We start from the raw sequence: 72,089 nt of genomic DNA, 5'->3' as shown, positions 1-72,089 counted from the left end.
GTATAGTGAATGTTATTTGAGAGTACCGTGATACTAGCATAAGTACGGTGAGGTACTGGGAGTGCGTGGTATATCACTCAATGGTACTCAGGGTGTGAAACAAACCCTACCAACACTCGTACATTGAGGTACGTAGTGTATGTGGTATAGTGGCTATACCCTAGTATGGAACGTTCGTACTCATTTGTTAAGCCTTGTAAATAGGTGTATGGGTGCCTAACTACAAGTGAGAAATTATATGATATGTTATGTGCTTTTCTTACTGAGTCTGTCAACTCACAGTTCTACTTTCATGTGTAGGTAAAGGAAAGGCGAAAGCTGAACTGGAGTGAACCTGAGCTCAAATGAAGTTGTACATGTCGAAGCGGCGCGACTTGGAGTGTTCTGTCTCAGGACATCTGAGGTTATATATTTTGTAGTCGTTGTGCGACCTGGTTTATATGTATATTGGAATATTAAATTTAAAAGTTTGAAAATGGGATCTCGACACTTGTAAATATTTTAATATAATATAAAGTTTAATATTTATTATAAAAGTCTTCATTTGACACATTTTTCAAGAAAATTCTTTGATTAGCAAAGATTGCACTGTAATTGAAAAGCACTATAGCGTGCCTTAGCATTAGGACGTTACAATTTTGGTATCAGAGCCGCCAGGTTTGTCCACCGAAGCTTGCTAAGACATGTACAATCTTCATCAGAGAAAGCTCGGTTCACAGTTCAGTAAGCCCGTACTTGTTTAGTATTTTAAATGATTATGAAAGTAGGAAGCATATTAGATTATAATTATTTATGTTAAGTGTGTTGCCTTTAAGTCCTTAAGAGCGGTATTAAGTTTTGATTGTCGTCTAACCTGCCTGGCTTATGAGTTCGAAGGCTAAGTCCTATAAAATGGACGCCCCGCGAAATACAAGAAGTCAGGGTCACATGGTTGAGACCGGAGACAGTCAGGGAAATCCCTAGAATCCCCGTGGTCACGGCCGTGGCCGTGGCAGAGCACAGGGTGGTCGTTTAGTAAATCCACCATAAGCTCCTTCGGATTGGGAGTAGAGATTTGCATAAATGCAAGATCGGATCCGTCAGCAGGATGAAAAGATTCAGAGGTTGAGGCAGCAGAGTCCTCCTGTCGTGCCTCCTCAACATGTTCCTCAGGCCGTTGTAGTTCCTGCGGTGCCAGCAGAACAAGTTTTTGTTGGCAACCGTATGGAGTTGTTGTACGAAAGGTTCTGTAAGCAGGCACCTCCAGTGTTTCTGGGAGGTCCTGATGTGATGAAGGCTGAGCAGTGGCTCACAGTAATTGAGCGTATTTTAAACTTTATGGGAGTGGATGGTAATGATCAGGTGACCTGTGCCACTTTTCAGTTCTAGGAGGACGCCCTCGTGTGGTGGGAGTTAATAACCCTCACTAGGGATGTCACAGTTATGACCTGTGAAGAATTTAAGGATTTGTTTAACTCTAAATATTACAATGAAGCTGTCCGCAGTGCTAAGCGGAAAGAGTTCACTGAGTTGGTGCAAACGGAGGGGATATCGGTTACCGAATATACTACCAAGTTTGACCGTCTGGCCAAGCTCGCCGTGGGAATCGTGCCAACTGACTTTAGCAAGAAAGAAAAGTATTTGGCCGGTTTAAGTACGAAGATTAGGCATGATCTGGTGATCACTACCACTGAAGGAACCTCATATGTTGAAATGGTTGAAAAAGCCTTGAGAGCCGAGGGTGCTGTGAAATTCCTTCAAGAGCCCCGAGTGACTCCGAGTGTTGGTGGAACCCCCACGTTTCCTAATCCTGTTTATGGTAGGGATGGTGGTGACTCCACCACTGATCAGAAGAGGAAAGTTACCCCAGCATCTGGTGGTTCAGGGCAAAGCAAGCAGTTTCGTGGGAACTAAGACAGAGGTGGACGCCAGGGTTACTCTTACCCTGAGTGTCCTCATTGCAAGAAACATCACCCGGGAGAGTGCAACCGAAAGGCATGCTTTCTATGTGGCATGGTGGGGCATTTCAAGAAAGACTGCCCTCAGGCAAAGAAAGAGGAGCCGAAAGCTGAGGTAAAATCAGTTCCTGTTCGAGTGTTCGATATTACCCAAGCTGATGCTATAGCTAGTCCTTCTGTTGTGACAGGTCAGCTTCTCGTCAACAACTCCTTATGTGCAGTATTATTTGATTCGGGAGCTACACGTTCATATGTAGCGACGAGAATAATTGATCTTTTGGGTAGGCCTTGTAATATTTTAGAAAGAGGGTTTGGAACCCTAATGCCTAGCGGGGAATTGGTTATCTCTAATAGGCACATTGGGTCTACACCGGTTACAATCGAGGATAGGGAGTTGAGCGCTGACCTTATAGAACTAGAATTAACGGAGTTTTACATCATACCTGGGATGGATTTTCTGTCCAAGTATTCGACATGTATAGATTGTAAGTGGAAAATGGTGACTTTTCAGCCAGAAGGTGAAGATCCATTTGTTTATGTTGGATCAGTTCAGGGGTCTCGGATCCCAGTTATTTCCGTACTAAGAGCTAGAGATCTACTACAAAGTGGATGTGCAAGATTTTTAGCAGTGGTGTTTGACTCTAGTAGGCCCGAAACATTTGGGCCTGAGGTAGTCCCGTTGGTAAAAGACTTTCTCGACGTGTTTCGCGAGGAATTTTTGGGATTGCCGCTGCAACGAGAGATTGATTTCGTAATTGATCTGGCACCTGGAGCTGAACCTGTCTCTAAAGCTCCATATAGGATGGCTCCAACAGAACTCAAGGAACTTAAGTTACAACTTCAGGGGATGCTTGATATTGGGTTTATCCGACCCAGTGTATCGCCCTGGGGAGCTCTGGTTCTGTTTGTAAAATAGAAAGATGGTTCTCTCAAAATGTGTATTGATTATCGAGAGCTAAACAAGTTGACGATTAAGAACAAGTATCCGTTACTCAGAATCGATGATTTGTTCGATCAACTTCAGGGAAAGACAGTGTTTTTGAAGATTGATCTACGATCTGGTTATCATCAACACAGAATCCGGGAAGAGGACATATCAAAGACTGCTTTTCGAACCAGATATGGGCACTATGAGTTTCTGGGAATATCATTCGGATTGACTAATGCTCCTGCGGCCTTTATGGATCTCATGAATACGGTATTCAAGGATTTACTCGATAATTGCGTTATAGTGTTTATCAATGACATCCTTGTATACCCTCAGTCAGAAGAGGAGCACGAGCATCATCTTCGAATGGTATTACAGCGACTTAAGGATCACAAGTTGTATGTAAAAGTTCAAAAAGTGCGAATTCTAGTTGTCTGAGGTATCATTTCTGGGACATATTGTTGGAAAGAACAGGATTATGGTTGATCCAAACAAGGTTGAGTCAGTAAAGAATTGGCCGAGACCAAAATCTGTGATGGAGGTTTGAAGTTTTCTCGGGTTAGCAGGGTATTATCGACGTTTTGTCGAGGGGTTTTCTAAAATCTCTATGCCCCTAACCGAATTGACAAAGAAAAATAAGAGATTTGTGTGGTCAGACAAGTGTGAAAAAAGTTTTCAAAAGTTGAAGCAACGTTTGATAACAGCTCTGGTGTTAGCTTTGCCATCAGATCAAGAGAAATTCTTTGTTTATTGTGATGCATCCAGACAGGGTCTGGGATGTGTTCTGATGCAAGCTGACAGAGTTATAGCTTATGCTTCTCGTCAATTAAAAGATTATGAGCAGTGCTATCCAACTCATGGCCTAGAGCTTCCTGCTGTGGTTTTTGCTCTAAAGATATGGCGACATTATCTCTACGGCGAAAAATGTGCGATTCATACTGATCATAAGAGTCTCAAATACTTTCTCACCCAGAAAGATTTGAACATGAGGCAAGGGAGGTGGCTAGAATTTGTTAAAGATTACGATTGTGAGATTCTGTATCACCCCGGGAAGGCCAATGTTGTGGCTGATGCTTTGAGTAGAAAGGGCCCAGGGCAAGTTTGTACCAAGGTGTTGATAGCCCCTCAACTAGCCTCTGAGATAATTTTTGGTTGGAAAATTGCACAATTTGACACTTCAATCTGATCTGTTAGAGAGAGTCAGAAAGGCACAACTACAAGATCCCGAGTTAGTTAAGGTTCGAGACGAGGTAATGGCTGGTTGGCCTAGAGACTTTTCAGTCTCGAATAGTGGAGTGTTGCTATATAAAGCTTGAGTTTATGTTCCTGGTGTTGATGAGCTTAAGAAAGAGATACTTGATGAAGCTCACACCACACCTTATTCACTGCATCCGAGAACCACCAAAATGTACCAGGATTTGAAACCCTACTTCTGGTGGTATGGGATGAAAAGAGATGTGGTGGACTACGTGTCCAAGTGTTTAACCTGCCAGCACATTAAGGCTGAACATCAAAGGCCGACAGGATTATTACAACCTTTAGTCCTTCCTGAGTGGAAGTGGGAGGACATTGCAATGGATTTTGTGACTGGATTGCCTAAAACCACAGGAATGTATGATTTAGTATGGGTCATAATGGATAGATTCACGAAATTAGCTCACTTTTTGCCAATGAAAGTTACATATTCAGTGGATCAGTACGCTGAACTGTATGTAAAGGATATAGTTCGTCTCCATGGAGCCCCTAAATCTATTGTGTCAGACAGGGATCCAAAATTTACATCGAAGTTTTGGGTGAGTCTTCAGAAGGCTATGGTTACCAAGTTGAAGTTTAGCACAGCCTTTCACCCTCAGACTGATGGTTAGTAAAAAAGAACGATTCAGATACTGGAAGATTTACTATGGAATTTGAGGGTTCGTGGAGTAAGTACTTGCCTCTAATTGAGTTCTCCTACAATAATAGCTATCAGAGTACAATAGGGATGGCTCCCTATGAGATGCTATATGGTAGAAAATGTCGCTCACCTATTCATTGGGACGAGACTGGAGAAAGGAAGTACTTGGGCCAGGAATTGGTTCAGAAGACCAATGAAGCTATAGAGAAGATCAAGGCTCAGATGCTTATTTCTTAAAGCAGGCAGAATAGTTATGCTGATCCGAAGCACAGAGATGTCACATTTCAGGCAGGGGAACATGTTTTCCTACAGGTTTCACCAATGAAACGTATTAGGCGCTTCGGGAAGAAGGGTAAGTTGAGCCCTAGGTTCATTGGGCCATTTCAGATACTTGAAAAGGTGGGGCAGGTAGCATATCGGCTAGCCTTACCACAAGCGTTATCAGCTGTTCATGACGTATTTCATATTCTATGTTGAGGAAATATGTATCTGACCCGACTCATATCTTGAGTTATGAAGCCCTTGAACTGCAATCAGACTTATCCTATGAAGAGCAACCTGTACAGATTCTTGACAGAAAAGAAAAGGTTCTTCGGAACAAGACTATTTCTTTGGTTAAGGTGCTCTGGAAGAACAGTAAGGTGGAATAAGCCACCTGGGAGTTGGAGTCTGTTATGAGGACTCAACATCCAGAGCTATTCAGGTTAGATTTCGAGGACGAAATCCTTTTAACGGGGGAATAATTGTAATGACCGCTTTAGTATTTTGGATTAGTAAAGGCAATTAGCATTAATTTCTTTTATTTTATGATTATTTACGAAATTAATTATTTGTGGACCCCAATATTTAGAAATGAATATTAGAGTTATAATTTCTCAATTCCCGAGATTTTATTAAACTCTAGGGGTATTATTTATTTTATATGTGAAATATGTTATTTTTGTAATTTTTGCTCGGCGACAACGGAAAATCTGATGGATGGCTAGTTTGATCACACGGGTAAGTTTAGAACTTTATTTCTTAGTGGGAAATATTTTAGAAAATAAAATATCGGGATTAAGCGGGGTTATGGAATTTGACCATTTTACCCCTAGCTTTAGAAATACCCTAATTTTAAGTATAAGACGCATTTTAGTAAATTACTACGGGAAATGCTTGGTGGCTGCATTAGGAGGTGACACATGACCTATTAATTTTCAGCAAAGATTAATTGAATATTTCTTAAGTCTCATTTTTAGAAAATAAAGAAATTGAAAGAAAAACCAAATAGAACTCACACTCTCTCTTTCTCTCTTTCGGCTGGGGCAAAAACCAGAGGGATTTACCCTCAAAGTTTTATGTTTTTCTAGATTGAAGCTAAGGAATTGAGCATTCTTGAAGCAAAGGTAAACCCTAGACCATTGGTTTCATGTTTTCAAGCTTTTTCTTTAGGTTGAGTTTGTGAAATTATGAAGTAGGGGCTGTTTGTTTAAGGGTGATTCTAATGTGTATTCTGATGTTTGATTGTGATGTTTATTGCTGGCTTGGGCTAGGTTAGGTGATTATTTCATAGTTTGAGTTAAATTGAAGTTTATGAGCTCAAGTTGGAGCTCTAATGGTGATTTTGTTTTATGAGCTGTTTGTTGAAGTCTTTTGGTTGGTTTGGGTTTATTTGAGTATATACAGGTATACTGGAGAGTTTTGTAAAGTTTGGTTTGATTTTGAGGTCATGGGGGAATTTTTCGGGTTCCCAGCACAGAACCGGAATTCCGGTTCTAGGGGACCTGTAGCAACCGGTCGACCAGATGGTGTCCTGAAACCGGACTTCTGGTTGGGAACCGGTTTGCCGGTTGGGGCAGTTTTTGGAACCCTAGTTTTTCCTATTTTTGAGATATTTAGGGTATTGCCATGTTTGTAATGCCCTAATGCTAAGGCACGCTACAGTGCTTTTCCAATTATAGTGCAATCTTTGCTAATCAAAGAATTTTTCTCAAAAATCGTGTCAAATTAAAACTTTTATATTAATTAATAAACTTTATAATATAATAAATTATTTACAAGTATCGGGATCCCGTTTTCAAACTTTTTAAAGTTAACATTCCAAAATATACATTTATTACAGGTCGTACAGCGACTACCAAAATACAATCCCCAGATGTCCCGAGACCGAACACTCCAGGTCGCGCTGCTTTCACATGTACAATCTCATCCGAGCTCAGGTTCACTCTTGTTCAGCTTTCGCCTTTCCTTTACCTACACATGGAAGCAGAACTGTGAGTCGACAGACTCAGTAAGAAATGCATCTAACATATTATATAATTTCTGACCTGTAATTAGGTGCCCATACACCTATTACAAGGCTTATCAGATGAGCATGAACGTTCACTACTAGGGTACAGCCACTATACCACATACACAACGTACCTCACTATACGAGTGTTTGTAGGGTTTATTTTGTACCCTGAGTACCACTGACTGATATACCGCACACCTTAGCACTTTCTCGTACTCGTGTTGGTATCAATGTATTGTACTCACAAACAACACTCACTATACCAATGCACTTTGTATCATAACCATACAAGTGTTGGTAGTGCAAATAACAATCTAAGCATGCATATACACACACATATACATACATTCAAATACTCATACCACACATTATATTCAGTTCTTACCTTCTTTCCGAATTCAAGTGTGCTGGCCGACCTGAACGGAAATCTCATGATAGATTGATGCCCTAATCACATTTTGAAATCGAGTAAGTTACATGACTAAAACCCTAATCCCGGGAAACCCAAAACAAAAACCCTAGGTTCTGTTATACTCTCAATGGGTTATTCTAACTCTGGAAATTGGAAAACACCCAACTGAGGCACCGTAAAGACAAAAATTGAGAAAATGAAAGGCCCGAGGAACCCTGCCAAAACCGGCTAGCCGGTTTTTGTGGCTTGGCAAACCAGCTAGCCGGTTTGCACCAGGTTTCCCAAAGTCTTTCATTTGTTGCTCAATTCTCCACCAAATGCAATGAAACCTTCCAGAGTACCTAATAAGGGTATACACAATATATTCCAGCCAGTATTTCATAGAAAAAACCATTACAACTCAAGTTGCCATTAAAGCTCAAAGCTTTGAACTCAAAGCTCAAAGTTGCACAACACCCAATCAAATAATCAAAACCAGCTACAATAGGCTAATACCAACTCAAATTAAGCCTAGAATTCGAATCATAACTCAACCTAACCCTAACAGCCACTAAATCACAAAATCACAAACTCAACCTAAAGTTAAATTCAAGAACTAGGGCAAGGAGTTGCTAGAGCTTACCTTTGCTTGATTTCTTCTTGAATCCCTTGCTGAAACACTCAAAAACCAGCAGCTAATCCCCTGTCCTGAGCTGGTTCAAAAAGAGAAAGAAAGGAAGAGAAAGCTTCTTGATTTTTTTTGTATTTTCATTATGTTTTTTCTAAAATGAATAAAGGATTGACTAAGTTAATCCTTGCTGAACAAATAGAGTGCTAGGTGTCACAAACCTAGGCTCCCACTTAACTCTGACCAAAGGAAATGACTAAAATGCCCTTTAAGTCAAAACTTAGGTATTTTCAAAAGCTAGGGGTAAAATGGTCAAATTCCATAACCCCGCTCTATCCTGATATTTTATTTTTTCTAAAATATTTCCCACTAAGAAATAAGGTTCTAAACTTACCCATGTGATCAAACTAGCCATCCATCGCATTTTCTGTTGTCGCCGAGAAAAAATTACAAAAATTGCATATTTCACATATAAGCTAAATAATACCCCTAGAGTTTAATAAAATCTCCGGAATTGAGAAATTATAACTCTAATATTTATTTCCAAATATTGGGGTCCATAATTAAATAAATTCATAAATAATAATAATAAAATATTAAAAATTAGTGCTAATTGCCTTTACTAATCCAAAATACTAAATCGGTCATTACAATTATCCCCCCGTTAAAAGGATTTCGTCCTCGAAATCTAACCTGAATAGCTCTGGATGTTGAGTCCTCATATCAGACTCCAACTCCCAGGTGGCTTCCTCCACCTTGCTGTTCCTCCAGAGCACCTTAACCAGAGAAATAGTCTTGTTCCGAAGAACTTTTTCTTTTCTTTCCAGAATCTGTAGAGGTTGCTCATCATAGGATAAGTATGATTGTAGTTCAAGGGCTTCATAACTCAAGATATGAGTCGGGTCTGACACGTATTTCCTCAACATAGAAATGTGAAATACGTCATGAACAGCCGATAACGCTGGTGGTAAGGCTAGCCGATATGCTACCTGCCCGACCTTCTCAAATATCTGAAATGGCCCCCTGAACCTAGGGCTTAACTTACCCTTCTTCCCGAAGCGCCTAATACCCTTCATTGGTGAAACCCGCAGGAAAACATGTTCCCCTGCCTAAAATGTGACTTCTCTGCGCTTCAGATCAGCATAACTTTTCTGCCTGCTTTGAGCAGCAAGCATCCGAGCCTTGATCTTATCAATAGCCTCATTGGTCCTCTGCACTAACTCTGGACCGAAGTACTTCCTTTCTCTTGTTGCGTCCCAATGTATAGGAGAACGACATTTTCTACCATATAACATCTCATAGGGAGCCATCCCTATTGTACTCTGGTAGCTAGTGTTGTAGGAGAATTCAATTAAAGGCAAGTACATACTCCATGAACCTTCAAAGTCCATGACACAGGCTCGCAGTAAGTCTTCCAATATCTGAATTGTTCTTTCCGACTGACCATCAGTCTGAGGGTGAAAGGCTGTGCTAAACTTTAACTTAGTACACATAGCCTTCTGAAGACTCACCCAAAATTTCGATGAAAAATTTGGATCCCTATCTGACGCAATAGATTTAGGGGCTCCATGGAGACGAACTATCTCCTTCACATACAATTCAGCATACTGATCCATTGAATATTTAACTTTCACTGGTAGAAAGTGAGCTAATTTTGTGAATCTATCCACTATGACCCATACTGAATCATACATTCCCGTAGTTCTAGGCAATCCAGTTGCAAAATCCATTGCAATGTCCTCCCACTTCAACTCAGGAAGGACCAAAGGTTGCAATAACCCTGCCAGCCTCTGATGTTCAGCCTTAATTTGTTGGCAGGTTAAACACTTGGACACTTTGTCCACCACATCTCTTTTCATCCCATACCACCAGAAGTAGGGTTTTAAATCCTAATACATTTTGGTGGTTCCCGGATGCAATGAATAAGGTGTGGTATGAGCTTCGTCAAGTATCTCCTTCTTAAGCTCATCAGCATTAGGAACACAAACTCGAGCTTTGTATAACAACATTCCACTGTTTGAGACTGAAAAAGTTTTTAGGCCCACCAGCCATTACTTCATCTCGAACCTTAACTAGCTCGAGATCTTCTAGTTGTGCCTTTCTGATTCTCTCCAACAGATTAGACTGGAGTGTCAAATTGTGCAATTTTCCAACCAGGAACTCAATCCCTGCACTAACCATTTCTGAGGCTAGTTGAGGGGCTATCAAAACCGTGGTACAAACCTGCCCGGGACCTTTTCTGCTTAAAGCATCGGCCACAACATTGGCCTTCCCGGGGTGATACAGAATTTCACAGTCGTAGTCCTTAACTAATTCCAACAACCTTCTCTGCCTCATATTCAAATCCTTCTGGGTGAAAAAGTATTTGAGACTCTTATGATCAGTATAAATTTCACACTTCTTACCGTAAAGATAATGTCGCCATATCTTTAGAGCAAAAACCACAGCAGCAAGTTCTAAATCATGAGTTGGATAGCGCTGCTCATAATCTTTCAGTTGTCGAGAGGCATAAGCTATGACTCTGTCAGCTTGCATCAGAACACATCCCAGACCTTGTCTGGATGCATCACAATAAACCATAAACTTCTCTTGATCTCATGGCAAAGCTAACACCGGAGCTGTTATCAAACGGTCCTTCAACTCCTGAAAGCTTGTTTCACACTTATCTGACCACACAAATCTCTGATTTTTCTTGGTCAATTCAGTTAGGGGCATAGAAATTTTAGAGAATCCTTCGACGAAACGTCGATAATACCCTGCTAAACCAAGAAAACTTCGAACCTCCGTCACAGACTTGGGCCTCGGCCAATTCTTCGCTGATTCTACCTTGTTTGGATCAACCATAATCCCATTCTTCCCAACAATATGACCAAGAAAAGACACCTCAGACAACCAGAATTCACACTTCTTAAACTTTGCATACAACTTGTGATCCCTAAGTCGCTGCAATACCATTCGAAGATGATGCTCGTGCTCCTCTTCTGACTGAGAGTATACAAGAATGTCATCGATAAACACTATGATGCAGTTATCGAGGAAATCCTTGAATACCCTATTCATAAGATCCATAAAGGCCACAGGAGCATTAGTCAATCCGAATGACATTACCAGAAACTCATAGTGCCCAAATTTGGTTCTAAAAGCAGTCTTCGGTATGTCCTCCTCTCGAATTCTAAGTTGATGATAACCAGATCGCAAATCAATCTTCGAAAACACTGTCTTTTCTTGAAGCTGATCGAATAGATCATCGATTCTAGGCAACTGGTACTTGTTCTTAATCGTCAGTTTGTTTAGTTCCCGATAATCGATACACATTCTGAGGGAACCATCCTTCTTTTTCACAAATAGAACCGGAGCTCCCCAGGGCGATACACTGGGTCGGAAAAACCCAATGTCAAGCATCCCCTGAAGCTGCAACTTAAGCTCCTTGAGTTCTGCTGGAGCAATTCTATATGGAGCTTTAGAGACAGGTTCGACTCCAGGTGCCAGATTAATTACAAAATCAATCTCTCGCTGCGGCAGCAATCCTGCCAACTCCTTGGGAAACATGTCGAGAAAATCTTTTACAACCCTGACTACCTCACGCCCAAATGTTTCAGGTCTGCTGGAGTCAATTACCACTACTAGAAATCCTACACAACCACTGTGTAGTTAATCTCTAGCCCTGAGTACAGAAATAACTGGGATCCGAGACCCCTGAACTGATCCAACATAAACAAATGGATCTTCACCTTCTAGCTGAAAAGTCACCATTTTTCGCTTACAATCTATACTGGCCGAATACTTAGATAGAAAATCCATCCCCAGTATAATATCAAACTCAGTTAATTTCAATTCTATAAGGTCAGCGCTCAACTTTCTATCTTCGATCCTAACTGGCATAGACCTAATGTGCCTATTAGAGATAACTAACTCCCCACTAGGCATTAGGGTTCCAAACCCTCTTTCTAAAATATCACAAGGCCTACCCAAAAGATCAATTATTTTTGTAGCTACATATGAGCGTGTAGCTCCCGAATCAAATAATACTGAAAATAAGGAGTTGTTGACGGGAAGCTGACCTGTCACAACAGAAGGACTGGCTGCAGCATCAGCTTGGGTGATAGCGAACACTCGAGCGGGAACCGGTTTCACCTCTACTTTCGGCTCCTCTTTCTTTGCCTAAGGGCAATCTTTCTTGAAATGCCCCACCATGCCACACAGAAAGCATGTCTTCCGGTAAAACTCTCCCGGATGATGTTTCTTGCAACGAGGACACTCAGGGTAAGAGTAACCCTGGCGTCCACCTTTGCCTTGGTTCCAACGGAACTGCTTACTCTGCCCTGAACCACCAGAAGCTCGGATAACTTTCCATTTCTGTTCAGTGGTGGAGTCACCACCATCCCTACCATAGCCAGGAGTAGGAACAGTGGGGGTTCCACCAACACTTGGAGTCACCCGGGACTCCTGAAGAAATTTCACTGCACCCTCGGCTCTCAAAGCCTTTTCAACCATTTCTGCATATGTGGTTGCCTCGGTAGTAGTAATCACCAAATCGTGCCTAATCTTCGCACTCAAACCAGCCAAATATTTCTCTTTCTTGCTAAAGTCAGTTGGCACGATTCCCACAGCGAGCTTGGCCAGACGGTCAAACTTTGTCGTATACTCAGTAACAGACATTCCCTCAGTTTGAACCAGTTCGGTGAACTCTTTCCGCTTTGCACTGCGAACGGCATCATTATAATATTTGGAGTTAAAAAACTCCTTGAATTCTTCCCAGGTCATAACTGTGACGTCCCGAGTGAGGGTTACCAACTCCCACCACACGAGAGCGTCCTCTTGAAACTGGAAAGTGGCGCATGTCACCCGATCATTACCAACCACTCCCATAAAATTAAGGATACGCTCGATCACTGTGAGCCACTACTCAGCCTTCATTACATCAGGACCTCCCAGAAACACTGGAGGTGGCACGGCAGGACGACCCTACTGCCTCAATCTCTTAATCTCTTCATCTTGTTGGCAGATCCGATCTTGCATTTCCGCAAATCTTTGATCCCAGTTCGGAGGTGCTTGTGGTGGATTTACAGGGCGACCACCCTGAGCTCTGCCACGACCACGATCGCGACCACGAGGATTTTGGGGACTTCTCTGACCGCTTCCGTTCTCAACCATATGACCCTGACTTCTTGTATTTTGCGGGGCGTCCATTTTATAGGACTTAGCCTGCGAATCCATAAGCCAGGCAGGTTAGACAGCGATCAAAACTTAACACCGCTCTTAAGGGCTTAAAGGCAACAAACTTTTAAAATAATTAATTAAAATCTAATATGCTTCCTAACATACTTTCACATTCACAATTATTTAAAATACTAAACAAGTACGGGCTTACTGAACAGTGAACCGAGCTTTCTCTAATGAAGATTGTACATGTCTTAGCAAGCTTCGGTAGACAAACTTGGCGGTTCTGATACCAAAATTGTAACGCCCTAATGCTAAGGCACGCTACAGTGCTTTTTCAATTACAGTGCAATCTTTGCTTATCAAAGAATTTTTCTCAAAAATCGTGTCAAATTAAAACCTTTATATTAATTAATAAACTTTATAATATAATAACTTATTTACAAGTATCGGGATCCCGTTTTCAAACTTTTTAAAGTTAACATTCCAAAATATACATTTATTACAGGCCACACAGCGACTACCAAAATACAATCCCCAGATGTCCCGAGACCAAACACTCCAGGTCGCGCTGCTTTGACATGTACAATCTCATCCGAGCACAGGTTCACTCCTGTTCAGCTTTCGCCTTTCCTTTACCTACACATGGAAGCAGAACTGTGAGTCGACAGATTCAGTAAGAAATGCATATAACATACTATATAATTTTCGACTTGTAATTAGGTGCCCATACACCTATTACAAGGCTTATCAGATGAGCATGAACGTTCAATACTACGGTACAGCCACTATACCACATACACAACGTACCTCATTGTACGAGTGTTGGTAGGGTTTATTTTGTACCCTGAGTACCACTGAGTGATATACCACACACCTTAGCACTTTCTTATACTCATGTTGGTATCACTGTATTGTCCTCACAAACAACACTCACTATACCAATGCACTCTGTATCATAACCATACAAGTGTTGGTAGTGCAAATAACAATCTAAGCATGCATATACACACACATATACATACATTCAGATACTCATATCACACATTATATTCAGTTCTTACCATCTTTCCGAATTCAAGTGTGCTGGCCGACCTGAACGAAAATCTCGTGCTAGATGGATGCCCTAATCACATTTTGAAATCGGGTAAGTTACATGATTAAAACCCTAATCCCGGGAAACCCAAAACCAAAACCCTAGGTTTTGTTATACTCTCAATGGGTTATTCTAACTCTGGAAATTGGGAAACACCCAACCGAGGCACCGCAAAGACAAAAATTGAGAAAATGAAAGGCCCGGGGAACCCTGCCAAAACTGGCTAGCAGGTTTTTGTGGCACTGCGAACCGGCTAGCCGGTTTGCACCAGGTTTCCCAAAGTCTTTCATTTGTTTCTCAATTCTCCACCAAATGCAATGAAACCTTCAAGAGTACCTAATAAGGGTATACACAATATATTCCAGCCAATATTTCACAGAACAAACCATTACAACTCAAGTTTCCATTAAAGCTCAAAGTTGCACAACACCCAATCAAATCATCAAAACCAGCTACAAGAGGCTAATACCAACTCAAATTAAGCCTAGAATTCGAATCATAACTCAACCTAACCCTAACAACCACTAAATCACAAAATCACAAACTCAACCTAAACTTAAATTCAAGAACTAGGGCACGAAGTTGCTAGAGCTTACCTAGGCTTGATTTCTTCTTGAATCCCTTGCTGAAACACTCAAAACCCAGCAGCTAATCCCCTATCCTGAGCTGGTTCGAAGAGAGAAAGAAAGGAAGAGAAAGCTTCTTGATTTTTTTGTATTTTCCTTAAGTTTTTTCTAAAATGAATAAAGGATTGACTAAGTTAATCCTTGCTGAACAAACAGGGTGCTAGGTGTCACAAACCTAGGCTGCCACTTAACTCTCACAAAAGGAAATGACTAAAATGCCCTTTAAGTCAAAACTTAGGTATTTTCAAAAGCTAGGGGTAAAATGGTCAAATTCTATAACCCCGCTCAATCCCGATATTTTATTTTCTCTAAAATATTTCCCACTAAGAAATAAGGTTCTAAACTTACCCATGTGATCAAACTAGCCATCCATCGCATTTTCCGTTGCCGTCGAGCAAAAATTACAAAAATTGCATATTTCACATATAAATATAAGCTAAATAATACCCCTAGAGTTTAATAAAATCTCCGGAATTGAGAAATTATAACTCTAATATTTATTTCCAAATATGTGGGTCCACAATTAAATAATTTCATAAATAATACTTATAAAATAATAAAAATTAGTGCTAATTGCCTTTACTAATCCAAATTACTAAAGCGGTCACTACAATGTTATTTATCGATAGGGAAACTTTTAGTTTCAAAGTTTAAGTCCCCGGAAAATGATTTAGCGTGTCACTCACCTATGTTGTGATTAATGTGATTAGGGCATCCATCTAGCACGAGAGTTTCCGTTCAGGTCGGCCAACACACTTGAATTCGGAAAGAAGGTAAGAACTGTATATAATGTGTGATATAGATATCTGAGTGTATGTATATGTTATGTGTATATGCATGCTTAAAATGTTAGTTGCACTACCAAAACTTATATAGTTATGGTATAGAGTGCATTGGTTTAGTGAAAGTTTTTTGAGAGTACCGTGATACTAGCATAAGTACGGAGAGGTACTGGGAGTGCGTGGTATATCACTCAATGGTACTCAGCGTATGAAACAAACCCTACCAACACTCGTACATTGAGGTACGTAGTGTATGTTGTATAGTGGCTATACCCTAGTATGGAACGTTCGTACTCATCTGTTAAGCCTTATAAATAGGTGTATAAGCGCCTAAATACAAGTCGGAAATTATATGATATGTTATGTGTTTTTTTTACTGAGTCTGTCGACTCACAGTTCTACTTTCATGTGTAGGTAAAGGATAGGCGAAAGCTGAACTGGAGTGAACCTGAGCTCAGATGAAGTTGTACATGTCGAAGCGGCGCGACCTGGAGTGTTCGGTCTCGGGACATTTGGGGTTATTTATTTTGTAGTCGCTGTGCGACTTGGTTTATATGTATTTTGGAATATTAAATTTAAAAGTTTGAAAACGTGATGCCGGCACTTGTAAATATTTTAATATAATATAAAGTTTAATATTTATTACAAAAGTTTTAATTTGACACGTTTTTCAAGAAAATTCTTTGATTAGCAAAGATTGCGCTGCAATTGAAAAAATATTGTAGCGTGCCTTAGCATTTGGGCGTTACAGTATTTATGTATATTGCTATATAAAGTTTGACCCAAATAAATTGATCATTTTAGTAATTGTGGGTCATTGGATATTAAAGTGTCATGGGCTAAATGTGTAGATACCCAAAGAGATATTTCTAATTTATTGAGGGGCTAAATTAGAAATATTTAAAATTTATAACCTAGCTATGAGGTTATAAATTGGTAGTGGTCCTCGTGAAACAAGAGCCAATTTCTATTCTCATCTTTTCCCATCAAGAGAGAAAATTAGAAAACCTTAAGTCTTGTTTTCTTGGAAGATCATTACCCAAAATCACCACAAATATTATCTCTAGAAGATTGATTAAGATTATCACTATCTATGGATTAAGGTACGCTTTCACTATTTGGCTTCTTCTCTTTTGATTAATAAAGGTATTCTTTAGATTTATGGTTATACACTTACAATTATATGTAATATATTTATCTATAAAATTTAATATTGTTATTGAGAATTTTATGAGTGATAATGAAACTAACATTTTCCTCATCGATGGTAACCTATCTTAACATTAGTAAAAATCTAGTCTTAAGTTCAATAGGTAATAACAAGTTAATAGAGTGAATGTGGTACTGAATTGTCCCATCTATGGATGAGTACTTGTCGGGAAATTTGAGGGTTAAAGCTGAAAGGTTTTTTAATGGAGCTTAAGCTTAAGAAAACTCACTTAAACTTAAGAAGTATCTAAAGAGTGGTACTCCACAAATATGGGCTAGAGGTGGTGCCGCCTCTTATGAGAATTGGGAGTTATTCACTAGAGAGTCCAAGAATTGAAATTTTGCACATGGCCACTAACGGTGCAAGAGCTAGACATGCGGTCTCAAGTGAGCATTAACAAAGGTGTGTGTCTTATCATCAGTTTTTACTAAACAAATAGTGATTCAATATTACGACAACCAAAATTTCATCAAAACTTTGTGGTAATTAAACTAAGGTATAATTCAAGTCGAAAGATATTTTACCTACTGCACCTAAGCAAGACTACTTTGAAACTGTGTATTTATTCAATCAAAGTGGGAGAATGTTATATTTTAATATAATATGTTGATTGATTAAATAAATATTACAAGTAGGAGTGATCATAAAATCCAGAAAACCGAACAAACTGTTCAAACCGACCTACCGAACATCGTTGGAACCGAAACCGACGAAACCGAAAACCGAAAAAATTGCCATTCAACAGTCGGTTTTTTTTTTTTTTTGTAATAAACCGACCAAAAAAACTGAAACCGACCGTTATACATATATATATATATTAATTTATTAAGTTTTTTTTTCTATGTATTATAGTTACTAATAATATATAAAAATAATATATCATTTTTTTTATTAATATTAAAGTTCAAAGAATAAGATAATTAGTTTTTGAACAATTAATTTTTATGTTTGTAGTTGTAGAATGTAAAATAATGTATTTATAGAATAAATTTGATTTTTTTTAAAAAAAAAAAAGTTTGGTTTGGGCGGTTTAAAACAACCAAATCGCGGTTCAAAACGGTCGGTTTTAAAATAAGTTCTGGATTGGTCGGTCAGTTTTCTGATTGCACCAATCCAGACCGAAAAACTAAATTTTAGATTTTTATATAGAAAAAAACCGACTAACTAACCGATGCTCAACCCTAATTACAAGTATGTCACACATTTTAATCTAGTGGGGATGGTTATATTATTTTATAATATAATAAGTATAGATTAAAATATGATAAATATATTATTATGTGAATAATATATATTAAGTGTATGGTAAATAAATTGTGACACATAATTTATTTAACCTAAAATTGTAACCTACGCTTTATAACATAGAGAGGAGTTGCAAGATTAATTGCTTACGTAACTTTTTTGGTTGATCATATTTTTGTGTAATAAAAGAGATGTTACACAAAATTGATGATAGGATTCAAATTTTATGAAATATAGCAGTTAAAAATTATATTAATACTCTTTTATATGAGAGAAATGAGATGGTGTGTTTGAATTCTAAGTGTGATCACCTAAACATTGTATCACAGATTCTGATGTGCTCGTTTGGATGAGAAGTTTTCTATCAAAAAAAGCACATTGTTAGAAAATCCCAAGGCTTGATGATTCCTAAAGCTATTTCCTAGAGAGTTCTGCCTGTTTGGTACGCATGACTGGATTGGATTAGACAGATCAATTTATCCAATCCAGTGTTTGAGAATGTTAAAAGTTTGGATAACTAATCCAACTAATATTATCTGTCTGAGATTATTTATCCCATCTAGCAGGGTGGGATAAATAATCCCATGCAGGTGAGGTTTTTTTAATTGTTTTTTTTTTCATTTTGATTTTATTAATATATTTTAAATTTAATAGGAATTTAAATCAAAAAATTATCATACATTAATTTATAAATTTTTTATCAAAAACTTATTCATTAAAATTAGTGAAAATTTATAATTTTAAATTATTATACATAAGTTTTTAAAATTTAAAATATTATTAATTAAATAATAGTTAGTTAAATTGATTCTAAGAGAAAAAATATCACAATAAAATTATATATTATTTTTAAATTACTAAAAAATTTATATAAATATTTAAAAAAAAATCATATTTATATTAAATTAATGTTTAACATAAATTTTATATAATTTAAGTATTTTTATTTAATTATTTTAATTATTTATTAAATAAAAAATATAATAAACTATTTATTATATATTTATGATATGTACTTGATTATTTAGGATATATTATTTTATTTATTTTATAATTTAATTATTTTTATATTTTTTGCTGCGAACTATTCATTTTTATTATTTTATTATTATATATTTTAATTTTAACTTATTATTATTATTATATATTTTTATTTTAATTTAATTTTTTTTTGTAAAAAGAAATAAATAAAATAATTCAGTATATTGTTAAACCAAACACATAATTACTTTCAGCATAATCCAATCTTGTCCAGTCAAGTCCAATCCTTTTCAATCCAATCATGTCTACCAAACAGGTTAGTGCTTACAGATAGGAGAAATAAACTTTTGTACAAAGGTGCAATATCTTGTTCAAGTCATGGTGATCCTTACTAATCTACACTCAAGGTTGTGAGTGAGTGTATATATATGTACTCTTCTCTTGCTATATATATATATATATATTTCATTACATGTGTTGTATTCTTTTTCTTCTACCTTTCACATATATATGCAATATATACAGTGTATGTCTGTGTATTGTAATATATATTTAATCAATCTCTTATTTTAGTCTTTTATTATAATACATTAGAACTGTAATGCATCTTGATTTTATTCCATTGTAATAAAATCTCAAACAATCAAAGCTTAAGACTTATTCACTTTTCTCCCAACCCCTATGAACCACACCAGCCTCCTTCCACAAAAAGTTCTCATCTGAATAATATACGTCTCCATGAACCTTCTATATTTACACTTATTGTTCATATAAAAAAATTATCAAAATGTAATAAATTTTTAAATAAATTAAAATAAGCACCCTAAACTTTCGTTAATTTATTATTTAAAAATTTAATCAAAGAAAAATACATGTAACATTACCATATAATCTTATGATAATCAAATTAAAATAATAATCATATTAATTAAAATTACAATGTCTCATGAGTTTTTCACTATTTTTCCTCTTTATTATTAGCTCTAGCTTAAACTTTGTCAGCTTTCATGGTGTATATACATATATATGTGATATATAAATATCATTATATATATATATTTATCTTTATCTCTCTAGTTGTTGTTGTGCAGCAGCTTGTTGGCAATGAAGGTGATGATCTTCTTCAATGATTTCTCTTCTAGGACATTTGTTTAAGGGAATTGGAAGAACTTCAGTAGTTGCACCACTTAGTCTAGGGCTCCATTCACTTGAGAGAGTAGAAAAAAATTGTATGGATTGTTCTTGTTGTTTCCTCCTTCTGTTCCTCACTTCCGTCAACCATTGCTTTATAATCACTCCTAGTTGCTCTTCTACTACTTTGTTTTTGAATTCTGAACCCATCTACATATAAAAATAAACTAATTAAACTTTACATACTACTTATTTTAGTAATATTTATGATGAGGTGTGATTTTTTCTTGGATAAAAAATTATAATCTAATTTTTCTATATAGCAGTTATACTGTAGTTATTTAGTATGTAACACAAATTTTCATAAAATCTTGAATAATTCATGATATTAAAATGTGGCTTCAAAAAACCAATTTATTTCGTGAAAGCGTAAAATAAATTCCAAAAAATAAATTCACTAAGGTGCTGAATAGCAACAACTTATGAGCTTAGAAATAGATTGCAATATGTCAAAAATATGAATGTTTTGCTTGGTATCTAAACTGAAAAGGCTGAAGTTAGCATTGAAAGGGATCAATCAAACAAGGTGTAGTGGCATTCAAAGGCGAGATCATAAAGATTATTAAGAGATGATAGAATGCCAATAAATATTTTAGAGGAATCAACTTTGTTTGTCCTTTATAGAACAAGAAAGACAAACCCAAAAGAAGTATACAACGATTCATAAAGTTCTCTTGTCCTTTGTACATCAAAAAGTAAAGGTAACATGGATCATGGAAGGGGATGAGAATACAATATTCTTCCGAGCTAGGTGAGCTTCTAATCAGATCTATTCGGTGATAGATATGGAACGTAGATGGCATGATCAACTAGACCAGAGATTTTTTTTTCTTCACTATTATAAGCAGTTGCAACATTCTCAAATGGGAGGAAGGAGGAATGTGGTTTCGAGTTTGATTAGAGCAGGGTCGACTATAACTTCTTCTCATAGGCAGTTATTGTTGCAAAAATTTATCAAAGTTGATGTGAAACAAGTTGGTTTTGCAATTCTTGAGAGTAAGGTGCCAAGCCCTAATGGATTTGGTAGTTATTTCTTCCAACATAATTGGGATTCAGTGGGAAATGAAGTCTGTGAGGTTGTAATAGATGTTTTGCATACATGAAAATTATTAAAGGAGCTGAATTTCACGGTAATTTATTATTGTAATGTTCTCTATAAAGTAGCTACCAAAATAATTTGTTCTAAGCTTAGATCTATTTTTCTAGATTTGATTCATGGAATCAATGTGGGATTTTTCATGGAATCAATGTGGGTTTTTTCATAGAAGGTGTATTGCTTATAATATATAATGGTTTGTCAAGATTTGGTGTGACATTATGAAAGAGCTAATTCTCAATCGATTTGTATGATTAACATGGATCTTAAAAAATAACATGTTACAATGAAATGTGAGTTCATTAAAGAGGCATTACATGCATTCAATTTTACCCAAGAGTTTATATAGATTATTATGATTTGTATTTAAATAACAAGGTTTAGCTCAATAATAAATTGTTCGTTGCATGGTTTTTTTAAGGGAAAGGGAGGCTTGCACCAAGGAGATATCCAATGTCTCCTTTATTGTTTGTTCTTGGCATGGAATACCTCTCAAGAATCATGACTAAAGTGGGAATGGATGAGGGTTTCAAGTTTCATAAATGGTGTAGAGCCTTGAAGATAAATCATCCTTTTTTCGTAGATGATGTCTTCTTTTTATGTAATGAGGACTTCAAGTTGGTTTATTTCATGTTACAAGTGCTGAACTATTCTCACAACTTCATGTTATAGCCTAGTGAGGCTAAATTAGCCTTCTATTGTAGTGGAATGGACCAACAAGAGGTTTAGAATTCATTGATGTGTTAAGGTTGTTGAGAGGTAGTATGTCGTTCATGTATTTGGGAATACGTATTTGTGAAAAATTGATTATGGAATGCTCAGTGTGATGGTCTAATTGAGAAGATAGTTACTAGAATTAGAGTTTGGATTCTCTCCATCTTTATTATTCTGGGCGAGTGACTCTAATTATTTTTGTGTTTATTTCCATTCACTCTTATTGGCCACAGATTATGTTAGTTTCTAAGAGGGTCCTGAAACAAATAATAGATGCAATTTGTCGCTCTTTTCTTTGCAAAGGAACCACTGACTTTGATGGTTCATGTTATGTTTCATGGCATGATTTGTGTAGATCTCAGAAAGAAGGAGGATTGGAATTTAGTAACCTATTGCAATGGAATCAAGCGGCACTTGGTTTATATGTTTGGGAAGTAGTTATTAAACAAGATACACTATGGGTAAAATGGGTGCATAATGTATATATTAAGGGTGGAAAGTGGTGGGATTACAAGGCTACTTTGCAGAGCAGTAGGTATTGAAGGCAAATAGTAGAAATCAAGGAGAGAAGTTCAGGTAAGTCATTAACCTCCAACATATCTCGATGTACAATTGAAAATCAAACAAGGATATGAAAAGCTTCTGCCTGAACAAGTAGCGATTTCTTGGTATGGTGAGGTCTGGGGTAGATAGACCATTCATATTCAATATTACAAATGATGATAACTGTTAGACTTGTGCACAAAATGTGAAAATAGCAAGTTATTTATTTTTTTAATATTAATATAGCAAGCAGTAGTTAGAGGACATTTCGGAGTGCCTTGGTTGGAGGCAACTTGATTACCGGTTACTAAGAGTGTTGAAAGCCAATAAAAGGAGGAGGTGCACAAGATTTAGAAGGGAGGTTTTTGCTACAATAGAGTTGCAATAGTGTACCATGTTTGGAGAATCAGAATGAGGTTTTTTTTGGAATTTTTCCAAACAAAACATTGATTGTATTAATATATACAGTGATAAAGCATGATGTTAAATTTAGATTCTTAAGAGTTTTACCAAAGAAATTGTCAAAAGTTGATATTGAATGGTTTGAAAGCTTATGAAAGGAATATGTGTATAGTATAGTAATATGTCAGATATTTGTTTGGGGTACTATTAAGATGTACACGATGAATTGATGCAATATAGAGTAATTTGCAGCATTACATCTATAAGTGCTTAGTTTATTGAAACTAACCTCCAATTCTAAAATTTTGGTGATAAAACCCCTAAAACTCGTGTTTTGTGAGGAGTTTAATATTTTCATCTATTTTTAGGTGTTAAGTTCCATGTTGGAATATTCACATGCATACAGCGTACATGTGGCATAATTTGATTGGCCCACATAAATAAATATATAAAATTAAAATAAAGAAAAATATTTTAAAAATTCAAAGTAAAATATTTTTTTTCATTCCAACAAAATTTTTTTCTTCATTATTTTCATTTTCCTTCTTCTTCATGTTCTTCATATGATCGACATTTACCACCACCAATCCACCGAAACCACCACTACCTCCAAACTATCGTACCATCCACAACCACCACCCAACACTACTCAGCAACGCCACTACCATGCCCTATTTTGAATACCTAAATCACACATACACACAAAAAGGAACAAAACAAACAAAATAATAAACTAAATTTGAGAACCCCAGATCCGAAAAAATTATCACGTTCATCCAACCCAGATCTGAAGCCTTCTCGCGTAATGCCTCCACTGCTCCTTCTCTTGCTGGAAAACATGGCGAAATTCTAAAAATGACCACCCTCTCCACCTGGGGCTTCTTCAGTCATCGAACAGCTCAGAAAGCCATTCATGACTCCCATTTTTTCCGTGGATGGACGGAGACAACTCTCTGTCATTAGGCCTAGCTAAACGCAAAGAGAGAAAGAAAGAAATAGAAACGAGAAAGAGAAAGGAATTGGGTTGGGGTTTTTGGGTAGTGGGGATTATTCAGATGGTGGTTTGGCCATGGGGTGGTCAGAGAATGGGTTGTTGCTGTGCGATAATGAACAGAGGGAGAGAGTGGGAGATGCTACTGATGTTGGGTTCTGTGCCCTAAATAAAATCCATTTCAATATAATTAGTTTTACTAATTAATTTATGTTGCATGGTTCACATGATTTATTTCATGATTACATGATATGTATTTGTTCATGATTATAGTGTTGTCAGCACAGTGGAATATAATCATGATCATATGTTCAAAAGTTTAATTCCCTGATTTGTCAGTTCACTGGGTTTAGACTGGCATGATAATCAGCAATAGGTTTACTTACACCTTGGATAAGTGTTATGTCCTTTCCAGGGCATTGGCAAAGTTTACCAGTATTGGATGTATGGAGCATACATTGGAAGGGACCGATATTGAACTTTGATTAGATATGATAATTTTACAGTAATATCTATTCAATACAATATCACCTAGTTGATCCTAGATCAAATGATCTTACTCCTGACATGATTAGGTTCGATCTCAAGAGTGTTATTCGTGTTCTTTGATTTGTTAGTTAAGCCTACTTTTTGTTCAGGGTGATACGTACATTTTGGGAACATGGTAGTACAATTGAGTGGGAGCGCTAATCATAGATATGGAATCTATAGCTTCTATAGGTACTTAGAAGTGAAACGATGATTTCCTTCGAGGTTGCTAAATAGAGATAAATAATTGAGATCTCATTTTAGTGATTATATTATTTCACTAAAATATCATTTATAGTTGGCTAAGTGTTTTAGGATAAAATATATTGAAAGGGTGTAACGGTAATTTTATCCCTATGCAATGTAAATCATCTATAGAGGATCATTGATTATTGGGATTATAACAATGGATAATTAATAGCGTATGTATATCGTGGAACATATAGAGCGTTCTATATGACTGAGAGTGCAATTCCAAGTTCTATGCGTGGATGCAACAAGGAATTAATAAGACAGTGAATTTACTTGGTGAATTCTAAATCAGCTTATTGGAAGCTCGGTTATATAGGCCCATGGTCCCCATACTTGTTGAGACAAACTGCTTGTAAGACTCAATTAATTGATTTTAGTTAATCAGTTATAATTCTAAAATTAGACTATGTCTAGTTTATGAATTTTTTCACTATGTTATGGCTTGATTGTGAAGAAATAGTGTTTTTGTGTTTACTTGTTAATTAAGAGACTTTACGGAGTCTAATTAATAAATATTATAAATGACAATTTTACTTGATAGTTATTTTAATTATTAAATAAATAGTTTTGGCATTTATAGGTTTGAATTGGAAAATATGGTATTATTGAAAAGAAGAATAAGTGGTTGAAATAAAATAGCAAAATTGTAATTAGAGATTGATCCACTATCTTTTACGGCCAAGGTTGAATTTTTGCCCAATATTTTATTCTTTCTTAATCCATATAATTCAACCCTAACCCTATTGAAGAATAATATAAAAAGGAAGGCTATGGTCTCATTATCCAACTAATGCCTCCAAAGCTAAAAACCTAGATAAGACCTCTTCCTTCTTCTTTCTTCTTCAATTCGAAACACTAAGCCTTTCTTTAGACTAAATAATTTCAGCCATTAGTGATAGAGTGAGTGCCCACACACATCAAGTGGTATCTCAATCATAGTGTGTAAGACTGAAGAATCCAATCAACAAGAAAAAGATTTGGGATCAAGGAGAGAAAGAGATCCAGGTTCAGATCTTGATAATGCTCTGCTACAGAAAGGAATCAAGGGCTAGAGATCTGAACGGAATGAGTCATTATATTATGTTGCACCCAATGTAAGGTTTCTTAAACTTTATATGTGTTTATTTCATTATTTTAGAAATTCATACTAGGATGTTAATAAAACATACTTATTAGTGAATCTAGATCTTGGTAAAATAATTTCCATCAACTGAGAGGGAATTAGGGTTTATAGTTTTTAGATTTCAAAATTAGGGTTTTTTGTTTCAATTTTTAATTTAATTATGTTTTATATTTTATTTATTCCAAAATTTATTTTTTTTTCCTAATTTCAAATTATTTTTTTAATATTTAATTTTTTTTAAATAATTATTTATGTGGACTAATTAAATTATGTCATGAGTACACTGTATACACGTGAACATTCTAACATGACACTTAATACCCAAAAATTGATGAAAATCTTCAACTGCTAACAGATTACGAATTTTTGGAGTTTTACTATCAAAATTTAAAAATTAGGAGATAGTTGCAATAAACTAAATATTTATGTGAGTTATGTCGCAAATTACTCCGCAATATAAATGAGCTGAATTCTAAAATAAAAACACAAATACAAATTTTGAATCTTGTTTCATTATTATATACGTACACGCGAAATTGACTATTTTAAATAGTTTTCACCAAGTTTTTTTTTTAAAAAAAAATATTTTCTTTTATATAATGTGTTTATTTATGTTTTATGGATCTGGATAATACAAAACATTAGTATAAATGAGGTATCTATTCTTTGTGTAAGTGTTATAGTATTGGCTATCAATGTATAATATATGATTACGATTGAAGTGTGTAGAAATTAATAGCACTTTGTTCCCAAAATGTAACTATATATGGTCATTACCTGTGTAACGAGTGCATACAGAGGAAGAGTGAAGTAGCTGCAAACGATCTGGACAGTCACCCTGTATAAGTAAATATATATTAATTATTATTTAAAAAAATTTCAAAACTTAATTTCAAAAACAAAATAATAAAATATCAGAACTAATTTTTAGTTTAAACTATATTATAAATATTTCACTAAACCATTTTAATATATTTAAGAATAAATAGTAGTGTCAGTACTTAAAATTTTGAATTTGTAAACAATAGAAACATAATAATTCTTTTAGTAGCATAAGTACTTAATATTTGTGAAATTATAACTTTTTTTTTAGTTTGGGAAGTACAAATACTGTTATTTTCTTACAGAACATAAACAATTAAGATTTTAAATTATTGAGTTTAGACCGAAACATGTAACATTATTTAATTCCAAATTTTTTTATTATTAAATTAAAAATTGAATCAATATTGATAAAATTAAAAAAATATATATAATTTTACAAATATTAAATATTAAAAAATCATTAAATTTATACTTTTTACATAGTTAAAACTTTTGATATTATATCATTATTTACCCAATATTTCTATATTTAAATTGTATATTTAGGAGCATAAGGTAGTAGTACTACTTACGCTAATACAACTCTTGTGACAAGAATCGCGTTGTGCACATGGTAGCACGAGTCTACTCCAAACTGGATCTGATAATCATACACAAAGAGAATAATTTATATAATATCATGATCAACATATATATATATATATAAATATGTATTATATAATACTGAATACTTATAATTAATGTACATAATCACAGCCTTATTTATTATAATTTGAGATTAGATGAATAAAGTTTTATTTCAAAACCAATTGGTAAATTTGTAAATTTTAAAATAAGTCCAAGACTCCAATATTGAAATTAGCACACATATGGCTCTTTTTACGGCTTATCTTTTGAACTAGTGGCATTTTAGACTCACAACGGATCATATTTCTGATACCATATTAGAATTTAAGATAAGATAAATAAGATTCCATCTCAAAAGTAATTGACAATGGAGCGGCTCATTCATCATATATATTTTATTACCTTTCCACACATTAACAATGTGGAACTAACTCTAACACTACTAAATAAATGTAATAATAAAGCTTTCTTTTATAATTAATTAGGAAACTAAGCCGCGCTTCACGCGGTGTTGTGCAACTTTTACTATAATGTATTATATAAATATATTATACTTGTTGGGTGATATGATTTAAAATATAGTATTTTTATATGTGTAAGTAGTAGTATTGAAATTAAAAACATATTATTTTTAAAATATATAAAGATGATACTTTGTGATAAATATTAAAAATAGTAGAAATAACAAATACACTTTGTGGTCATAGACATAAGTTAGTGATGCTACACTTACACTGAAAAAGAAGAACCGTTTCATGTTCAAATATATATTTTGTGATAAATTAAAATGGCATGAGAAAAAATTTATTTATAGTGTATATGTAATGTCCCACTATACTTTTTAAATAATATGGGATTATTACTAAAAAATAAATTGAATAATCATGTTTTCTTAGTACATTAACACGGTACTCTAAAAAATTACAAAAATATGAAGAAAAAATTATAGAAAGTCACCTACACTCTTGTGTGCTTTCCTTTATATTAATAAATTACAAAATAAGATGAAAAATATATTTTATTTTTATATAAAATATAAAATGTATATTATTGTAATAGATTATAGAATAGATAATTTTTTTAAAAAAAAAAATTATAACTAATTAAATGAATAAACTAATTTAATCAATTAGTCAAGGAGAAAAATACATATTTTGGGTCAAATTAAAAAAAAAAAATATAATTGATTAATTGAATAATATTAATTTAATCAATTACTCATGTAAGAAAATACATATTTTGGGACAAATTAAAATGCTATGAGAAAAAATTTATTTATAGTGTATATGTAATGTTCCACTGTACTTTCTAAACAATGTGGGATTATTATAAAAAGTAAACTTAGTTGAATAATCATATTTTCTTGGTACATTAACATGGTACTCTCAAAAAATTATAAAAATATGAAGAAAAAATTATACAAAGCCACCTATATCCTTGTGTGCTTTCCTTTATATTAATATATAGATTTAGCTACGAACCTTTTTGTAATTATAACATTTTTTTTAAAAGAACTTTGCAATTATATTGATATTGATATGATGATAAAATTTAGTCATATTTTTTGGATCAAAACTAATTTTATAAAAAATTATACACAAAGATATATTTGATTAAATTAAAACTACACAAAGAAAAGGAAGAAAGTAATTATTATATATCATTATTATTTAAAATTATTAATGTATTTTTTTAACAAAATATTAATACAATTTTAGTTACACTTCTCCTTATAAAGAAGAGATTTCAACATTAAATCTCCCATCCCAATGTCAAAAAAAAAAAACATTTTTAAAAATAGAATATTTTGTATTATAACATGGTGTATGAAATTAATTTTGTTATATTTTTTGTTGGGACTAAAAATAATTTAATATATAGATATAGGGAAATTTGATTTTCTATGCTTAGAAAATCAAAAAATTTGATTTCTAAACCAATAATTAAAACCCTAAAAAAACTATACCTTTTTTTTCAAAACCCCAAAAATACCCCTCTCATTATTCTCAACCATCTCTCTCTTCCTCCTTTCTCTCTCAAAGCAATCCCACCCGAAACCCAACTAAGAAAGCACCAAATCCAACCGATCCACCTCCGGCGTTCCACCCAAAACGCCGATCGACCACCACCCACGGTGAACCACCGCACCCACGGTAGACCGCACCCACCCACCGACGGTAGACCGCACCCACCCACCCTAGATCGCACCCACCCACTCTTGACCGCCCCCACCCACTTCCTGCGATTTTCTCTGAAACTTTTTTTTTTTTTCCTGCGATTTGAGAGAGGGAAGAAGACAAAGGTCCGATGGTCGGACCTTGGGGGTCCGATGGTCGGACCCATCGGACCCCCAAGGTCCGACCATCGGACCTTTGAATTTTTTTTTTTTTTTCTGCGATTTTGGAGAGAGAGGAAGAAAGGGTCCGATGGTCGGACCTTCGGGTCCGATGGTCGGACCCATCGGACCAGAAGGTCCGACCGGCTTTAATTTTTTTTTTTCCTGCGATTTGAGAGAGAGGGGAAGAGAGAGGTCCGATGGTCGGACCTTGGGGTCCGATGGGTCCGATTGGTCGGACCCCATCGGACCCCATGGTCCGACCATCGGACCTGGGGTGTGGGATTATTGGGACCGGCTAGATAGAGAGAGAAAGAGAGATAGTTTTAGTTTGGGGGTATTTTTGGGGTTTTGAAAAAAAAGGTATAGTTTTTTTAGGGTTTTAATTATTGGTTTAGAAATCAAATTTTTTGATTTTCTAAGCATAGAAAATCAAATTTCCCTAGATATACAGTGTTATGTAGAGAGGCAAAGGAACATGGACCCTATATGATTCGTATTTTTTCAATTTTCCAATTATAAATTTATTTCTTTTTTAGTTTTTCCATAATATATATTTTATTTTTAACCTTATTAATTATATTTCGTTTATCTTTACATAAATTTTTATATCTATTCTCATAAAAATTTTTATTGTTCATATTTATTTTTGTTTAGTGGGAAATTCCGCGAACTAATTATTTAACAATAGAGCTAAAAAACTACAATTAAAATATCGATAAATGAAGAAGACACTCAGAGTTTTTACGTGATTAAGACATTAATAAGGCTTAGTCTACAAGTCAGTATTATTATTAGATATGCTAGAAAAACCTAAGGAATTACAATGAGTATGAGCACTCTATTCTCTTCTTGAGCATGTAAGTCAAGAAATTCCAACTCTTTACATGAAGGATTCAATATGTATTTATAAAGTAATAGATGTCATACATAGTTACCCTTTTCCTCTAATGGGGAGTTCACATATAATATTTAAATTTTTTCTTATTTTGTGAAGCTCAATCCATGAAGTAATACTTGTATGCAAATGTGCAAATCTAATCAAGGTGATAGATATTCATACTTTGTCCATTGATTGTGGATAATTAATCTGACATTAATTATTTGATCTTTGATTAATTTAGTTTCCCTTTTCAGATAAGATATTCTGTGCAGAGCAGTAAATGAGGAACTAGGATTGACTTCTGAATATACACTGAGAACATCTTCCAGCTACACGGACTTAACATTCTTTCGTATGCTGAGCATTAACGTAAGCTCATTTGGCGAGGCGTGCAATTGTTCTCTTGGAGGGCTAGATAACAATTGGACTCGACCAAGTTTATGTAACCTTGGGCCCACTTATGAGCTTTAAACTTCTAATAAGAATCCACGTGTCCCTTGCCAGAAACACGGATAACATTTACCCCCCAAGCTTCTCGAATGTTTTGGACTGCAGAGTCTTGCTTCAGTCTATAGATGTGGACAGGTGGATGCTAAAAGTGAAACCTTTATAAATTCTAATACTTTCTATGAATGGGAGACATCTTTCAATTTTTCGAACTTAAAGTCTTGTGTGGAGTTATCTTACTAGCTGGCGAAGCATCTATTCGCTTGACAAAGTGTGCATATCAAATCAATTGAATGTGGCAACTGTTTACTTTAGTGCGATTCTCGAGGACAATATCATCATTTATATACCTTGATTCTAGCTACAAGATTAAATGCCTGATGGATGGGCTTCTATGACATTGGATCTGTTCTGTGTTTTTGGAATATGAAATTAGGTCGTTGATCCTAGCTTCACGTAGATTATTCTTTGATGGTATAAATAGCTCTTAATGCCAACTTTTACTATTTTTACTGAATCTTTCAATTTTTCTCGTTTCAAACCAAGAATCATTGAGGGTAAAAATCATGAATTAAAACTCTAGAGCAAGACATTGATTATTGCCTTCACCTTCTTCTTCAAATTAGGGCAAAAGAATTTCAAGACGCTCCTCCCTAATGATTACGACTCTATCACCAGAATAAATTACAAATCTGGATATCAATTCTTAGATTGATTCCCTCATCGATCATGCCAACGCCAGTGCAGAAAGGCTTGATCGTCTTGAAGATCCTACTATAAAGGGAATTTCTCTACGACCATCTTTCAATGTTAGCGTGTGCTCTCCCAGTCCATATTTCTACTCAAGTCCAGAATTATCGCCTAATTCTTCACCAGGTAAATTTTTTCCTTTTTGATTTCAAGAACCATTTTGCATGTTCAAGATATAGGAACTATGTGTGATTTACTTCTTGTTTGGGAATTATGACTTTAGGCTTATGATTGGAATATTATTGTTGATAGATGTAAAATATTCTGGATACTATTTTGAATAGCTTTAGGAACAAGTAGGAGTTAGGTCTTTTGTTTTATTGTTATGGGAAAAGTCTATTTTGTTGTTGAAATACTAGAATACCTTTATGGTTCTTGATAGTGTGTGAGTTTTCTTATCTTTAACTTTTTGTAGTTCCCAATTCACTATCTAAAACAATTGCTCTTTTGAGAATATTATTTCTTGATAATGAATTCGGTGGGGACCTTTCCGAGAAGTTATGGGGGAGGATTCCCCTGTGCCCTTATTATCATTGTTGGTCTAGGCAGCTAGCTGCTTGGTATTTTTTTAGAATCCATCATGCCTAGACAAGTTTTGCGAGAAGAAGTAGAAGTGGAAGAAGTAGCTAGTTATTGTGATGGAATAGACTGCTACACCAAAGTTGGTATTGAATTCATCTTCTTGGGAGATGAATCAATATACTAATTAGGTCTGAACTTATGGAAACCTCCAAAAGTATGAGACGCAAAGAGGGCTTAAAAGTGTTCCAGATCTATTCTGGAATAAAATGTTTATCTGAGGAGAGAAGCCTAGCTAGTTTGCCGAGGGAGGCTTCGGTATATGGAGTTGGGGACATGTGGAACCGGGTACCCATCTTTGTTTAAGGTGCTACTTGAAATTCTCCACAGTAGCCGAAGTGGCTCCATACTGCTCCATTCAACAAGTGTATATCATCTGCTTACCAGATGGTACATTTTGTGCTTCTAGAAGAAGAAACAAGTTCCTACTCGAAAGGAGATTTTGTACTTCTCCAAAATCCAAGCCCAGAATATGAGGAACCACAAGGAGAAGGTCAGCTTTTATAGGTTAAAGAGGCATTCCAAAGACTTTGTGTGCCCCATTATTGTTATGAATTACACATACGACATCTGGAACTACTAGTTTTACACCTTCGACTTTCCACAAACGAGAGTTCCAACTCTCTGTCTCAATTTAAATATCGTAAGTAAGTGTAGCAGTTTACCTGAATTTTTTTATTTCTCTTTGTTCTCTTCTCACTTTGAGTATTGAACTTATTCTGGCTTTTTATTCTCTCCAGGCTCTATCCCTCGGTCCCCTTTACCTCTAGAGTTGTGGACGAGGTGATCTTTCTACCACTTTTTAATAGTATAAGAGTTACAAGTTGGACAACTTGTAACCACCAAGAACCTCCAGGAGGCTTCTTTGTTAGCTTCTCATAAGAGCATAGATGCTCTGACTGTGAAGGATCTTATAAGAGATCTTCTCCATGGCAATCCTACAAAATTGAAGGAAACCATTGCAGTTATCATCGTTGAAGAGGCCTTGAAGGCTGTTAAAGCTTATAAAAGGTAGTTGGCAGATTGGTATATCTAATTTCTAGAAAGTTAAGTGAGGTTGAAGAGCTCTCCATTATTCTCTTTAAAGATAGTGTCTGTAATGAAGGTACTCTTGGAGCAAGTACTTTCGAAAGTTGTAAGACCCAATTTTGTCTTGTTAGGGCTCTATCTTTGGTGAAGTTAGACTATTTCAACCAAGGCGAGTTTGACCCTTACTTCTTTCACTTAGATCGTCATAGATATCCTATCAATGATTATATAGATAGAGTAGACAACATCGTCAAGAGTCCAAAAAAATTTATTCCACTAGCACATGATGTCTGGGTAGATAATTTTAGCAAGATGTTGTATCCAAGGTTCTTCCAATATGAAAGTCTCTAACACAGAGAAGATATTGCCAATTATCTAGAGGGAACCCCAAATATGCTAAAATAATTTGTTTGAATCTCACTCATGTACTACTTTTATTCATATTGTTCTAATGCTTCAATGCTTATTTTTTGAATTCGTTTTATTTTTTACAGAGCAACCACTTACACTCCAAATGGCCTGGTAGAAAAGATTTTTACTACCATCTCTCAAAGATCAGACGAGGTCAGGGACCTTCCCAAAGGTGTTTGTTGTAAAAGGAAGGCTTTACAGTCTTCTGACCCTAGAGCTAAGAAGCAATCACTTCTGGCCAAAGGCCAGTCGACTGTGCATAAGGTTCCAGCTTCAACAGTTGTTTCCTATCCTTTAACCACTTCCAGTGCAGTAGATTCTTCTTCTTTGGGAAGAGAAATTGAAACTTCTTTGGCTAGTGTTCTTCTTTAGAATAGGACAATTGATGTGCACAATGAAGAGGATGATGACAATTATTGACTTGTATTTACACAGAGAAAGAGAGTTTGCTTTGAACTGGGCAGAGATCGCAAAAGATCAAGTGCTGAAGCTAAGGATAAACTTCAACAACCTACTGTTTCTTGGAAATATAGTTTGGAATCCTCCAAAGAAGACGAACTGACGCTCACAGAAGGGATATACCACATAGGCAGAGCACTCGTTCATGAAAAGAGATTACCAACTCTTAGCCTCCGCCATCACAATCTATTCATGCTCCTTCTTCCCAATTGCCTAGAGATAAGATGAGTCTTCTACCACTTCCTCCTTCTAATATTGTTTTGTCAGTTTGTGCTTCCTTATTGTCGAAAGAGGTGTCTGCTCATATGGATGCATCAAATAAGTTTTACCTCAAGAGATTCGACTTCGAATATGAAGAAATGAGGAAAAAAGCATCCTTTCTTTCAACTAGGTGGAGTGCCTAATTTTTTGATGCTTCCAAATTGAACGACCCACTTCCTACTATTTTTAACTGTTAGGTGGTTGCTTAGAGGCTCTGGCCACTGTAGGTTCAGATCTAGTTCTATTTATAGTAGACTTATTGGACCTAAATGTTGCTACATGTACCAGGTTATGTACTCATAAGTTTGCTATAAGTGGCAAGTGAAAATTCAATCTTCATGGTAGACACTCTCAAAAGCCACAGTGTTGCTATAAGCATGCTAAATTTTGCTTGAGCTATATCTTTCACGCCTTTCTATATACGTCTAATTCTTCTGTACTTTCTCTTTTAGATTAGTCTAATAGTGAAGAAGTGCTTTTCCTAGGTGAACAAGTTGACCTATGAGGCTAAAGCCCTAAAAGCTTAATGTGATAATTATGAGCAATTGAGAGAAAAGCCACTCAAAGCTTTGAATTATGATAAATTTTGAGGTGACGCTATAGTCAAACAAAGGGTTGAGGATTCTATAAATGACACGGTTTCTAGTTATAAAGCTTCTTCCAAATAGGAGAAGATTCGTGCAGATAGATATAAAGAATCCTGCAATCATGCAAGTTCACTTGTCTCTGGATTTGAGGAAAATCTTATTGATGCTTAGAAGAACGTCAAAGATGTGGAGCAAAAGTTGAACATTACTTCTCAAGACTACAACACTCAAAGTGAAGCTGTTAACAAGAAAATCATTGCATCAGTCAACTTGGAGAAGCAACTGAAGCACCATCAAGACCTCAAGCTTACGACAAAAAATTCTGAATAGACGGTCTTGAGTAGAAATGTGCCTCATAGAGATGGAGAACCAAGAGGATTTGAAGAAGTCTCTGGTTGTGACCTTTTTCCATCTTTGGAAAATGAATAAGGACCTGCTGGTTATATTGGATAAAGATGACAGAGTACAACTACTTCCCCAAATCCTAGAAGTTGAAGCTACTTAACAAGCTGCCAATGATATTTTTGAAAACAATGTTGAAGATATTCTACCAGAGGATGTGGTCCTAAAAGGATCTTCTCTTCCCTCCTCACAGACTAATCCAGCTAGTGAGGTTCCAACTTTAGAAAATGTTCCAACCACTAATGCTCCATTTATAAACTAGTCTGACTCAATTTAGCAAGCAGTCAATCCAGCTCAGCAATAAGATAACACTTGTCAACACTTTTTTTGTTTTATCTTTACTTTGGAAGATGAGGGTCCTCCTTTTTGTTAGTGCGGAGACAATATTGGTACCCTTGCCGTATGACTTATTTATGCAAACAATTTAGCATTTTTGTTTGGCAATTAACTCACTAGATATTTGATGCACATCGAATGTATTTAATTTTTCTAAGTTAGTTTTGCTTCAACATTCCCTAAGGTTCTGGTTCCAAAGACCCGAACCATAAGATTTCAACTTTATGCTTAGACATTATTTTACTTTTCACAACTATTTTATAATTCCATGGTACATGGTTCCAACGGCCTAAACCATTGAAATTGATAATTTTCTTTTAAGAAAAAGTTTAGTAATTAATTTATTTTGAAGCCTGGATTTTTAGTTTTAATTAACCCAGGTTAATCTGTATTGAAGCTTGAACTTCTTTTGGACAATCTGAATGGACTTAGTAAACTTATTAACTTGGAAAATATGGTAAGGTAGTTGTTTACTTCTTGTTCCTTGAGGCTCCGATTTTAGGCAGTACTTTCTACTCCCATACTTAATGTTAATAATTTTTGGAGAAATATCAGATATGCTACCCCCAAGAGATTAAGAGTATGGAGTCATGGTCACTTATTACAAGACTTACATGGAAAATTATAATATGGCGGAAAAATTTCTTTTGTTTTTATTTAAAAGGTTCCTACCCTAAAGCATACCTTGAAATAAATCATAAAATAAAATGCAGATAAAAGAAAAGGAAGCGACCAACCCCAGTTTATAGATAGTATCGGCGCAGGTGGTCCGAGTTCCATGCTCTTGGAATTTGTGAGCCATCAAATATTTTTAGGAGGTATGTGTCATCACCTATTTTATCTTAAATTTCATATGGCCCTTCCTAGATTTTTCCAAGGAGTCCCACTCCTGGCTCCCGAGAGGCTAGAAATACTCCTCTCATATCCAAATCACCAAGTTCAAACTTTCGATTTTTCAACTTGGAATTAAAATGCTTAGCGGCTTTTCCTTGGTACATCTTGAGTTGAACTTCTGATTACTCTGAAAGTACTTCAATTAGGTCAAAATATTCCTAGAGTCATGTATAATTTTGAGTTACGTCATAAATTTCCCTCCTGTGGGCAGATACTATGGTTTCTACTAGGATCACTACTTTGCACCCACAAACCATTGAATATGGAGTCTGTCATGTTGAGGTTCTTTCTATTATTCTGTATGCCCAGAGAACCCTTAGAAGCTCTTTTGGACAGTGTGCTTTAGAAGATTGAAGCTTCTTCTTCAACGTTGTTCAGGATCTTGTTTATGGCTTACACTTGTCCAATTGCTTGTGGTCTAGCCACAACTAAAAAACTTTTGTTAATTTTGTGCTTGACATAAAATTTATTGAAGTGATCACTTTCAAATATTTTTTCCGTTATTAAACTCAATTTTGTGTAGAAACCATAACAACAAATAATATTTTTGATGACAAAATCCAAGTCCTTCTTTGATGTTACCGTGTTCGTAGGCTCCTCTTCCACCCACTTGGTGAAGTAGTCAACAACGACGATAGAGATTTTGAATCCTCCTTTTCAGTTTGAAGTGATCCTACTAAAATGATTTCCCAAATAGCAAAAGGCCACGAACTGTTTAGGGTTATCTATATTGGCATATCTCTAGGATTTTTCAAATAACACTGACATTGCTCATATTTCTGAACATATTTAATACAATATTTCTTCATGGTGGGCCAAAAGTATCCTTGACAAATAATCTTCTTGGACAAACTGGGTCGAGATGTATGATCTCCACTAAATCCTTCATTTATTTTGTGCATGGCATTGCTTATCTCAGTTCCATCTATACATATCAAGTATGGCATTAACAATCCTCTTCTATATAGCCTTCCATCCATGAGCACATACCTTGGGGCTTAATATAAAATCATCTGTGAAGTTGCTCTGTCATTTTGAAGTGTACCAGATTCCATGTACATCTTGATTTGGGCCATCCAGGAAGTTGAATGATCAATTACCATTACCTCCAATGTTTCTGTCCTTGGAATGGATAGATGTGTGATGGGCACTAATCCTTATTTTTCTATCTCTAGATATGTTGCTAACTTTGCTACCATATCAGCAAAGGCATTTTGATACCTGGGGATTTGCTTGACGTAATGATGCTTAAAATATTACAATAGCTGTGAAGATTTTGTTACGTAATTAACAGTCTTTTCCCCTTTAGTTTGGTACTCTCTGGAAACTTGGTTGACTACCAATTATGAATCACTATAGAGCTCAATGTTCTGGGCTCTAACTTCTTTAGCTAATTGTAAGGCATCTATCATTGCCTCATCTTGTACTTCATCAAACTCAAAGTGCACTTTGAAGTTGATGTTTTTGTAGAGAAATAATATTGATTCTAACTCAAGAAGCTTTCTTGTATTATGCTCCATCTACATAAATCTTCCACACTTCTAACTCAAGGATGGGTTCTTTAGGGTTTTTGTTCATCCCTGTACCCTCCATAATAAATCCTCCAAGGCTTGACCTTTGATTGAGAGTCTTAGGCTGATATTGAATGTCAAACTCGCTTAACTACATTTCCCATTCCAAGAGTCTTCAAAATGTTTCTGGCTTTTGCAATACTTGGAGGAGAGGATGATTTGTTAGTACCTTGATCGCATGGGCTTGAAGTACGGTCTTAAGTTCTGTGAAGAATTTAATAATAAATTCGAAAGCTTTTTAATCACTCGATATATGGACTCTACCCCTAGCAATCTTTTGCTTACATAATATCTAGAAGTTTTACCCTTCCTTCTTCTCACACTAAGACGACACTTATGGCATGATCTGACACTGCAAGGTATGAAAATAATGGCTCCCCCTCGAATGGCTTGGACAATATTGGATCTTTGGTCAAATGATCTTTAAGTTTCTAGATGGCATCTTCACACTCGGTTGTCCATTCAAAGTTGTTGTTTCCATGGAGGTCATTAAAGAGCAAGATACCATTTTTCATTGATTTGGAAATAAACCTGTCGAGTGCTGCAATTGTTCTAGTTAGACTTTGGACATCCTTGTTCTTTTAGGGTGATGGCATATCTAGAAGAGATTTGATCTTTCCTAGATTCGCTTCGATTCCTCTGGAACTGACAATAAAACCCAGAAATTTTCCTAAGGATACTCCAAAAGTTTATTTCTTTGGGTTTAACTTCATTCCATATTTTTAGATAATGGAGAAAGCTTCCTTTAGATTTTTGCTATGGCTCATGGAAGCCTTCGAATTTACCAAAATATTGTCGATGTAGACCTCCATATTCTTCTCCAAGATGTCTTGAAACATTTTGTTGACTATATGCTAATATGCGGCTCCAGCGTTATTAAATCAAAAAGGCATAACCATGTAAAAATAAGTGCCTTTGTCAGTTTGGAAACTAGTGTGTTCTTGATTAGCTGCATGCATCTCAATCTTATTGTAGCAGGAGTATGAATCTATGAAGCTTAAAAGTTCATATCTTGAAGTTGTATCAACTATCTTATTTATTTAAGGAAGTGGGAAGTAATCTTCTGGGCAAGCTTTATGTTAGATTTATGAAGTGTATGTACATCTTCCAAGTTTCATTTGGATTTGGAACCAACACTGGATTGGCATGCCAAACTGGATATAAAGCTTCTCAAAGGAGCTCTATATTAGTTAGCTTGTCTACTTCTGTCTTCACTACTTCCGTGAAACCTTGATCGAACAGTCTTCTCTTCACACAAACTAGCTTCACCATGGGATCTGTATTTAGAGCATGAAAATTCATATGAGGGATGATTCCAGTCATGTAAGAATGGCTCCATACTCACACATCACTATTTTCTCTTACTGTAGAGATGACTTTCTCTCTAACAGTTGGAGGTAGATTCTCTCCCACTTTAATGACTTTGGTGGGACCTTCATTGTTGATGCGTACTTATTCTATCTCGTCCATAGGTTCAATTATTCATTCCACCACTACAACCGAGTCTAACTCATCTTCTTCCTGGAGTACCCCATGTGCTGGTTGACTGGATGTTCTTGATTTATCTAGGTTTTTTACTCACACAATTAAGACAGTTCTAGTCGAGACATTGTAAAAGATCCTGGAACTTTTTTATTTACACCTAATCGTTCCAATGCTTCTCGTATCACTAGAGAATTTTAGGAACATGTTGTAGACTAAAGTAACAACTCCAAAACCAATTAAAATAGGTCACCATAAGAGGACATTGTAGGTTTTTGGGCAGTCCACTACCATGAAAGTGCAGTATTTAAAGGCTAAGATTGTATTGCTTCTATAAATAGCTCCATTAGGTTTAATTGGAAGTTGTATTTTTCCTATTGGCTGAATTATATCTCCATTGAAGCCTTGGAGCTGAACTGGACAAGATGTTAGGTTTGTTTCCACAAGCCTGTGGATTTAAAAGCTTCTTTGAAGAGAATTTTTATTGAGCTTCCGTTATCTACGAGAACTTTAGACAGTCTCTTGTTTGTAATTTGAGTTTTTATCATCAGTGGATTGTTGTGTGGAAAGTGCACATCTTGGCATCGTCTTCTATGAATGATATTGGGAGATTCATCATCCAAGGAGGTTGCATAGGTGACTATAATAGATTGCATGTGTCATCCTGTTCCAGCTCTTTCAATTATCTCTTTTGTGCATTTATAGTGCTTACAACAATGTGTGGGCCTCCATATATGGTTTCCATGTGGCCATCTAATCCTTTGTACATAGGTGGAGGTCTTTTATAATAAACCATATTACAAGAGGTCTTGTAAACATTCTCGTGAGTATCAACTACCCTGGTATGCTCAGAGTATCTAGATACTTATGTTTTCCCTTTCTTTGTAGACTCTTTTTGGCTTGGTGGTTTATAACCTCTTTTGCTTTGGGAATGACTCGTGTCTTACTCTTGAACATCCATTTGTTTGTTTTTTTTTTTTTTTGTCTAGGAACAACACTGTATCTAGTTGGTGTTGCTCCAAAGTTAAAAAACTCATTTTTGTAGCTGGTTGCACGGAAATACTTGGTCCTTAAACTGTGGGAGTTGTAAATGTGGTTGCCAAACGAAAGATAGCCAAAGAAGTCATCTACAAAGTTTGAGCAGTTGTTGTAGGTGTTGGAAGTGCTCCATAAGCTTGGGCATAGGAATCTTCTAAGTTTATGAATTATTAGGCTCTAGATAAGAAGTCAAATAAAGAATTTGCCATTTTCCTTTAAAGTTCTCCCCATAGCAAGGATCCAGTAGCTATTAGTGATGTCAAAGCCACCATCTTCATATCATCATTAACCTTTGTCTTTATAGTTGTATTCATCATGCGCTGGATGTAGTTCTTAAGGCTTTATCCTTATTGTTGTTTAATGTTCATCAATGAACTAACTTCCAAGTCAAAATCCTTTACTGCTATGAATTATTTTTTTGACATTGTCTGTAAATTCTTCCAATTACAAATTGAACCTAAAGATAACCTTTTCCACCATTCTTCCACGAATTTTGACAAGGTTAATGAAAAACATTGGCGCTTTGCATCATTTATAGCTTTTTCGACATGCATCATTCGGCTGTACATGGATGGATGGTCCCTGGAGTCCGTTATTTCTTCGTACAATTCCATCTAAGGCCTTTTGAAATGCTCCAATAACTAAGTGTCTATGATTATTTTCACACATGGCTTTGTATCCTCTTCCTCCATGTTAGACACAGTTTCATTTTGCTTCTGAGAGATCTTTCTTGTGAGCTTTGCTAACTCTTCAATCTTATGCTCTAAACGTTGAGTTGTAGTCTCTGGCGATTCTCTTCTGTGAATACAATCGTTGATGTGGTTTCTTCAGTCGTCTCTGTGAGGTCTAGCTTTTCAGTTTTAGCCTTTTCTCCTTTCAGATTCAGCCTTGCTCGCAGATCATTCGTTGAAAGACTCAAACTTTTGTCATGTGGTGAGGGATGCACTTCTTCAACATCATCACTTAGATTAACAAAATTATTGCAATTCTGCGCAATTCTGCTTCTAGAATTAGTTTGGTTACCTATCCCTGAAGCATGGGTTCCTTTCTTTTGCTTTTGAGGTTGGCTGACAGATTTGGATTCCCTTTGTTCTTTAGTTTGGGCAGCCTTCTTTGAAGTTTTGCCTACTTTTCCTTTCCCTTTGTCCTTATGAGGATCGTAGGTTTTAGGATTTTTGAGATTAACTTTCCCTGTAGTGTTATCTTTTGAAGCAGCATGATAAGCTTTGCTTGCAGTAGTTATTGCTTTTATTACAGACTCGATTCTTTCCATTTTGAAATGCATGGACAAAGAGAATTTCTCTTGCAATGGCAATTTATCTTCAGTTTCTTTCAACTTTCTGGCCATAATGACCACAAAATATGACTCATCTAGATCGTCTTCCTTTTCAGCGTCATCATCAACATGCATATTTTGATGTTTATCTTCATGATCAGTAGAAATAATTTCCTTTGATTCACTTTCTTCATTCATTGGATCTTGAGGAATAGTATCCTTGTCAATTTGATCCTTCTTGTGGTGACTGGTCGCCTCAGTTGGATCTTCTGCATCTCTCGTCTTAGCATTGGGATCAACATCACCCTTTTTATGGTCATTGTAGTGAAGACCAGACTGGGTTCGGGTGAAGTTGACAAAGTTAATAAGCCTAAGTCCAACTAAGGGATTACAGTAAGTATAATTATTAGATAGGCTATAAATGCCTAAGGGATTACAATAAGTATGAGCACTATGTTCTCTTCTTGAGCATGTAAGTCAAGAATTTCTAATCCTTAGCATGAAGGATTCAATATATATTAGTAGACTAATAGAGGTCGTACTTATTTACTATTTTCCTCTAATGGGGAGTTTACAGATAATACACAGATTTGGGCTTATCTGGTGAAGCCCAACCCATGAGATGATACGTGTCTGCTGATGTGGAGATTTAATCATGGTGATAGTTGTTCCACCGTGTCTTTGATTAATGTGATATTAATTATTTGATCTTAAATTATTTTACTTTCCCTTTTTAGACAAGATATTATTCTCTGCCCACGATCTTAGGAGAAGAGCTCGTATTTTTTGTAGAAAAGTAAAAGGGAAACTGAGATTGACTTCCGGGTACACACTATGAACCTCTATCAGACACACAGGGTTCACATTCTTCTGTATGTTAATTAGGCTTGACAGAAGCTCATCTAGCATGTCGTACGGCTGTTCTCCCAGAATGCTAGATAACAAATAGACTTGGCCCAATTCATGTTATTTTGGGCTCACTGACGAGCTTTAAACTTTTATTTGGAATCCACGTGTTCCTTGCCGGAACCACTAATAACAATTTCTATTCTAATACAATTTATATTTTTTCTCCACTATAGTAATAAATATTTTTATCAATGCCCACTTTTATCAAGAAAATACATTTCTCAAAGTGTTTAATCTAAAGTAACTTAAATGAGTAACGCCTTTTAAAAAATGCTATATATATTTAATTAAATTTAAATTAGAGAACAAGATAGTCTTACAGAAACCCAAATGAAGAAAGCGAGCTCGAATGCATTCTAAAATATGAACAAAAAAAAAGGTTGATCAGTTTAGAACAATATTATTTTGTGGAGATATATAGAAATTCAAAATTAAATATATATTGTTTTTTTAACAAATATATCATATAATGATTAATTACCACGAACAGAGTATAATGCAGAAGTGTTAAGACGAATTTTGGCTTCCCGAACCAAAATAGATTATCATTTGGTTTAACTAGAGGGGCTCCAATTATAACATTATTGTTTTGCTCTTTCATTTGAAGAGCCATTCTTGCTACAATTACTTCAAGTTTGGTTCCTAGAACGAGCACAATCTGACATATATATTAAAACCTATTAATAATTAATTTATGAAAATAATAACAAAAGAAATTATAAAAGTGTAAATAAAATTTATTGAGTTTAAACAATAATTTAACTTTAAATTATTAATTTACTTACCAATATTGGAACATAGGACAACCAGCTATATACATGCCATCCTATACAAAACAAAATTGATACCATTTAGTTTCCTTAGTATATTTTATGTATTAATACATGTAATAAGGATAATGGTTAATGCATGGAGTTATGATCTTTTGAAGAGAGAAAAAGCTTGTGGTATAAATTTGTTAATCTTAGATTTGGTCAACCAACACAGAATTCATATTTATTATTGATGCTACCACATGTACACCATCAAAACAAAAAAGTATGAGAGGCACAATATTTTATAGAGGTTCAGCCCCTTTAGTTAACGGGTAACGACCTACTTCCCTTTTGGTTATATTAATACCAGAGATAATACCACTCAAAGCATAAGAGTTGTTGATTCTAACGTGGCTCTCTTAAGATTATAATATGAGAATCAGTAGGCAAATCCCAGGTATAAAAGAGAGAGATCCTGGGATAGAATTTGTACAACTTTCCCCCAAAGGCTAGGCTTTCTTGATCAAACATGCCCTTTTTTGGTTTTGACAGTCACCCTTTGGTCAGCTAGCTTGTGCTCAAAGCCTAGCCGACCATACAAGCATCTCCTGGTTGGCCGATGTAATCTCTTTTTCCAGCCACACATGGTTGTGCATCTTCCTGAAGGCTTGCTTAACTCCTTTTGCTTGTTGCTTGATGGTTTTATCATGCCTTGTCAGGAGACTTTGTCCTACTATTGAAAAGGTTGTATTCCACACGTCCTCAGTCTATGCTTACATAGACATGCCACGACAGGAGGAAAAAATTTGGGGTGACATTTCCTTTAAGTCCTTGTTCAAACATTTGGCCAGATAGGGACTTTTTAGCTTTCATCTTGCCCGTAGTAACCTCTATCAAGCAGCCTTGTCTAGCCAAGTATTAGCTTTTCGCATGGCATGCTTTTAGATCTTTTGTCTCCACCCTCCATATATGCCTCATCTTCTTTTCTTCGACATCCCTTTTTTGAGTCTACCATTGATAAGTTTCAAGCTTTTTAAGCTTTTAGAAGCTTACTGATTTTTACATTAGATTGTAGTCTTTTTTGTATTTTGATTTGCATGATAATATTAGAATGCATAATGCGTGATTTTCTAATGAAAAAGATTCAATTATTGCCTTTGTTCTGATTCTTAACTCTTAGAGTGATGAAGAACACGTTTGAGTTTTGAAAAACACGCATTTTGATTTGAGACTAACCTTGGTCAGTCCTAGGGGTCTTGTTTGAGACTTGGCCAGGCCTAGGGTTTTTCCATGGGGGTTGGCCAGTTCTAGGGTTTCACCAAAGAAAGCTGGTCGGTTCATGCCTGGGTCTTGGGACAAAGCGGGTAGCTAGTTTTTTGTCCTGTTTTGACATTGACAAAAATCTTGTCATGGCCTTGCAGGCATATACATCCTTAGTCTCTGACGTGGTTCCCTTAGAAACTCTGTATGAACCTTAATGATGAGTCTATTATAGTCAAATCCTCAACTTAAGACTCAATATTTGTTGAAGTTGTTATACCTAAAATTGTACTTCATTGATACACCAGCCTTGTACAATGACAATATCTGGCAAGTACCCTTGAGTACGGTTGACCAGAGTCTTGTGTATGGCTTGGAACCTGCAAGGAACTATGCCTTTTGGCTTGGAACCAGCTAGGAACTCTATCTTGCCTTACAGATTTAGCCCGGTACGTGGTTCCTATAGGAACTCTGTCTGGTTCTTTTTTAGATGTACGGTTCTCACAAGGCATTAACCTTATGCATTTGAACTAATTTTTTATTCATATTTGGCCTTAAGGCTTTCATATTCTTTCTTTTGTCCTATAGGCACCCTATTTTTGAACATTATAATTGTTTAGCCTTAAAGCCTTTTACTATAGACATATGATCGTCCTGGCTATCTTCTTATTACCTTGACATGTAAGTATCAAGATTTATTTTTCTTTATGCCAAGCAGAAGTATGTATGCACATGAGTTAGAGGCACGTTTACTAGTTTATACTAAGAATTAAAATTTGTTTGCATAAGTTCTCTGTGCTAGTTCAATGCATTGTATAGTGTGGGTGCCCCTAAGTGAGCACATAGACTTACGATCTGTTGGTCACCAAGTTTCATAAACCTTGCCTAGGAATTTTCATGGGGGTGCTACTGGGTGTACGCATGTGGAACCGAAAAAGAATAACTTTAAGAAGTTAGTCTTTTTAGCATGTGCTTTAGACATAATTGGTCTTATGTGTAACAAAAGCTTATATCTTAATGTTTGCTTTTAAAATCACATTTTGGCTACCCCTGCTTGACATGTTAGGCAAAGGCCATCGCTGTAGAGCGATGGGAGGCCATGCTAAAAAGTGATGGGTACTAGCTCTTTTATATTTGGCTACCTTTACAGGGCTTACCGTGCAAAGGTCATCACTGTAGAGTGATGGTAGGCCATCATTGAAGAGCGATCGGTACTAGCTCTTTTCTGAATTCCTGCACGGTGAAATGTTAGAGGAACCACTATTGAAGAGTACAAATTTGCTAGTGAGAGTACTTACCGAGATGTTTTCCATTCCAATATTTTTGTAGAGGAGCCAACCCCAAGTTCTGATTGTACTCCCTAGGCTTGTATGCACCTTTTCTTATAATCTAGAAACTTGGTGCAAACCTTTTCAGTTTTGTCCAAATATGCTTGCTGTAGGATCTTTGTTATCAAGATGATTCTTTAGAGCAATAAGTATCTTATGAAGAATTTCCTCTTCTTGACATGTTTGTTGAAGTACTAGCAACTTTTTGCTCCAAGACATGCTCCTTTAAGTTGGCTTGGTCTCCTCCTTTTTACCTTTCACCAAGGGATTCTACTGGCATGATGTGGTTTACTTCTTGGACATAGTAGACCAAAAGAGCATGAGAGTAGATTGTTGGCAGATAAGGCTAGCTAGAGTATCTAGGTAGCCAGCCACATTGAGGGAGCATCGCCTAGCCAGTTTGATGAGGGTATGGTTGGTCAACCTATGGAGGTAGTGGCTGGCCAGGGTGTTGAGCCAATGGTTAGCTAGGTTGTTGAGGCCATGGTCGACTAGCCTTTTGGAGGCTAGGTTGATGTTGCAGTTGGATCCTATCTATACTCAGTTGGCTTTGCCCTCGGCATAATTGTCGATAGCCTTTATGCATTCCTATCAATAGCAGTTAAGCTTCTTACTTCGTAACACATCTTATACCTTGTATTGGGATACCACGTATGTGCGTTACGTTGTCCAGGATTAGACACTCAACAACTATCCCCCTTATCCATGCTTTCTTGCAAGGTATTTATTTGAAGATATGTTGTTGTGGGTATCATCCATACTTGATGGTTATCCAACATGTCTATTTCTTTTGAAATAGAGATGCTTAGCTCTTTAAGGAACTAAGCAAGTACAAAGTTTGCCTTGCTTACCAAGGCATTGCTAGCCAGTCGAGCGAGTGCATCGGCCATTGCATCTTTTTTGGGGACTTGTCTTTAAGTACAACCTTTGAGCAAACTTAACAAGTCTTGAATCTAGCTCAAATAGGCCATAATCTTTTTTCCTTTAAGTTGCGTATTCACCTAAGACATTACCTACGACTAGTTGAGAGTCGTGGTGTATGTCTTGGTGTTCATCCCGCGCTTCGTGTGTTAGCCTAAGGCTAGCAATCGGAGCTTCACATTTCCCCTTATTATTAGAAGCTTTGAAATTAACCTTTATTGCCTCATGTAGCCATTGCCCACAGGTGCCCTAAGGGAGATGCCTACACTGGGTAGTTGGTAATTGCACCTTCTAGGTTGAGTAGTCTTGCTCTTGCTCTCGCTTCTTCTTTCTCTCTGGCTTTTCTACTGAATCATGAGAGATTTGGGGAGATATGCTTTATATTTAGCTTGAAGCTAGTGAGATCTTGGTCTTTTTATGGCCATGCTAGATTGACATGTTACCTTATATTGGCTGAGCACGATGGCTCAGGTGCTTCAGGTATTGGTGGCACGTATTGCCATGGCCGGTTGGCATGCATTGCTTTGGGAATTTCGGTAGGAGAGTGAAGTATGCGCACTTCTCCTCCTTCTCCCTTATATTTCATGGCATAAGGGAATTGTGGAATTTTGCTTTTTTGTCATTATTCTGGCTAGAGTCATCATTGTTGCGCTTGCCACCAATATTCCCATTTTCAGAGAATTGGCAGAGATTTTCTACACTGGCCGGCATGTCAAATAGTACTTGGCGTAGTATGATGCCCTATGTCTATTCAACATTGATCTACCCTCTTGTTTGGGCTTGCCGGAAAGCTTCTTCCAACTTGATGAGGCCATCTGATCGCTTAAGGAACTTTGTCATGTTTCTCGTTGAGATCCTTTTGATGTCTTTCTAGAATTCACTCAACGGGAAGATGCCTTTGAGTATGGTTGTATATCAGCCTTCCTCTATGAGGCCTTTGACCTTTGTGGCCTCAGCCATGAACCTTTGAATGTAGTCTTTTAAAGGCTCATCTTATCTTTGCTTTATTTCAACAAAATCCTCCAGTCGCGAAGGTATTTATCTTGAGGTAGAAAATTTAATATAAAACTCTCAGGAGAATTATTCCCAAGAATTAAATCTTCTTAGGGCCAGCTTGAAATATCACTGTTGGGCTATTTAGCTAGGGTTGCTGAGAAGATTTGGCATTGCACATCTCTAGGTACTTGTTGGATATCTGTTCAGATCTTAAAGTATTTTAGGTGTGCTAGGGGATCTTCTCGTGCAGTATTTATTTTCCATACCGGAATTTTGAACTTGGACAAGGGCAAGGCATTGATGTATGCAAAGAATGGTGAGCCCCTTGACCTATCCAATTTAAGGTCTGATGGTTTCGGGCCAGCTAAGCCCTTGATCATGTCTTTTATTTGATCCAACTGTGCTTTCACAAAAGGATTTGATGCTGCAGAGGCCTGGTTGATTAGCCCTTCTTGATTGGTCAGCAACCCTAAATTTGTTAAAGCCTGGCTGGCCATACCCTAGAAGAGGGTATTCAAGGCCGGCTAGCCCTAAGCCTGATAGCTGGCCGTGGTCGGCCACCTCTGTATAAGGGAACTAGCCCTGGTCGACCATCCTACACTGAGAAACTATTCATGGCAAGCCAATCCTATGCTAGGTAGGGCCTGGCTTCCCGTTGTTCCTTGATTGTCTAGTGTAGCATGTGTGTTAGTAGGGGGTATATCATACCAGTTGTTGGAATTAGGTGGATCTAAGTATCTAAAGTGATATGTCTCATTTCTGGAGTTGTCATTATCTTGGTTGTTTCCACCCGTTTCAGACCTAGCAAGTTAAAGATTAGCCTTTGGGTGACTTGCTCTTGCATTTTCTGAGATGGAAGTTCACCTTGTTGGTCGGCCAGAGGTGCACCACTAAGGGGATGGCTGGCCAAAGGTTGGCCAAGCGAGGGTGTTGTCAGGCCAGAGATCCCTACCCGATCCCCCACACTGGTGGTTTTCAAAGTTTGGTTGTTCTCACCACTAGATCCTTGTGGCAAGACTTTTCCATCATTGGGCAAGGGAAGGTCTGTCCTGGTTCCAAAAGAACCTAGTTGGATCGTTTGTCTGTAGACCCTACTCAATCTGTCAACTAGTCTCTCTTGGAGAGGATCTATGATGAGATCCTGACCTCTCCCAGTAGTTCTTTCATTAAACTGGCTTATTAGGTCACTTGCTTTTCTATTATAACGATCTAGCTCTTCTTGATGAGATCGAAAAATGTACTCCTAGTCATCCATCCTTCTGAGAAATTTGTGTCTCTATTGTGCGAATACATCACAACCAACAATGCGTGGTTCTTCAGTTTGGCTAACTTGGCAGATGGCCTCTCTAAGTCTGGCTAACTCAAGATCTTCTCCCAATTCTACGTGAGGCTCGCCAATGGCTAGCTTACCAATTCATGGTCCCGTCTCCCCGGCATAATACTGAGGACAAGATCTAGTTGTGGTGGCCAGGTTTGTGATGCCTGCCGAGATGGGAGGCTTGGCCACATTATCAAGTTCGTGGAGATTCTAGTTGTGGCTAGAATACAAATATCCGGATCAGCAGTCATATGGTCTTGAGGAAGACCTGTTGAGGTGGAAGTTATAGTTGGAGTTCTCCTTATATTAACCATGGTAATTGATCAGATAAATTGACAATGCTCTCAATGAAATGATCAAACTGTTAATCTCAGGTTTGGCCAACAGACTGTGGAATCGTATTTACTACCGATGCTACCACGTCAACACAATAAGAACATTAAAGTAAAAGAGACACAATATTTTTTATAGAGGTTCAGACCCCTCAGTAAGTGGGTAATGACCTACTCCCATTTTGGTTGTATAAATACTCAAGATAATACCACTCAGAGCACAAAGGTTGGAGATTCTGAAGTGGCTCTCTTAAGATTAAAATATGAGAATCAGTAGGCAAATCTCAAGTATGAAAGAGAGAGAGCCTAGGGCGTCTAGGAGAGAAGGGATGAGAGAATTAGGGTTTTTGACTTAGAACTTGAAAGATTAGAGATCTTGAGACAGAGAAATTACGGTTAGGTTAACGCTCTTTATATATGAGAGCTTACAAGAGATTAATAACCAATTATCCCTAAAAAATTGGAAACATCAAGTGTTTGTTACATAATTAAATAATAAATGGATTAATAATCCCCCAAGAATAGGAAAATAGCTGATATTTCTCCACTTTTTTTGGGGGTTGTTGAGGCCCAAATCGTAGCTTGGCTTATTGTCCCGGATGAAGGTTGCACACCAAGGGCCTGCCACGTGCAGGCTGGCAGACCAAGTGCCTGCTAGGGTCTTGCCGGCCAAGTGCATGCCAGGGTCTGGTCCGCCAAGTACCTACCAAGGTCTGGCCAACCACGTGCTGCCAGCGTCTGGCCAGCCAAGTTGTCTCTAGGGTCTCGCCAACCTATTGTCTGCCAAAGTCTGGCCGGCCAAGTGCTTGCCAAGGTCTCCCTGGAAGTGCCTGCCAAGGTCTGGCAGGTCAAGTACTTGCCAAGGTCTGGCAAGTCAAGTGCCTGCTAGATTTGCCAAGTTTTGGCCAGCATTTGCATGTGTTGGCCAGCCTTTGCACCATTTTTCCAGCAAAGGCAAGGCTTACTTGATAAATCAGGCCCTTTATTGGTCTGACAGTGATCCTTTGGTCGACAAGCTTGTGCTCAAACCATGACCGGCCATACAAGCTTCACCATGACCAGCCTATGTACTGCCTTTGGCCGACCAAACATTGTTGTGCAGCTTCTTGACAACTTGCTTAACTCCTTTAGCTTATTGCTCGACGATTTTGCCATGCCTTATAAGGAGACATTGTCCAGCTATTGACAAAGTAGTATTTCATGCGTCCTCGATTTTGGTTTAGGTGAACATATCATATCAAGTGAACAAAATTTAGAATAATAAACTTATTTACTAAATTACATAAAAATACCCTGATATTAATATATTTTCTTACTAAATTATATAAAATAATTAAAAATATACGTAGACGAGTTTCAGTCCCCAGGCAATTAACTGGCTCTGACCGTGCTTAACAAAAGGGTTATCTTAAAGTTAATTATGTAAATGCTTTTGTAGATGTATATTTTTATTTAGTTGTTATGATAAATTTAAGGAAAATTACTCTACATATATAGTATGTTTTAACATTTTTTATCAAATTTATGGTTTGGATTTCTTAGGTTATTTTTTCGGTGGTTTTTTTGTGGGTTTCTATACGAATTTTGGTTGCGATAAGTTGCTCCATTAGTTGCAATAGGAGTTTTTATGTAGAATTAAAAAATACGAAAAAAAAAATATTTTAAAGTGTAAAAATAAAAAAAAAAAAATCATAAATTTAATGTGTAGTTGACTAATTTTATTTCATAAAATATATCATCACAGAATATTAAATAAATAATAATAGTTTTTATATATATAATATTTAGAAGAATAAATTAATATTTAAATTTAAAAACTAAAATCAATTACTGTAGTAAGTAACATACCGTGCACATCTACTAGCAATAGGATGACAACTAGAAACCACATTGGAGGGCTGTTTAAAACATCAAATATAGTCATTAATCAATATGATATTAACTATTACTGTTTTACTAAATTAGTATATGTAAATTTCTATGAAATAAAATAAAAATTAATTTAATTAAGTACCTTATTCCAACGACAATTCTGAAATCTTCCTCTAACGATCGCTCAATGTATTGTTGGAAATTAAAGCTGTCATGCCTGGCTGACAAGTGAGCCTGCAAAGTACATTATTAAATAATTATTGTTAAAAATAATGAAGATTAAAGTAATTAATTAATATTTAGATTGGGTTTTGATAATTACCTCAATGAAACCATGTCTTAAGGTGAGATAGTCAACTTTTGCAACTGAATTAGAAAACTGCCTGAAGAAACATTTCTGTTCATATTATTTGATTTAATCAGTGCTTAGTTGATCATGTCCTTAGATTATAATCATGTATCATGTGTTGATATATATTATATACGTAGAATATTAAAATAGGGTCTTACAATCCACAAAAGAATTGAGGATGTTTCCGTGCAATTATTCATGTGTCGTCTTCCAAAAGTTGTTTGTCTTGTAAATCTAAATCGATAAGGATCTGATAAATACAGTCAATTGTTATATTATTATATTAAGATGTATACATAAAATCTTAAAATAAAAAAGATGTATACATATATAATGTGATTATATAAATAAGTGTAGTTAGCTCAAGATACACTATTTTTTGTGGGTAATCGGCAGAATTGGCGATTTATATAAATATATATTATAATTAGGTTATGAATTGATCATACTGATCTATATATTATTATTGTAATACATTACACATAATGATTTGTATAATTATGAACCATTTAAATAATACAAAATTAAGAAATGAGGAACAAGCTAAATAATAATAAATTTCTATTTTAGTTCTAGGATTTTTCTCTCTGGAGGAAACATGTTAGGCTTAGTCCTTTTTTAGAAAGGGTTCAGTATACTACGATGGTGGCGACGTGATTCCGAGTGGGTGGTTCACGATAGTAGCCTACGAAGCCTACCCTATTTTGAGTGAGTGTGCGAAGGCCAGGTTCTAGTTTCAACGGTGAGATTGGAAATGTAATAGCTTCTAGTGAGTGGCTTTGTGTGATTGGTGTATTCATTTTGCTCTGGTTTTTGCTTGCTTTGATTTCTATTTGAAACTCCAGTCACGGTGAGAGTGGTTCTATTGGGATTTGGATTTTTATTTGTTATAGAGTGGTCTTTCGTGGTTTATTTGATTTGTTCTGTGGGGTGTTTTTTTGCTTAGAAAAGGTTTGATTTGGTGTTGGTGGTGTGTAGATTTTGTTTTGGATACAGTTTGATTTGGTATTGGTTGTGTGTTTGATTGCTCTAGTTCTAGTTCGATTGTGTTGAGTCTTTGTTGTTGGATATGTTTTCATTTGGTGATGCTATGTGCTAATTCCGTGGTGATTGCTCTTATTGGATTGGGATTCGTTTGGACTGGTTCTAGTTCGATTGGGATTTGTTGTTGAGCTGTCGGTGGGTTCTAGTTATGGTGGTGCGGGGGTTTTGGTGTGTGGTTGTGGTCAGGGTTGTGGTTGTTGGTGCTTTTGGTGTGTGGAGTCGTGTGTGTGTTTCAGAGGCCCTCGGGTTTAGGGTTTAGAACAGAACGGAGGAAGGTGTTGGTGCATTTTTATTGTGGTGTTGGTGTTTAGCGTTTTGCGGTTGAGAGTGGTTGGTTGGTTGGGTGTGTGGTAAGTGGAATTAGGCAAATATAGATTTGGAATTAGTGACTAAACTGACAGAGGTTCTAAGATTAGACGAAACAGATGATCCCGTTGTCAAATTGAATAAAGATACCCTTGAAGAAGGTAGAAAGAGATTGGAGATTTTTTTGGTGGGGAAGGTCATTGGTCCTAAGCCATCTAATAAAGCAAGAGGTTAGAATGCTATGAAGAGTTTTTGGAAGATTAACCACCATTTTCAGGTAGAGGAATTGAAAGTGATGAATATCTTTTGATTCTTTTTTGGAAGTAGAGAGGATCGACAACATGTTTATGGAGGTGGAAAATCGATGTTTGAGAAACAATTACTGTGCTTTGTGAAACTGATGGGATTTAAGGGAAATTTCAAAGATGGTTTCTGACTATGCTTCTTCTTTGATTTTGATTAATAATGTGTCGCTTGTGTGTATGTCAAGGTCTTTGCTCAGGAATAGGGAAGTATGATAGGGAAAGTTGAGGATGTGAGAGTGGCTAATAGAATTATGAAGATCCGTGTCTGCATCAATATTACTAACCCACTCAAATGTTGCTTAAGAGGGGCTATTGATGAGAAGGGTAATGAGGTATCTTTGCTCTTTCAATATATACACCTCCCAAGATTCTATTATGATTGTGGTATTATAGGCCATAAAGCTTTGGACTGCCCTCTTAATGACTTTTAGGATGATGAAATAAGGCCACTTCAAAGTAGACAGTATGGATCGTGGATGTGTGCTCCAAGTTCTCGACCAAAGACACAGGGTCAGCGTGTTGGTCTGCGTGAGGGTGAGCCAAATATTATCAATATGAGAGAGCTGGAAACAATAGTTAATGTTGTTAAGCGATCCCGATCAAGAAGAAGTACAATGGAAGAGTTTGCTGCAACATCCATCTTAAAAAGTTAAGAATGAGAAGATGAGCTACGTAACTATACGTTGGCTACATTGGAAAGTGATGATGTAATTGGGGAGCTCCCTTCAATCCAAACAGTGAGGGTTGAAACCTCATCGCTAACACCTATTCGACTTAATGCTAATGAGGTGTGCTCATCAGTCCTTATGGAATGCCACAATACTGTAATGGATACTCCACTACATGATGTTGAGCTGCATTCCACTAGTAATTTGGGGGAGGGTTCAGGTGACACCATCTCCCCATTTTTGGAGGTGCATCACTCTTGCCCTCCTAAATAGGTATCTCATTGTGCTGAGTTCCAAATGCCTGCTAGAATTAAAAAGTGTGATAAAAGAAAGGCTATTACATATTTAGAGGCTGAGATGGTTAAATTATTTCAACGTACATTTGAGCCTATTATCCAAGCACACCAAAGAAGACTTGGAAGAGGTGTAAAATCTCCCTTGATAAACATGGTGCTAGTAGTTCGCCAGTTAGTACAAAGACATGTTGGGTTTTATGCCCTAAATAAAACTCATTTCAATATAATCAGATTTACTTATTAATATAGATCAGAAATAACATTTAATGTTGCATGGTTCACATGATTTATTTCATGATTATATGTACATAATGTATGAATTCATCTGAAACCCTTTTCACATACTTGATCCTGTTTATTGTGTCGTCAACACATTGGAAAATTAACATGACTATGTGAATAAAGTTTCCTAGATTTTGGAGAAGTGTAAAAACCTATCTGAAGTCTCTAGGTCTACCAGAGAGAGACTGAATGTTAAAGCTGCAGGAAAGGTACTTATTCAGTCTAAGGAAAGTTCTATACATCTTTGGCACCATTCCAAATTGCCTTAAACTACTAGTGTTAATTTCCTGATTAACCAAAAGTAGTTGCCAAAGATATAGAATCCAGTATCCCAAGAGAGTAGACATATAGAGAGGAATTTCACATTATCAATGATTTTGTGATTAAAGGAAGAGTAATGGTGGAGAAAAGGTTGTGGTTAATTCAACCTTTCAGATCCTATTACGAGGAGTTTACTACTACTACACTTGATTTGTATATCAAGGTGTTGAGATTATTTGAAACACACTTTTTGTTTTATATTAGTGCAAGTGGGAGTTTGTTGGGTTTTATGCCCTAAATAAAACTCATTTCAATATAATCAGATTTACTTATTAATATAGATCAGAAATTACATTTAATGTTGCATGGTTCACATGATTTATTTCATGATTATATGTACATAATGTATGAATTCATCTGAAACCCTTTTCACATACTTGATCCTGTTTATTGTGCCGTCAACACATTGGAAAATAAACATGACTATGTGAATAAAGTTTCCTAGATTTATCAGACACAGGGTTTTACTGATATGATAATCTACAACAGAGTTTACTTACATTTGGAGAAATGATATGTTCTTTCCAGAGCATTGGTTAAAGTAAAGCTCAGGTTGGATGCATGGAGTATGCGTCGGAAGGGACCGATATTGAACTTTGACTTAGATTTATTAAACTTACTGTAATATCTATTCAAGTCAATATCACCTAGTTGATCCTAGATCAAATGATCTTAATCTTGATATGATTAGGCTCAATCTCGAGAGGCTATTCATGTTCTTTGATTTGTTAGTTAAGCCTACTTTTAGGTCAGGGTGATACGTACATTTTGGGAATACGGTAGTGCAATTGAGTGGGAGCGCTATCATAAACATGGAATCTATAGCTTCTATCTGGCGAATAGTAAGCAAAGGATGATCTCCTTCGAGCTTGACTAAACGAACATAAATGGTGGAGTACTCATTTCACATAAGCTAAAATATCATTTATACGGGGTCAAGTGTTTTAAGGATAAAATACATAGTAGGGTGTTACGGTAATCTAATCCCTTTACAGTGTAGATCATTCATATAGAGGATCATTGATCACATTAGGATTATAACAATGGATAACTAATGATGTGTCTATATGGTAGAACATATAGAGCATTCTATATATTGAGAGTGCAATTCTAAGTTCTATGCGTGGATTCAACGAAGAATTAATAAGTTAGTGAATTTTAGTAATAAATTCTTGATCTACTTATTGGAAGCTCGGTTATATAGACCCATGGTCCCCGCACTAGTTGAGATAATATTGCTTGTAAGACTCATATAATTGGTTTTGATTAATCAATTATAATTCTCAAATTAGACTCTGTCTATTTGTGAATTTTTCACTAAGTAAGGGCGAAATTGTAAAGAATGAGTTTTAGGGGCATATTTGTTAATTATGATACTTTGTATGGTTCAATTAATAAATATAATAAATGACAATATTATTTAATAATTATTTATAGTTATTAAATAGTTACAATTGGCATTTAAATGGTTGAATTAGAAAATTGGCGTTTTTGAGAAAATCAGATGCAGAAAAGGTAAAACTGCAAAATTGCAAAAAGTGAGGCCCGAATCCACTAGTACAGGGCCAGCCACTTTTGTAGGAAATTTAAACTGATATTTTCATTATTTTAATGCCAAATAATTCAAACCTAACCCTAGTGGAATGCTATAAATAGATAGTGAAGGCTTCAGGAAAATTACACTTAAATTTTCTACTTTTTCATTCAGAAAAAAACTGAGCCTTCTCTCTCCCTATCTTTGGCCGAACCCACTCTCTCTCTCTCTTCCTCATTGAGATTTCGAAATTCTTAGTGTATGAGTAGTGCCCACACACAACAAGTGATACCTCAACCATAGTGAGGAAGATCGTGAAGAAAGACTTTCAGCAAGAAGGAGGTTTCAGCATCAAAGATTCAGAGAAAGAGATCCAGGTTCAGATATTGATAATGCTCGGCTACAGAAAGGAATCAAGGGCTAGATATCTAAACGGAAGGAGTCATTATGTTCCGCTGCACCCAATGTAAGGTTTCCTAAACTTTATATGTGTTTAATTTATCGTTTTAGAAAGTTCATATTAGGGTGTTAATAAACATACTTGTGAGTAGATCTAAGATCCTGGTAAAATAATTTCCAACAAGACAATGAGTCAGATGTCTACACATTCAATTAATGGTACATATCCTCCTAATGGTTTGAAGAGGAAGAATGATGCTATTATTACGATGGAAGAGAGAAGAGTGAAATTGAATATTACACCATTTGTATCACCTATGGTGGTTGATGACTTATTGGTGCAGTCCGCGGAGCAGACTCGCCAGGCCCGATGAGTATCTTATGCTAAAATGCCCAGGTCTGGGGAACTTGGGTGCACTAAATAGGATGCGGACTATTATTCGTAAGCATTCCCCAACTTTGGTCTTCCTGTTTGAGACTAAGCTTTGTGGTATTTGGGCATGTATCCGATGACAAAGAAATTTTGCTAATAGCTTTCATGTGGATTGTATGGGAGTAGTGGTGGACTCTTATTAATGTGGAATGATGATTGGGATATTACTGTTAAAAGCTACACTAGGGGACATATTGATGCTCTTGTGCAATGTCCAGGGATTTCTTTGTGGCAATTCATATGGTTTTATGGTAACGCAAAAACTCACCTCCGGAAAGATTCATGGTTACTTCTTTGGCGTCTCAAGCAGTTCTTTACGTTATCGTATATCTGTGAGGCCACTTCAAGAGATCTTTTATTGTCATAAGAAGAAGGAGGGTAGGGACCAAAATGTTATGGCTCTGCGTTTGTTTTAGAAATTTCTTGATGACTACTTGCTAGATGATTTGGGGTACAAAGGCTCGATGTTCACTTGGGTAAATAAGAGACATGGTAATCAAGCCTTGTCTGAGTTAGATCAAGTTGTGTGCAATCAAGCCTTGTCTGAGTTGTTTTCATCAGTTCGAGTGTGACATGGTAATTTTCTTTGCTCTGATCATTGTCCTATAGCTACTAAACTTGAGAATGTTGTGATATGGGGTTGTCAGCAAGTTTAATGGCAATTCTGATTTGAACCTCATTGGCTTAAAGAAGATGAATGTTAATCCATTATGTTTGAGGCCTGGCAAAGTTGTAGGTTAGATGTGACAGACCCTTTGGGACTTCGTGTCTCTCTTGAATATTGTGCAAACCATCTTTCGGGCTTGGAATAAGCAATGATTTGGGTCTTTATCTAAGTAAGTTGCGAAAACTCAAAAGGAGATAGATAAACTTTTGAACATTAATGCTCCCAATGTTCGAATGGATAAGGTGAAAGATTTAGAATTTAAATTGGAGGACCTTATAAATAAAGAGGAATTATATTGGGAACAGATTTCAAGATCGGCTCGGATGATGGCTAGTGATAGAAATACAAAATACTTTCATAACAAAGCATTGGCGAGGAAGAATAAAAATGCCATTACTGAGATTATAATGAAAATTGGCCAAAATTTGTGTTGAGAAAGAGATTATTGGTGAAGTGGAGCAATATTTTACAGAATTTTTTTAAATTGCTAACCTCATAAATGAGCAAATCCAGCGCGGTACAGAAATTGTTAATTCATGTAATGATCGCTTCCTTTAATATGAGAATTAGTAAATAACTAGGGTTTAATTTTAGAAATATACTTTTAAATTATTATTTTTATTATTATAGAGATATATTTGAATTCTAGGTGTATTAATCGTGATATATGTGAAATTTTATAATTTTCATATTTTATGTCTCATGACAATGAAATGCAACATATGGCCTGTATAGTCACTTAAATATAATTTGGTACCTTAGAAATAATAGAGCAATATAGTTAGATATTTGGAATGTCAGTTTTTTTGGAGTAATTGTTTTTTACCATATTAGCACTAGGTTATGGGTTTACTTAGAGAAAAAAAGGACAAATAGGTCTTCTTTACCTTAATCTTGTCTTTTAGGAAAGTTGATGGATTTGTATTAATCCTTTTAAGTTTTAATTGTATATGATGAATATTTGAAAGAAAAAAAAATTAGCTATTATCTTTTAATTCACACTTAGGAAAATAAATAAAAAAAAATTAGAAGAATCCATTATCTCTTTTCCTCTGTCTTCTAGTTTGACCCGAAGAGGCCGTCACAAAACAAAAAAAATCCTTTTCAATTCTGAGTCATCCAAGGTGTTGCAGCAAAGGGAAAATAGGATTTGTGATAGCTTAAACCAAGGTGAGCTTCTTATCCTCTTTTCTCTTTGAATTTTCAAGCTTTTAGGTTAGGGTTGCATGCAAGTTGGAGATTTAGCTGTTGTATGTTTTGGTTGAGTTTATATTTTCTTTTTGAAGTTATTTTATGATTGCTCGAGTGGTTCTAAGCTAGATTTGATGTTTGTTGTTGAGCTTAGATAGTGTTTGACCTTTTGTCCTCAAACTTTGCTCTTTAATGGTAAATTTTGTTTTAGGGGACTTGTAATTGTTGTTATTGCTTGGAATATGTTTGTTAAGGCTTAATTAGGTGGTATGAAGAGTTTAGTACGATTTGGGCTAATTTTGAGCATGTAGTGAAGTTTTAGGGTTTTTGTAGAGAACCCGTTAATTGATTTTATATGTTTTCCCAAACAGGACCCCAAGAATCAATTTACCGTATAAGGAATCCAATTTACCAGTTTTACCAGTTTTGAACCCTAGTTTTTTGTATTTTATTGATATTTAGGGTATTGCCACAATATCTATCGATAGGGAAACTTCTAGAAGTCCCCAAGAAGTTATTTACTGTATCATTTATCAGTTTTTCAAATATTGAGACTTAGGGGCTTGTAAATCGTCGAGCAGCAGTTTCCACTAAGAAATCAAGGTAAGATTAGTATAGGAATATCATATCTTATTACATATTCAGCATGCATATTTATAAATGTCTGCTAGTTAACATATAAGTAATGTCTGCTATCGACAGATATATGTTTGGCATAGTACTGATTGACGTTGTCACATCGATACGAGTAGAGGATTGAGTGTAGGTAGATATTATGGTCAATAGTATTGTTGTACAAACGTTCTAGACTTAGTATGCATGGTACGCAGAATAGGGTTATAATTAGGCGTATGGTTGCCTAGTTATAATCTAACTTTTATTATGTTATGATTATGCTTTTCTTACTAAATTTGTTAAATCACAGATATTGTTTACATATGTAGTTAAGGGCAAGACAAAGGTTGAATATCAGTGAGTTAGAGCTATTAAAGATTGTAAATATCGAGACAGTTAGACATAAAGTGTTCGATCTTTAGGACAGCTGGCTTTATTTTGATAGTCGCTAGGCGACAACTTTTGTAGTGAAATATTTTGTAATCCAGTTGTAAATTTAAAGATGGGATTCCATATTAAGTGTATTTATTAAATTAAGTTTATAAGTTAATTAAGAAATTTTTTAATTAATGAAGGAGTATTAGACTTAGCCAACTGGTTTGTTGGTGGAAGGGCATATGGAATCTTGCCATGCCACTAAAGGTAAAAGTTTTTTCACGTTGCCAGTAGCTGCACAACTTATCTACTGAAAAGGTTCAGGTAGCTCTTTGTTGTTCACAGTGTGAAGAGGAATCTGATACTCTGGAACATGCTTATTTTCCTACTTTGGCTTGATTCCAATATAGCACCGATTGGGGGTATGGTCGGCCCTTCGCCGGTGTGTCCATGGATCAATGCTGATAAGTCTCCTTATTTTATTTAAAATGTTACCCCATGAGGCTTTTGAATTAATGATTGTTACTTTATGGTGGCTTTAGTATGATCGCAATGTTGGGTTTTGTACCCTAAATAAAACCCATTTCAATATAATCAGATTTACTTATTAATAAAGATCAGAAATAACATTTTATGTTGCATGGTTCACATGATTTATTTCATGATTATATATATAATGTATGAATTCTATTTAAGTCCAGAACATATGAATTTGTTAAAGATTATAGTGTTGTTAGCACAGTGGAATATAATCTTAATTATATGTTCGAAAGTTTATTCCCTGATTTGTCAGTTCACTGGATTTAGACTGACATGATAATCAGCGATAGGTATTCTTACACCTTGGATAAGTGTTATGTCCATTTGAGGGCATTGGCAAAGTTTACTAGTATCGGATGTATGGAGTATACATCGGAAGGGACCTATATTGAACTTTGATTAGATATATTAAAATTTACCGTAATATCTATTCAATTCAATATCACCCGTTGATCCTAAATCAAATGATCTTAATCCTGATATGTTTAGGTTCGATCTCAAGAGTATTATACATGTTCTTTGATTTGTTAGTTAAGCCTACTTTTGGGTCAAGGTGATACGTACATTTTGGGAACATGATAGTATAATTGAGTGGGAGCGCTAACATAAATATGGAGTCTATAACTTCTATAGGAATTTAGAAGTGAAACGATGATATCCTTCGAGCTTGGCTAAACAGAGATAAATGGTGGAGATCTCATTTCACTTCGCTGAAATATCATTTATACGGAGCTAAGTGTTTTAAGGATAAAATACATTGAAGGTGTAACGGTAATTTAGTGCCTATTCAATGTAGATCATCTATTAGAGGGTCATTGATCAAATTAGGATTGTAACAATGGATAACTAATGACGTATCTATATCGTGGAACATATAGAGCGTTCTATATGACTGAGAGTGCAATTCCAAGTTCTAAGTGTGAATTCAATAAGGAATTAATAAGTTAGGAAATTTACTTGGTAAATTCGCTTCGACTTATTGGAAGCTCGGTTATATAGGCCCATGGTCCACGTACTAGTTGAGACCATACTGCTTGTAAGACTCAGTTAATTGATTTTAATTAATCAATTATAATTCTAAAGTTAGACTATGTCTACTTTATGAATTTTCACTAAGCAAGGGCGAAATTGTAAAGAAAAGAGATTCTAGGTTTATTTATTAATTAAGAGACTTTACATGTCTAAATTAATAAATATATTAAATGATAATATTATTTAATAATTAATTTTTAATTATTAAATAATTAGAATTGACATTTAAATGGTTAAATTGGAAAATTGGCATTTTTGGGAAAATGGAAATGAAAAATAATAAAATGGGAAAGTTGCAAAGTGAGGCCCAATTTCCTTATATGGGCCGCCCACTATGCAAAGCTTTTACTATTTTATTTTTCCATTATTTTAATGCCATACAATTCTAACCTAAACCTAGATGGCATTCTATAAATAGAAAGTATTGGCTTCAGGAAACTCATGACTTTGCATATTGTTCCTTTTTCAGAAAAATCCATACGCCACCCTCTCTCTCTTTTCTTCTCTTCAAAACTTTGAAAATTCCTTAAGTGATAGAGTAGTGCCCACACACATCAAGTGGTATCTCAATCATAGTGTGCAAGACTGTAGGAGAATCCAAACAACAAGAAGGAGAATCAGCATCAAGGAAGGAGAGAAAGAGATCCAAGTTCAGATCTTGATTATGCTCTGCTACAGAAAGGAATCAAGGGCTAGAGATCTGAACGGAAGGAGTCATTATATTCCGCTGCACCCAATGTAAGGTTTATTGAACTTTATATGTGTAATACCCTAGATTTATGAATGGATTAGCAAAACCCTACTATTAGATAATTATGAATAAGTGAGGAATTATATTATTATATGGTTCAATATATGTGAATTTAATTGATTTATAATATGCTAAGACCCTGTTGGTGAGCTAGGGGCATTTTTGTAATTATGACCCGAGAAGGGTAAATTGATGTAATTAATTTAATTATGTGCTTAATAGAACTATATTATTATATAGTATCCATGTGTTGTCTTTTCAGGTGTGTTCTGACAGGTTGGTGTGGTATAGTCACAACCGGGTATTTCGGGCCGAACTGGGTTCGGGCCCGAAATGTCTATTGGATTGAGATATTTGGCATTTTATTTGATAATGAGAAATCTGAATTTTTATTTGGAAATTGATGAGCATGAAATGACATAGTTACCCTTGTTTCATGCATATGCTTCATTTAAGCCCTAGGGGCAATTTGGTCATTTTGACCATTTGACTCACTTTTGCAACAAAATGAATTTTCGGTAAAATAGAAAATTAATTTTCTGATTTCCTAGCCCTAACCGAACACCCCTCTCTCTCTCTTTCAAATTCTCACTTTGTTAATCTTCTTCAATTGGATTTTTGGGAATTTGGCTTGGATTTTGGAGTTCATTTTTTGCTTTAGAAGCTTGGGATTGTGGTAAGCTTCTACGTTGTTTCTCTCTGAATTTCTCTTCTGCTATTGGAGATTGAGAAAGCATGTCTTTTTGATTGAATATGCTCTTGAATGCATGCTTGTGAAAGTTTGATGAATTATATGTTTTATGCATGGTTGTGTTGGTAAAAGAATGGATATTGCTCTTGGTATGTTGTGGCTGAGATTTCAGGGGATTTTCCAGGTTGAAAATTCATGTTCTTTTTGGTATTGAGCTGCTGGAAAAAAAATACTTGAATCAAGTTGGTTTGAAGCTCAAGTTATGAGCTTGAAGAGTTGTTAGTTTAAAGCATGATTTTGGGTTGAATTGTAGGATTTGTTTTTGGTAAATTCAGAGGCGTTTTTAAGGTTTCATTGAGTTTAAATCTGATTGTAAGCTCTGATTTTGGTTGTGTAAAGCAAGCTTGAGTCAAGCTTGGAGCTTTAATGGCACTTTTTGATTTATAGTGAAATTATTGTGTTTGAGCTATGGAATATGTTTATTATGTCATATAATGATGCTCTAGAAAGTTTGGTGGTTTTGGGAAAGATTTGAGTAAGTTTTGGGGGCTTAAAGATTGAAAATTTTCGTGTTCTCTGCCCAAACAACCGGAATTCCGGTTGGTTTAGGGCTGCTCCAACCGGAATTTCGGTAGGAGTACATCGAGAAATGCTGAATTTTGTTTTGACCATAACTTTTGACTCGAGACTCCGTTTTGGGAGTTCTTTATATCGTTGGAAAGCTCGTTTAGAGCTCTATGTGATTATAGGTATTTTAAATGCCATGAATACATTTTATGAATGTGAAATCAGGGGTTAACCCTAATTGTGAAAATCCCGGATTGTGTGACTAGGATTACCGACACCTAGTCAGGAGCACTCGGGGATTTGGAATCGCTGCCTTTGCGGGACAACAGGTAAGATAGTAGTTAGCACGTAGAGTATGCGCGGTTGCGCTTATATTGAAATTAATATATGTGAGTAATTGTAACCGGAATTAGGGTTATTACCCTAATATGAGCGGTTGATAGCGTAGGGTTATTACCCTAGTGATATAAGTTGAATAGATACTATGCCATGCTAAGTGTATGATTATATTGAGATTTAAGGATTATGCAATCAAGGCATAATCAGGTTAGACTCGGTAATCAAAACCGAGAAGAACCATTCTAAGGCCTTATTGTAAATAGACGTGTGAGAGGAACACGTAGGTTTACGCCACGTAAACATAAATAGGCATGTGAGCGCAACATGCAGGTCTGTGTCACACAGACAGATTTGAATGGCATTGTTGTTTGTATTATATGATCAGCATATTGTTGATATGTTTTATACTGTCTTGTTGGGCTTAGCTCACGGATGCTCTACTGTGCAGGAAAGGGTAAGACTATTGCTGATCAGCCATGAGTGCAGGAGCTGGGCGAAGAATGTATATGTCCGAGCCATATCAGACCAAGTGGGTTGGGGTCTACCAGTGTTGTATTTTTTGAGACTCTGTATTGCCGCTTAGGCCGGCTGAAAGAAAAGGGACTTGTAATAATATTTTGTAAATGTTTTTGGGATCCCAACTTCTGTAACTTTTAGATTGTAAAGTTTAAATTATTACAAGTTTTATTTTAATTCTGTTTGTAATTAAAGTTTAATTTCTGCGCTAATCTTATTAGTAATCCCAATTAGGGGATTAGAATTTCGTAAGTATCTTGGGTAGCGTGCCTAATTATATAGGGCGTTACAATATGTGTTTATTTCATTATTTTAGAATTCATATTAGGATGTTAATGAAACATACTTGGTAGTAAATCTAGATCCTGGTAAAATATTCCAACACGCAACTCATTGTTATTTGGTATTATGATGTCAAGATTAGATATTGTTCGAGATTTAACCCATAATCACTTATCGGAATTCAAAGAGCATGTTCAACAAAATCTTCAGCTGAGACTGTGCATTCTAGACCAAGTTGGCCAGTGAGCTACTCGATCGATGCTACAACCTCTTAAGTCCTTTTCTCTTTTAACTATTGCTTCAATGGTTCCTAAAGGGGCTTTGTCAGGCTAGGTGGAGTGATACAGGATACTACAGGTGTGGTTTGGTTGGTTTGATCATATGGTGTGTTCGGTGATTTTTCTGTTAATGTGAAAAAGGTGCTTGCAATTAGACTGGTGTTGACTCTTGCGCATCAATTTAGATTCAGTATCTCCATTATTAATAGTGATTTTACTGTGACTATTGGTTGGATTAATAACCTTCACTCAATTTTTATTTTTTAGTCTATTTTAGTAGATATTAATTTTTTATTAGCTGATGTTGGTGGTGGTTATTGCAGTACTATTTCGTAATCTATGAATGGTGTTGCCCACTAGCTTTCAAGCTCTGTTCCCAGTATAGGAGAATGTGGATGAACAAATACTTGTCCACGATTTTTAAATTTTTCTATTACAACAAATTAATCTTAGGGAATTGTATTTTTTTATTCAAAATATATATGAACTATTTATATAGTTAAGTATGGATCACATCACTTTTTATTGTGTTATTAAGATTAATTGCATAATTCAATAATGATTCTAAATAATAATATTTGGTATTTTAACTTATATTGTGTAATTTAATTTTTTTTTTTGCCAAAATTAGATCTCTTATTTCAATAAATCTATATAGTTAAAAAAAAATGAGAGATATGAGACGATGATAAGGAACTCTAAAGTCTCTCTAATTAGCATTATTTGTTCTCTCTTTAATTCTCACATTTTTTTAATTTATAATTAGCTTTGGATTTTTTTTCTTAAATTAAGATATTCGAAAATAATATTTTTTTAAAAAAAATTTAACTCTAAAAATTTTGGTTACAATATTTTCCTGCTTTTGGATTTTTTTTTAAAAGAAATTAAGATATATAAAAATGATATGTTTTAAAAAATTGATAACTTCAAAATCTATCATCATATTTTTGCTTTTGGCTTTGTTTTAGGATATTTAAAAAATGATTGTTTTTTTTTATTCAAAAAAAAAAATGATTATTTTTTTATCACTTACTACATTCTCTATATATATCTTAACTAACATTCTCTCTTCTTCTCTGGAATATTATTTTCTTACCGACTTAAATACTGATAAGAAAATTAGAGAATTAATAAATCTTGATATGATTTTTATTGATGAGAAAATGATTGTTATTTATATTCGTATTTTTCTTTTACTACTACTTTTCTTTTTATCAATTTATCAATTATTAAATACTCAATTGGTATAATGCATGTAACAATAAGAAAAAAAATTTGTTTACAATTAAGTTTAAGAAGCGAATGAGTGAAGGCTGTTTGTATTGTCTGCAAACCACAAATGAGTACAGATCCCTTTTAAATAACTATAAAATTTTATTTTTGGTTACAACTTCAGTGGAGAGACTAGAAGAAATAGTTAACATTTCGATCAATAAGTTTTAATTCATAACTCTAATATTTAGAGGTATAAGTATCTAATATTTGTAACACTGTAATTTTTAGTTGCATAAGTATCCAATGTTTGTAAAACTGTAATTTTATACCAGTTTGTCAGTAATGACCCCATTATTGTCTTATACATGACACAAATAAGTCCCAGAATCTAATTCGTTAGGTCGGGTTGGCTTGATTTTACATCCAACTTTTCATATTTTTCAAAAAAAATTATATAAAAAATTAATAAAGTTCAAATTTGATACAATTTTATTACTTTGTTATCATCAAATAAAATACATAATTTAAAAATTTTTAAATATCTGATGTGAAATGCAGGTTGTTATTAGTTAAATTATAAGATGCACGAGCAAGGAGGAGGATTAATAGGGTGTTACTACTGGGTGAAAAAAAATAATTTATCGTATAAATATTTAAATTTAATTTCAAGTTGTAAATAAACATTTAAGTTTAATTTTCTTATTGGCATATTTAAACTAATTTTTCTTTAAAAAAAAATTAACGACTTTGACCAATCAAGAATTGCTACGTGACAGTTAGGTACCTAAAGAAGTTTCATAATATAATAAGTATTATTATCCTTAAAAATTAAATTTTAGTATTTATTTATAACTAAAAGTTAAACTATAAATATATATATGATGTAAATTATTAAGAGGAGTGCTAATTACAACCACTTAATAACATCCACGCCCAAAATCACATGCCGAAATATTATTTTCAATTTTTTTTTCATAGTGGTATTCGTTATAATTACAGTATCATCTCTGTAATTTTTTTAAAAATTCCAAATAGTTTACAATACCAAAAATAGAGATCCTGATATTTCAGTTTACCACGCGCGTTCAAAAACTTAAAACGTATTTTCGTCACTTTAAACTATTCGAAATTTTTTAAAAATTTACAGGGATGATGTTGTAAGCATAACAAACACTCCCGTGAAAAAAAAAATTAAAAAAAGTATTTCGACATATATATTTTTAAGCGTAGAAATTGACTAAAAGGTTGTAACACAAAAATGACTGTAACACTCCTCAATTATTAAAAAAAAAATATTGTGTTAGGGCGAATATTTCGTCCAAATTCTCTGGTTGTCTGCTTTACCACGAAAATATTGTATATGAAGCAATATTTGAGGTACGGGAACATCCCACGTGTGGGAAGACTTTGGGCAAGGCCTTATAATAATAAAGATATTTAGGAGCGCATTTTTCATAAGAAGAATTAAATGCATATGTTTAATACACGTCAATCGGTATCAAAATTTAGGACCATAATGATTTAATAGTCCAAGTCTTTTGAACCAGTTGAATTTCTGCAATCTCCCTACTATACACGGTTGCTTCTTCTAGATTTGTTATGCTAATTGTATCAAAACCAGACACCCCAACATTATTTTAATTACCTATCCATAAATCTTTCATGTTTAGATTAATTCCCTTTTTGTTTTCACCTTATATCATTAATCAACAATCAATTATAAAAATTCCAAAAAAAAAAAATAGAGTTATTTACTGGAACCTAATTTTTGCAACCCACAAATATAGATTAGCAATAATGTAATATTTGGATGGAAATTGTAACATACCATTGGCAACTAAGTACTCCGTTGTTTGTGTCTCTTTTTCCCAAGCTTTCCATCGTTTCATCTGTAATATATATAAATATATATATAAAGTCAAAATTTACATTTATAGATAATAATTATATTTAATATCTGTCAATAATATATTATATATATGTACCTTAACCCTGCCCAAAGCCATTGTTAGAGTACTATACACGATTTGCATAGCTGCCAGCACAAAAATAAATATGTGAAGCTGATGAATGGCCTCGTTACTCACTAGAGCAACCTTTCCCTGCAAAATGTTAAATCCTCATTTAATAATATAGGCACTTTTATAAAAATACATGGATGAGCTATATATTGCAATAAATCGATCATATATACACATATATATCATATATTTTATTATATAAGAATCTCTCTTTGAGCTTACAACCATAAAAGGTTGTTAATCATTGGAAATATCTAAGTGTATATATAGACTAAATGTATATATATATATATAGCACACTAAATCTTAGCATACAACAAACCAAAACTAAAATACATAGCAAATTAAATTTGTTCACAAAAATATAGCAAGAAAAATTCGAAACTAATACATATACTTACCTGGGCAGTACAAGAATCAGCAGAAACCTCATCAGACTTCTGGGCGAGTAATTGTCTAGTAATGAGTTGATATTTTTGTGAGGAAGTCGTAGGAGTAAGAGGATCATGTTTGGGGCATGGAAGCATAGTGTCTGCTACGCTGGCCGGTATGCATATTTTTGATATGTAATCTTGAGTTATCGCCAAAAGTAAGGATATGAATCCCAAAAGCATCAACTCTACACCAAAATCAATATACATACACATGTTATATTATTAGTTCTATATATCTATATATATTTATATACATATACCTGATTGGAGCTTCTCAACCGCACCCTGCAAAGCAGTCTTTTTATGCCTTTTTAGCCACTACACAACAAATAAGCAATACTATTTTACTTTGTATAGAATGGAATAGATTCATATATTACTATATATTTATATGTATTGAGTTCATATATAGTTAGATATATTTGTGTATACTTGAGAAAGAGTATGGATAGAGTGTTCGATGAGAAGGGAGGTAGAGATGAAGCCAAAGATAACAACGGCGAGTGCCCATGTGGGAGTATGTTCCAAAGAGATGGCTGAACCATCTCCGGCCGCCATCGATATCTATAATAATATCTTTATTATTTGCTTTAAAATTCAATTCTTTACTCAATAAAAATCTCTCATGAGATCATCATATGTCATATCCATAATTCCAAGCCATAAGATAGAGCGAGAGAGAGAAATTGAAGTATATATCTCATAATATTGTCCACAGTATATGTGTGTATATATATATATATGGCGCGCATATGTATTTGTGTGTATAGATGTCTTACTTGTATGACTTCTAAAACCCCAACTTAATTGGTTTATCTAATTTTCTCTCCCATATGTATGTGTTTTCACACGTTTCGTGCGATGACCGCCCAATATCACATTTTTTTTTATCAATTAGCTTTAAAGACTTGATTTTCAATAGTATATGGCTATTGATATTATTACTTAATTAAAACAATCTTAACTATAATCAACCATATTAAATTAACTGTTTATATATATATATATACTAGTAAAAAGCTACGTGCGAAGCACGTATACTAAATTTTATGCTAGTTTTTTTCTATGTTATTTGAAAGTGATACAATTAAAAATTAAAGAAAAAATATTTTTAGTTATTAGGTGAGATTATTATTATGTGTATAGAAAGAAATCACAAATTAATTAATCTTATAATCTTAACTTTAATCAAATAGGGTTCTAGATATATGAACAATAAATAATTACGTAGAAATTAAAAATAATTATTTGAATAAAGAATTCAATATACACAGTTATATATATGAATCTCATTAATCAAAAATAATTATTCAATATATGAACAATAATTTGTTACGCTATATGTTTCCTAATAAAGAAATCGACCTCCTCATAGTCAAAAATAAATAGGCTAATTAGGATTTTTGCCTCCTAAACTTTGACATGTACCAAATCATGCTCCCTGAACTTTTAAGGTCGTTAAAAATACCCCCTGAACTATTAAGATCGTTGTATTTAAGGACTTTTGTCAAATTTAATTCAATTTTACTATTTCAGAGTTGTTTATGTACTAAACCATGCTCCCCAGACTTTGATATCTACCAAATCGTAACCCTCGAACTTTGACGTGTACTAAATCATGCCCTCTGAATTTTCATCCATGTTAGACTTTTTTACTAAAATTGGAAAAAAGTCCTTAAATCCAACAATCTCAATAGTTCAAGGGGCATTTTTAACAACCTTAAAAGTTCAGGGGGCATAATTTGGTACATGTCAAAGTTCAGGGGACAAAAATCTTAATTAGCCAAATAAATAATACATGTAATACAGATCTTTGTAATAGAGTACCTAAAAGAAACAAAACTTCAATTACCATAATCGGAAAAGGTTTAAGTGAACTAATATATAATGACTAAGAAGATCTAAATTACAAAATGAAAATAACATGTCTATATGAGTATGATTTTTTTGCTATATTAGTATGATTGATCTAAGAGAAAATAGATAAACCTATAAACATATAAATATACTTAATATTAATTTTGACAAAGAAACAATTCAATTATAAATAATTCTAAATATCAGCTTGACAATTTTAACACACTAATTACTCATTAAATAACCATAATGTATACATCATGATAAATTTATTTTATTTGATATCAAATGATAAAGATTATTGAAGTTTTTCAGCCATGGAAAACACACTATGATCAAAAAGTAATGATCTGAACACAAAAATTGTAGAAATCAAAATATGAATAAATTAGCATCATCAACAAAAGGAAAATTAAAGGGAAAAGACTTCATAATTACGTGACAAATAATTATTAATTGAATTAAAAAGTTAAGATTATAAGATTAATTCAAATTATTGTTCATATATTGATTAGGGATTAATCAATATATGAACAATAATTTGAATTAATCTTATAATCTTAACTTTAATCAAATAGTAATCAAATAGGGTTTATAAAAGAGGCATAAATAATCAAATAGGGTTAGAAATACGGTAATTAAAGAAAATCTAGAATCCTATTTTTTTGTTGGATTTAATGGAATATATTTTATTTTTATTTTATTATATATATATATAAATAAAAAGTGACCCATGAATTTCTCATAAATCAAGAATTTTGTTATATAGGCACACTTTATATAGAATAGATATATATTGGGAGAAAGATTCAAACAAAAAAAATGTGAAGATTTATCATGTGTATTGCCACTATAAGTTTATAGGGTCCTTTTTATAGGACCGTAAAAAAAAACCAGATTTTGTG

At 35.0% G+C, this 72,089-nt stretch overlaps 1 protein-coding gene across 1 annotated transcript; it reads right to left on the bottom strand.

Moving 5' to 3' along the window:
- Positions 1–19,965: 19,965 nt before the first annotated feature.
- LOC115708720 (MLO-like protein 3) lies at positions 19,966–70,135 on the bottom strand. The gene is made up of 15 exons (XM_030636719.2): positions 69,760–70,135; positions 69,588–69,645; positions 69,295–69,512; positions 68,858–68,974; positions 68,701–68,761; positions 52,384–52,475; positions 52,196–52,270; positions 52,016–52,107; positions 51,850–51,899; positions 43,877–43,917; positions 43,573–43,749; positions 43,412–43,447; positions 27,388–27,455; positions 26,768–26,828; positions 19,966–20,491 (listed from the first exon to the last, which is right to left on the bottom strand). Exons 1-15 carry the CDS (start codon positions 69,883–69,885, stop codon positions 20,216–20,218), a joined length of 1,548 nt encoding a protein of 515 aa, XP_030492579.1. The 5' UTR covers positions 69,886–70,135; the 3' UTR covers positions 19,966–20,215.
- Positions 70,136–72,089: the final 1,954 nt, after the last annotated feature.

Source organism: Cannabis sativa, chromosome 3 (assembly GCF_029168945.1).
Source record: "Cannabis sativa cultivar Pink pepper isolate KNU-18-1 chromosome 3, ASM2916894v1, whole genome shotgun sequence".
Taxonomy (NCBI): domain Eukaryota; kingdom Viridiplantae; phylum Streptophyta; class Magnoliopsida; order Rosales; family Cannabaceae; genus Cannabis; species Cannabis sativa.
This window is presented reverse-complemented; position numbering and strand designations above follow the sequence as displayed.

What these genes read in the sequence shown, in the direction of transcription:
- LOC115708720 (XM_030636719.2), bottom strand. Translation starts at nt 69,885, where the DNA reads ATGGCGGCCGGAGATGGTTCAGCCATCTCTTTGGAACATACTCCCACA. An exon ending in GGAGTACTTAGTTGCCAATG is followed by an intron (nt 52,476 to 68,700) that starts GTATGTTACAAT and finishes TGTATTTATCAG; the next exon opens with ATCCTTATCGATTTAGATTT. An exon ending in CTTTCTTCATTTGGGTTTCT is followed by an intron (nt 27,456 to 43,411) that starts GTAAGACTATCT and finishes TATGATTATCAG; the next exon opens with ATCCAGTTTGGAGTAGACTC.